Source organism: Desmodus rotundus, chromosome 13, assembly GCF_022682495.2.
Source record: "Desmodus rotundus isolate HL8 chromosome 13, HLdesRot8A.1, whole genome shotgun sequence".
Classification (NCBI taxonomy): Eukaryota; Metazoa; Chordata; class Mammalia; order Chiroptera; family Phyllostomidae; genus Desmodus; species Desmodus rotundus.
Window position 1 is genome coordinate 2,222,196 of NC_071399.1, and position 72,089 is coordinate 2,294,284.

Genomic DNA, 72,089 nt, shown 5'->3' on the forward strand with positions numbered 1-72,089 from the left:
TGGACATGCAGAGCATATAATTTTGCTTTATTAATATCCATAACAGCCCTGCTGAGCCATCTGGACAAGCAGCACCACCAACCTCGAAAACAGTCACCCGAGGCGCAGGGCAGCCACCCCTGCTCACGCCGCCAGGGGACAGTGGCTGGCACGCTGGTCCGCACTACCGCGCTGCCGCTGGGAGCTGAGCTTCAGTCACAGGGCCACTGTGAGCAATCAGTCCCGGACTGCATGGGGAGTCCCACAAGTGGCTTCCACTCTGAGAGAGGAAGGCAAATACGACAGAACCCACCCCCAACGGGTGGGAATGTCACACCGAAAACCTTCACCTCTCCCAAGGCCTTCGTGGGTGACGGCAACAGCTGGGAACAGGAGCAGCTGTTTGGCAGGGTTTGTGCAGACGTGACTGGAACAAAGCAAAAATTTTAAAGTTCGAGGATCCCTTGTTACTTTCTATCCAGAACCTTAGGATTACTTTGCACTTACTTTATTCTAAGAACACAAAGTTTCATTTGTTCTAACAGAGACCCACAGAAAGCTTAATGAAAAACCACAGACGAGCTTACATATTTTTTTCTCTAAGTTAAAAATAGAAAATGTAGGTATATCCAGTACCATCAACCAAAAAGGATTGCTACTTACAGGACCCGGGGGAGCCCAAGTACTCAGAGAATAAGCGGCTATGAAGGTGAACTTTTTGAGAGCTGACATCTACAGAACAGCCCGCCCTGCAGCCCACTCACAGGGGCCCTTAAGCCAGGAGGTGCAGGAGGTGTAAGCCCACCCCCCACAGCCTGGTCAGCCTCACATCTGACCCCCAGCCCATCCCAACCCCCACGATACAGACAAGCGAAAACATTTGTGGTGCTAGGTGCTGCTAGGATTCGTATCATTGGGGTGTAAGCAGTCCTGGCTGGAACTGAGGAGGAGGCCCCACCCACGTGTCCTCAGTCCACCGTGGACCTGCCCCAGGCTCCTGGTACTGCCCCCCACTGTGCTGATGCAATTGCGCTCTGGCCTCATACTGCCCACGTGTGGAAGCTATTGAGCCTTCCAGCTTTAGGCATGTAATTTGTTCAAGAAAAGCAGCTCTTTCCTGCTGGATGCTAAGGAACTCATTCGGGGACCCCCACTTCATTAGCACAATGATTTCGCCAGCCGGGCAGATGGCCTCTGCCAGTATGTTCTCAGGCTGCCAACAGAAAGGGAAGCCATGTCTTCCCGCCTCCGCTCTCCCGCGGTGCATTCTGCCTGGGGTCACCCAAACCAGTGAAGAGATGGGTTTGCAGCAAACATTTCAATAACTCAGCAAAGGCGTCGGCCCGGCTCCCCTTCAGACAGGTAGTGAAGTGCAGTCTTTGCTTGCCCACATCCTCTCTCCCCACCTCAGCATAAGTCTGGGAGAGACACTGACAGCTACCATGAGAACAAAGAGCCAAGCGCAGAGCTTGCTGCAGAAGGAGCTCTCCGTCCACCACGTGGCCCCTTCTAGTCCTCTTGTCCCTGCCGCCTTGTGGGCCTGGGCAGTGAAAGGACAGACGTTCACAGGGCACCTGCTGTGTTTCAGGCCCTGTGCTTGGGGCTGAAACATCGGCTCGTCTTCATTGTGAACGAGACGTAGAGGCTCCGGCAGAAGCACGCGTGCGTGAGTGTGGTCATCAGGGTGCGTGAATGTGTCACTCGAGATGGACGGCAATTTGGACATTTCACCTAAAACATCAGGTGGTGGGCTGCAGTGTGATACTGTTCTGTTACAGAGGCACATGCTTATGATTTTGTAACGGAAGATTTTGTAATAAAAAGGGGTGCTATTTGTGCCGGACCCTGCCCATGGCTTTTCCGGCTCTTCTAATGAGAATATAGTGTCAGGGTATTGCCAGGAGCCACACAGCACACCTCAGGGGCGATATTTGAAAGCAGTTATTTTAACTCCATGGGAATGAGAGACTGAGGAGCAGAAAACTAGAGAGGATCTGAGCGACTTCTCAGGGCAGCACATCGGACACGATCACTGAGGTAACACAGCTCAGGCCTCCCGGGAGCCCCCCGGAGCCGGGGCCAGGAGGCAGCAGAGAGCAAAAAGTCTCATCTGGCGCTAAACTGTAAGGTTTAGCCATGGAAAACATTTAAATGGGTCGCTCCAGCCAATAAACTTAATAAAAAATAAAAAATTAAAAGATGGGATGGGAGGAGGAGAAGGAGAAGACTATGAAGACTGCGACGATGCCTTGGTCACGATTCACTTCAGGATTTACTAAGAAAAGGAAGCGCTGGGTCATGAAAACCCCATCTGGCCACGCTTTCCCTCTTTCTCCTTTAGGGAGATAAACCTGAATTCGATATTCAGTATTAGGTTGGTCTTTGAACTCAGAAAGGGAGACGACCGAGTAAATCTTCCCTCACACATGTACAGGAGTTTACATAAAATACACGGAGCGCTGCCCCAGGAAGTCTGTAGTGTGGTCGGCAGGAAGGAGCAGGAATCGAGGTGCCCGGGGCCCCACTCCCCGATTCTGTGGCTCCGTGGTCACAGCACACGGAGTCTCAAGTGAGAGGGGTCCGTATGGTTGGGAAACCCGCATTTTCTGGTATCAGGTTATAACTCATTGCTTCCTAAAGACAACACTGCAAAGTGGTTAGGAGCTTTTGGAATTCGACAGCCTGTGTCTGACTCCTGATCTTTGCTCCCTGTCTCCTGTGGCAGGTCACTTAGCCTCTCTGGGGTCTCACTGCACAGCGACAACCGCCACCAGTCTTGCGGAGCCGCGCCAGGGGTTCTAGGACACCATGCAGAGCAGGTGACGCTCGCTACTCAATTACTATCCTATTGTTTATTAGAAAAGCTAACCAGAACACGTTCTTGTATTTTAAATCTCAACAGCTGTGGTTACACCTTCTTCACATTTGTAACGCTGTGTTTTCTTGTTTTTGAAAAGACTCTACAAAGGCCATTTATCTGTTTGGCAGATCCCTTCAAGGCGTATGTTTACTTCTGTTTCATTTCATCAAGCAAGTCTACTATTTCCTAATTCACTAATTTTTGTTTCTGAATTAGTGATTCCTCCCATCTAATTATTTGTTTAGTGTTGTTCTTCTAAATGGTTTTCAGCTGAGTGTTTAACTCATGTATAGGATTTGCTACGTTAACAAATATCTTCCTTACATTTTCACAATAGAATCTGAGAAGCACATTTTTTTTTAATTTTGTAAAATATGTTTATTGATTTTACGGTGGGAGGAAGGGGGAGAGAGAGAGAAACATCGATGTGAGGAAGACACATCGACGGGTCACTCCCCACACACATCTCAACCAGGAATCAAGCCCCCAACCCCTTGGTGTACGGAGGGCACTCCAACCAATCGAGCCACAGCGGCCAGGACAAACCTCAGAGGAACTCCTATCCATTCGTTATAGGTCGTGTCCTCTTTCCTCAGTAACCAAGGTTATTTTACACAAGGACAAACGGGCCTGGCCCCTGGCAAACACAGGTAACACAGAGAAAGCGGGAAACGCGGTGAGTCAAAGCGCAGCCACTCTCAGCGCAGGACGAACCACAGGGTCCCCGCCGGCGTTTCTCCAGTGCAGGGGCCTGGCGCAGCCTCGGGAGCCCGAGTTGATGAGACTTGGAGGGACCCTTCCATCAGGCCCCTTCCTACCTTGTTGTCCATCTCCAGTTTCACATTGCGGTGGTTTGAACTGGGTCTATCCGGTCACAAAATGGTCAGTGCATTGAAAGTGCTCCTCCATTTTTTGAGATTGTTGTTTGTGTTAAGTTCCTTCTATATTTAAGGATTGTCCACTAAACCTATTTCTGAGGCAGGTGTGTTTCATGTTCCCAGTTTTAACTGACCTTCGGCATGTTCTGAATCTATTGATGTGTTCCGATGCCACGGTGTTCTGAAAATAGACGCTATGGGGCAAAATTTTAATAAGTGTTTATCTCATGGAAATAAAAGTAAGTGCACAGGGTTAAAACAAATACCAGTCAGTTCTAACATAGTCTTCCTGCACCCCAGTGGGTCCCTCTGAGCAGCACCCTTTCAGGAATCGTCAGCTAGGTAGACAGACAGGCGAGAGGCAGATGAGTTTTACAATTTCTTTAGGGTCTTCATTAAGAGGAAAAGACATACATGAGGAAAAACTTTTGCTTAAATGAATGTGGGAAGAATATAATCTTGAAGACTTTGAATATTCAACTTCTGTCACATTCCATATGTAGGCAGATAAATTCATGCAGACCCACAGAAAGTACAACAATCATAAATGCAGCTGACGCCCTTGTACCCGTCACCCGAGTTAGTCACTCTGCCTCTCTCACTCCACATCCCCGACCCTACACCCCCCCCCATCCGTCCACTTCCGCTCCTGGGGTGAGGCTGATCTGAGGGTCTAACACAGAACATGGTGGCTACGTCGATAACGCTGATTGTCGATTCAAGTAAAAAAAGAGATACTTTCAAGAAAGGTAAACTGTGGATTGTGGATTGGAACAAGGTATTTGTGACACATATATTTGGCAAGAGATACGCACCCGTGGTATATAAAGAGCTTCTACAAGTTCAGTTACAAAGAGTAAACAAGGAATAAATTCTGGAGATACAATGTGCCATATATGTAGTGTCAGTAACACTGGCTGAGAGAGTAAGACTTAAATGTCTCACCACACCAAAAAAAAAAAAAAAAACAACACATTAATTATGTGACGTGATGGAGGTGTTAGCCAAAGCTAAGTGTAAGAAGAAATGTTATATGCCTTACACTTATGCAGTGTTACATGTCACTCTCAGTGAGGGTGAGCGATAAGGGCAAACAATCAAATAGAAAATGAGCAAAGTATTTGAATAGGCACTTCACAGAAAAAAATAACCTAGATGCCCCACAAGCATAAGAAAAAGTGCTGAACCGTATTTGTGGTCAGGAAAATGCAAACTCAAACCGAAATGTGACCCTACTGCAAACCCGCCCGGATGACTAAAAAGATGCGTCATACCGAACATCCTTCAGCGTGTGAATCAGAGGAAACCCTGACTGGGGTAGAACCTCTCTGGTCAATCGCCTGGGCGTCTCAACGAGAGCAGACCTTCTGCGTGGCCGGTGGTCCAGCACTTCTGCTCTTAGGTTCACAGAAGTGCACGCACACGTGTGCCCATCAGGTGGACGAGACCGAGACGCACATACATGAGTGCTCAGTGTCGCAGCTCCAAACTGGACCTGGCCCAGCGTCCGTCAGGAACAGGACAGACAGAGAAGGGTGGTGTGTTATCGGTGGGATGTTATACAGCAGAATTCAACGAACCGTGGCCCACAAGCCAACCCCGAGCCCTGCCCGGTCTGTAACCTGAGGTCTTACAGGAACGCCTCCACACCGGTTTGCTGACACGCCGTCTGGGGCTGCTGTCACCCTGCCACAGCCGAGCCAGGTGGTGAGGACACCAACCGTTGCTCCTGAAGCTGAAAACATGTACTCTCTCGTGCCATACACACACACACACACACACGTTCGTTCCTGTTACATCCTACTAAGAGCCAATTACAACTACAACAATGTATGGATGACCCTCCCAATACACTGATGAGCACCACCACTCAGACACACACTGAGGGGATTCATACAAAGTTCAAGTGCAGGCAAAGCTGATGTGTGATATTGGAATTCAGGACAGAAACTGCCTGGGTGGCAGGGATGCCACCAGAAGGGACACGCAATTCCTGGGTGCTGGTCATGTTCCAGTTCTTGCTCTGAGAACTGGTTACTCCAGTGTGTTCATGTTGTACGTTTGGTCAGATGACGCGTGTGTGACTGGTGCGCTTTCTCGTGCGTATGTCACCTGTGTGTTCGCATGTTTCTTCAATAATAAGCACTGATTTTTTAACTACGTTAAGGTGCAATGCACTAAGTATCATCATGTTGTTACAGTGTTGTGAGGAGCTGAGGCATTGCTTTATCATAAACAAGATAGCAACGTAAGTCCTGGAGGTTAAAACCCAGACCACAGCATTAAAAACATTAACTTCAACAGGAGTTATTTGATTTGCTCTCATTAATACATTTTGTATAAGAGGATAAGTTAGAACCAATCTTCTGGTTAAAAATTCACCCCTTTTGCCACAATACTATACTCTACCGTTCTCCTCACCAGAATAAAGAAAAGTAAAATAACATAGAAGTGTGAGTTCTGTTACTCGCTGTTAGCCGTTATGACTTCCAAGGAAAAAAACAGTATCAGGACTGACCTTCACTTTAATGCAGAAACTATTTAAAAGAATCATGTGTTTAGCCATGATATGGCCTTTTTTCAAACAGAACTAAAGAAGCAAAGATTATTTAAAAATTATGATTAAAGAACTAGTAAATAACAAGCTAGAAAACATAACTTATTGCCTCTCCAAGCCAAGAAATAGTTTCCACCACTATGCTATAATGAACATAAAAATTCCATTTTAATTATTTTAAATGTTTAGTCATACAAAATTTCAAATATGCAGGAAATATGAAAATAATATAACAGGTACCATCTGAGCGTCTTAGCATCTTAGATTCACTAGGTGTTAACATCTCGATGTATATGTTTTTGATGTTTTTACTATTTTTTAATTTTACAAAAGGCAGACAGAGCCATTTATCCCCAAATATTCCCAAGTATCACACCGAGCCCACTGCGTTTCCCAACACCAGGGGACCACGGTCCTCAGTTTGGTGTTTCTGTGGGCCTTTACGCATTCTTTCACAAACTCTCTATGTACTTACATCACGACAAAATAGTTTTGCACATTTTAAACTATGTAAGTAAGTTTTCTGAATGTATCTTTCCTTTAGGTGGCAAGTTCTACATGGCTTGATGCTGAGGAATTTCTCGGACCCTCCCAGGACAAAAATCACCAGACTTCATCCTCGATGTGCTTTGAGAGGAAGCCTGTTCTGCGCGTCATATCTTGTTTCTTAAACTGCCTAATGGAACTTCAATCTGGTAACTACATTTATAATTAACTAGATCTCAAAATAGAAATGTCAGCAGAGAACGGAAGTTTGTTGTTGCTGAAAGTATCAGAATTAGCTGGGGTTTGCTTTTCTTTCTTTCTTTTTTGTGTTTCCTTCTAGTCCATTCAGACTTTTCCTGGGCACATGAAATCTCCATAATAAACAGAACTGGTTTCTATTCCCTGACTCCAACAAGAAGGTCACTATTTGGGGGAGGGGGTAGTTTTACAGTTGAGCTTCCACTCAACAGGCTTTAATCAGCCAGCTTCACTCTCACTGGGCCCCATTGCTAGACAGCGTCAAGTGTTCTCTCAGTCAGCCCTGACGCCCACCCCCGCCACCTCCCACATCCGGTGGGGCCGGAGCAGCTCTGCCCATTAACACCTGTCCACCCTCCTCCCTGTCGCCTCCACCTGCTGAGGCCGAGCGGCCCTCAAGCCCATCGCGCTGCTTAATAACCACGTCTGCAGTCACGCCTCTAACGACGCTCACAGCAGCTGCTCTGAAGAAGAAAAGGGGGGATCGCAGGCTGTTGGAACCCCTAAAGCCCTGCACCACCTGGCTCTTGTCACATCTCCAGCCTCGCTAGGAGTTCGTATGCTCTCAGTCTCCACCACGGAACTTCGAGGTGCTCTCAGCTGCTGGAACGTTCCGGCTTCTCCAACCTCCCTGACGCCTTGGCGTCACTGCCGGCCCAGACACACGTTAGTTAGCACGCCCAGGGCAGTCCCATGCCAGGGCTGAACTCGACAGGCAGGCTCCCCGGAATCCTAACCGCAGGGTCCTTGGGGAGTAAGGGAGCCCCTGTGAGTCTGAAGTGGGGCAGGAACCACAGAGTCCGGATGCCTGGGGAGGGGAGAGCTTAGGAGGCAGCCCCAGGCAGAGATACAGATGGAATTGCAAGGAGCGAACTCTAAGTATATTTTTACATTTAAAAAAGTAAATTAGGAATGGAATTTGTGTTTAAATGACCCACACCTAGGAATACCTATGAGCGCCTCCTCTCTGTTTCCAGACATGGCACATTAATTTGATTTGCCCTTGGCATGTATTCTACTGATGAAGGGATCTCAAAAGCAGGCACCCTCAAACTGTCTGAAAAAGTTGCTTTCCCAGGCTTGTGAGACATCCTGTCTACATTTAAAGATAATAACAAAGCACTACTAGAGGCAAGTTGACACCTTTTGAAATGGAACAAATACTAGAAGAGTTGTTAGCTAGGAAATTCACAGACAAACAAAATTCACTGTAGAGGTGAACCCTTCTAGCCCGGGGCAAGGATGCAGGAAAATAATGTACACAGAGCATGCAAAAGCGAAAAATGGAAACACTCGGGCAGGTATATCGTCACTGCTGTGGAACTCCAATCTGTGCGGTCTCCGGGCATGCAAAGCGTGTACTGCAAACACAAGCGAGATGAGAACGACTGCTGCAGCTGTCGAGACTAAATACAAATCTATATTAACAGAAGCGGTGCGGCTTAGGGACAAACGGAACCAGCACACGCGCAGGAACCTGGCATATGATAGAGGGGCCATCACAACTCAGCCAGCGTATTTGTTTACAGAAGTGTGGAACATTTGGCTATTGACAAGGGAGAAAGTTTCAGTTAGGCCTGTGGGAGTCCGTCAGGCTCTTCTTTCCCTTTCTTCCCCTCTGCATGGGCACGCTGCTCCACGGCCTTTCTCGGCCTCCCTTGCATACGGGGGGACCATGTGCCTCAGGTCTGGCCGGTGCAGGGGGCAGCCCCACTCACTGTGTCCAGACCTGACCCACGGACACTGTGCTGCACCATCACCATGGCGGCCCCACTCACTCCGGCCACCTGGCAGCCCGGTGTGAGTGACTCCCAGAGCCACAGTGTGGAGTCAGCATGGGTCCCCGAGGCAAGTCTGAGAGGGGAACCCCCGCCAGTCGTTTTGGATGTATTTGACAGAGATACGTTTTCACTGTGTCAGACCCGGAGCCTGGAGGGTGCACTTGCGGGAACAGCTAGCACTGCCTTCCTAACGCAGACCTCCGCTTCACGCCACACCTGACACGGCACCACAGCACCACACATGGGAAGGCGAGGCCTTGGACAGCCTCCAGGGTGCGCCGTGGGAGACTGCTTGAGACTTCGAGGTAGGAATGGGCGGAACACTCGCGCAAGACACGACGCCAAAGAGCAAGTCATAAACACACAGCTCGGCTCCGTGAGAATGTCGAAGCAGCAACCCAGGTTACGAAGTACACCGGAAGCCCCAAATCAAAACGACGGTAAGCAGGTCAGGGGAAGATCTGTACATGACTCACAGAAGGTGAGCATAGAAAAATTAAAATTCCTGTAATTTTAAAACACAGACTACAATAGAAAAAATAAACAAAGGATACAAATACACAATTCACAAAAGACTGAAGTCTGAATAGCCAATGTAAGTATGACAAATTACTACCAAATGACAGGTAATTAAGGAAAGTTTGGCAAACATCTCCAGGCTGAGTAGCACCCCATGCTGACGGGGATCAGCAACGTCACACTCACACTGGGCTGGCGTGCTGAAAACCTGTGCGGAACAGGGCCACACCTGGTCAGCGACACCTGGAAACCCACTGCCTGCGATCCCGCCGATTCCATGCCCAGGCACGCAGCCCACCAGTGTGGGCACACACACATGTTCCAGATAACTTACCATAGATACATTCTGGATGCAGAAACCTGGAAATAACCTTGAAAAGTCCATCAGTAATGACTCATAAATGAATTCTCGAATGATCTCCAAACTGAATCCTATCTAGTAGTATTAACAACTCTATGTAAAAGTTTCAGCATGTCTAATATTGGGGGAGAAAGAGCAAACTGAAGAATGGTAAGCACGGTGAGATAAACGTTTAGAAATTTTCTAAACAGAGAAAGTCATCGATTTCGCTTATGGGCACCTGTATTTGTTACTGAAGTTCAAAACCTTGCTGGGAAGGATGCAGAAACCATTAGTAAAGAGCCAACAGGAAAAAGCAAAGGCAGGACTGAGATGTGGAGCCAAGACTGGCTGTTGCTATATTTTACATCTTTCAGTAAAAGCATCTAAAGCAAAGACACTCAAAAATTTTGTTAAAAATCTAGATCAGATGTCTGTTATCTTAATTTCTCTATGCTGACAATGTGTTAAAATTTAAAAATCATTAGGAATGAAGTGAATTAATAAATAAGACAGCTAAATTGTCCTATTTATTAGGACATTGATTCTTGAAATCTTGGAAAGAAGACATTGATACTTGGAATCAATGTGTCCTTTTGAGGGCACAAAAGCCTGCACACACACTCTCCATGAAAAGTGCGTGAGAGAGAAAGAAGGGGAGAGGGGAAGGAGACAGCTCGTTTCAGAGAGATGCCCATCTCACCCCGATGGGAGGACGAGCCTCTCCTGAGAAGACATTGTTTGGAAAGTCAATCTGCATCCATGAGTGGGAGGGGAAACTGGAACTTGACCGCTGGGCCCTCTCGCCTTTGGCAGGGGGTCTCCCTTCTTGGTGGACTGAGAGCTCAGACACTTGGATCTCACTGACCATCTCATTTAACCCTTGCAGCATGCCTGTGCAGTGGCCAAACTGACACAGGGCTCACTGCCGCCGTCGGCCGCCCCACCAACCTCCGCCTGAAACACCACAGGCAGCACTGGCGAGGTGCTCTGTTAGTTTCGCCGGTCCTGTGGGAAACCGGGGGAGGGCTCTGACTCCAATCACCAAACAGGCACGTGGCTGTGTGCTGGGAACAGGGTCCGAAGCTCCGAAAAGAGGTCTTGGGGCCCAGAACACCCTGGGCAGTGTCCGGCTGGAGGGAGCTGCCTGCCGGGCCATGGGGGGCCCTCTGAGTATGGCCCCTAACTGGCAACCTGCCCTACCCTCTCCACCGACGGCCTGCACCCCAGGAACACACCACAGCCTGTGCCTCCCAGAGCCACACGACTCTGTGTGCAAAACTGTAAACTGGGCCCTCCCTTGGTCCTCTTCCACGCTCGAAAACCTGCCCGCATCTGGGCCAGCAAGCGCTCGCCAGCACACACAACAACTGTGGCCTCAGCCCCACCAGCTGCTCCCAGTGAGACGGCTTTTGTTTCGTGAACCTGTTTTAAAAAGGGGAATGCCCCCACTCTGCAATGCAGGCGAGGTATTGTAGAACTGTGTAATACATCACCTGTACATGGCACAGAACTGAAACCTGTAAAATCTCACGGGCCAGTGTCACCCCAATAAATTCAATAAAGATAAAAACTAGATAGTAAAACAATGAGTGTGCCCCACAGAGTGCACACCAGTCCTTACACTCTCCACATCTACTGGAGCCCAAGCAGTAGCTTCTCCGCCTGCTGCACCAAACTCTGAGCGGGTGGCTCTCGCTACTCCCCGCAATCGTGTCTTCGGCTCGGCTGACGGAGGGAAGCATCTGCGCCTGAGCCATTTCCAAGAGCCCTGCAATCAGCAGAGCCCCTCGACCAGAAGCTTGCAAACACCCCAATGAACGTGAGAGCAGTGGCCTTGCTGTGTGCCCGCTGTCATCGCACGCAGTCACTTCTATTTTTATGTCACCACACTTTTGCCGACGCTGGCTGGGACCCAGGCCTGCAGGGCTGGCCTGGCGAAGAGCCCTGGGAGAGGCCGCACCGTGACAGAAAGCACAGCTGTCACGCTGAGTCACGCAGGGCGAGTTGCTGGCAAGGACCATTTTTTTTTTAATCGAAAAAGTAAATTCGAGCTCCTTCTTAAGGTGCAAGGAAGACAATGCAAATTCAGAAGAAGAATCTGGTGGGAGGAAGTGGAGTGCAAGGTCATCAATTCAAAACAGCAGAAGGAGACCTCTCCTCTTCTCAAGTCTGAACCTCTGAAGGAGGACTGGCCAGGAAACAGGGCTTCAGTCCCATGCTAAGCACCCCAGTCTCTCCAGAAGTCTCCCTCAGGGGGGCAACCGTCTGCTGGGAGAGGCCACACTGTGGGCCCGCCTGGCCTGCACCTTTGTGTGTGTGGAGTTGGGGGAGGGGGTTTAGGAAAAGCTGGTGACTTGAGTGAGTTACCAAGCAGGAAGCCTGATGCTGGCGTTGTTTCACGGCCACAGAAAGAAAAGACTTCCGTGCCTCCCTGTACACAAAGGGCTCTGCCCCGTGTCCAGCAAAAGCCCCACCTCACCCCTCCCTGCTTTCTGGCCCCTTCAGAGGTGGATGTGGAGGAGAAACACGGCATTTCTACCATGATACACCCAAGGGCCCAAGGGGTGGCCAGAGGCTTAAAGGACAAGGACAATAAAAGGATGGCTTCACATTGAGAGAAGAGCTGATTTTAAAAATGAATTGATCAATTAAAGTATTAGGAGTTGAACTTTCAGTTTTGAGATTTTCCTTGGACTAATTATGAAACACTTACTTGTTTTGCAGAAAACATTAATCCCACTATCGTGTTGTGTAATCTCGAGAACGTAAGCTTCCGCTTTAACCGCATTTCCCTATGTGTATATGTTACTAAAGACGCATTTAACACTTGGCAAAATACAACACTTTCCTATTTAAAAATTCTAATGTTGTCCAAGCCTGAGGCTCACTGCATATTTTAAACTTATATTCCGTGCAGAGCTCCTTCACTATATCTTCGCCTCATTCCGGGTTTGCCTGGAAATGCTGTAATGATTGCAATAGCTGTTGAGTCGCAGAAATCAACAGTCCCGCCAGACGGGCCATCACTCAAGCCCAGCAGCTCTCTAGCAAGTGAGAGAGCAGGAAGCCCACTGCTTCCCCACTGTCATGTGGTGGACGTGACACCTGAGGCGCAGCTGCAGCCTTCCAGTTCTGGAAAGTCGCAGGAATTTGGAGTGGGTCCAATGACTGTGCAAAGTCGCAGGAATCTGGAGTGGGTCCAATGACTGTGCAGCAAGAGAGCACGTGACAGCTGGTTCTGGTTTGTGGGTTGTGGCCCACCCCATCAGCTGTGTCAATTCCATGAAACATGGTGAGGGGACATCACCCGTGTAGACCGTGTCAGACACCATTTGATGGGGTCGGCCATCACCCAGCCCTGGCCCATCTCCCGGCCGTGGAACCACACCTCTGACAGGTAAACAGGAAATAAGGACTCGACAGCGGCCTTTCTCGCCCGCTCGCTCTCCACCCTTCCTCTGTCCTGGGTGTCACCTCCTTCAGCCTTTCACATTACCACCTGGTCCCTGAAGCCTCCTGAGGTTGTGACCCGTCACTGGCCCACACGAAGTCTTAATCTAGTTTCCCTGAGAGAAGCCCTGCTGAACAGGCTGGAAAAGAAACAACTACCCACTTTCCTTGGCTCCTAGAACCCTTTGAAAACACGAGGAAAACGTGTGTGCCTCTTCCCCAGGAGACCATGCGCATGTGAACACACGTGTTCCTGCCAGTTTCAGAAGAATACATGGAACCATTTAAGAGACCAGTAAAGAAACCCCAGGAAGGAGCGGAGCAAGGGGAGCCTCTGAAGATGAAAAGGAAGTGCAGAACCAGGTGGGGGATGGCAGGTGGGTCCACATGGCAGGCGTCTTCCCGATGGGAGAGACAAGGGCAGAAGCTATGGCTGCAATGGGATGCTAGGGGCAGGGGCCTGTGGCCTTCCACCAGGCCACTTCTCCTTGTATCAATGGCCCACCACTTCCCAAGACCCAACCTGCTAACTCGACAAGAAGAAAGAGAACCATATGCAATTGGTGTTCACCGTCCCAAAGGCCGTCCCACTAGCCAATGCTCCCGGGGAAAGCGTGCCTGGGCTCTCTAGTCTCATACTGTCCATTTTGTGTGTGCCCATGGCAACCGGAAGGTGCTCCAGGTGGACAGAAAGCAGCGGCACGTCTGAGGACCAAATCATTGCTCCTGTTCACAGGCCAGCTCTGTCCACACTGCCCAGGAGCGTTTAACCTTCTTGAGAAAAGTACATTTCTGTTCTCCGACTCCTCCTTACTGCCTCTAGCCCTCACTCCTTTTAGAAATAAAATCTAAGGAGTTTCTGCAGCTTTCTAACAAATTGTGTAAAAGAATTTGTAGCCATCTGATGGCTGCTGAAAATGAGAAAATACAGTTAGGTTTTCCCTGGGGGTGCAACCGTCAGCACCTCGAACCCCACTGAAAACCTCCTTTTTGAGACTTCTGGAGATTTGCACAAAGATGCGTGAGCAGGTCTATCTACATCACGAAATGCATCCCAGGTGGAAACGCCCTTCATCCCAGAACACTGGCAGACACACCCAGACCAGACCGTGAGCAGGCCCAGCGACTGCACGCCTCCCAGGTTACGGAACTCTCAATGTCTTTACTTCATTGCCACACATGAACTCTCAGTGGGACAGCGGATGAGACGCTATGCAAAACCCGGTTCTACGTGGCAGCCATCGCTGAAAGTACTTCCGTGAGCACAGGCAGAGGAGCCAAGGCCGAAAGCCTAGCCGAAGTGACCCTGACAAAGGCACCCATTTCTTTTCTAAGACTATTGGGACTTTCTGCGGGCAGCAAAAGACTAAAATGAACCATCTGTCACTGGAGACTTCACTGGAGAAACCTTTTTCAGAGAGATGGTACGTTTTCAGAAATGATCTCAAGGCAGCTTGGCATGCAGCCTGGGCGCCGGAGTGTTTTGGCCACTGGCGTGGGAGGGAAGGACAGAGGACGCCAGCAGAGATGCAGCAAAGGGAGGAAGGGGGCAGCTGCTTCAAGACACAGGACCTCACAGAGAACTCACACGCAAAGGTGGAGAAGCCAGGAAGTGCATGGAGAGGCAGCATTCCAAGGTGAATAATTGGGAACAGAGGGAAGGTGCATCCAAGACCAAGGGTGTGAAGCAGCCAAGGAAATGCAGGAGCAAGTTCACGTCCCCAGGCGCCAGAACCGATCTTGACCCAGGATTCTCCGGCCCCTGGCCCCTGCAGGACAAAGACGTTTCCGAATCATCCACGTTCTCTGCTAAATACTGGGCCTGAGACTGACACAGACAGCATTCAGGGACACGGCTGTGGATGTGGTGGCAGGAAAGACTCAGCACGAGGAGTCAGCCACAGCGAGTCAATGCAGAGCGGGGTCTGGGATGGCCTCCCTGTCCCCCAGTCTGAGGAGCGAGGGCTGTAAAATCACCCTGGAGTCGTTAAGGGAGAACGGGCAAAGGCGCTAAGGAGGAACCAGGAAGATGTCCAAACAGGGGCCTGGGAGTGCATGGCGGGAGGGACACGACATGACAAGAGCCATCCCTTCGAAGTCACCCCTCTGTGACAGGGAGCCCACTGCCCTCACGCTCACCTGTGCCAGGTACAGCTATCACAGGCACGGGTGACAGGGGCCTGGAAGGCAAAATGGTGCTGGCATGGTTCGGCTTCTTCAGGGCCCTTCAGTCCCCCCGACCCATGGGACAGAGCCAGTCTGTGACTCCCAGTGTCCCCGCCCAGCACCTGCTTCACCCCACAACCCCCTGCTCATCACACTGCGGCCCCCAGAGCCCAGGCCCGTGGTGTGCTGCCCTGTGGCAGGGGCATTGGGCTGGGGATGGAGGAGGGGCATGTGTTTCCTCGGGGGAGAACTCTCAGACCTTCCATTTCTTTCTTCTCACGCATTCTCGTGTGCTTGTTTTGATAAAAGGTCATAAAACACTAATAAAACAGTGCGTTAGAAACTGGCCATGGTTACGTTCAGCCCTAGCGTTTTAAACGACAAACGGTTCAGAGGTCCTTGAGCCGTGGATGGACCAGAACACAGGGTCCCTCTGTCTGACTCCTCTCACACCCAGCAGGACATCACATCTGTCCCGAAAGAGTCTGAGTGACCTCACACTGGGACCAGGGTTCATGGCAAGGCAAACATGTCATTGCCACAATAGCTGTGTCTGTCTGTCTGTCTAGACGGGCTCCTTGGAAGCCACAGGCATTCATCAGAGTGTAACTTGAACCCTCTAAGACATCTTTCTGTACTGCCCGTATTTAGACACCCACCGAAACACATCTGTTTCAGGTAAAGAGGGGAGAGATGTTTTTCCCCCAAGGTTAAAAGATTAATAAAATGATATAGTTTTGCCACTTAAAAATGCTCTCAAAACAGTGCTATATTTTTCGAGCACTACCAGAAAACCAAGCATGAAACTTGAAATTACCACTCAATCATAGCGGAGCATGACATCTGTGACACTGGGAACAGGCAGCACATAATCCCAAGTAGCAGAGCGACAGGAAAAGAAACACTGTCTGCGAGACGCCACGTCGGGGCCTCGCCCACCAGGATGGGACTCCGGGTCTCCAGGGAGCTGCGAGGGAATCAGTCGGTGCTATTTTCCAGAGCTAGTGATAAAATAAGACCACGCTGAAAATACGAGTCCTTCACTCTGCTTTACGGATAAACCATATTTTATGCTTTTGGTCCCCAGTCGGTGGCCTGTGTTTTAGTCTCTTCAGGCCAGAAGGGATTCAGGGAGAAAGTCAGATCCTGGCCGGAGAAGAAGTCACCAGAGGGGTGTGTCCAGGTGCCTGTCCTGTCCTCTGGATGGACCTGGAGAGCATTATGCTGCATGAAGTAAGCCAGCCAGAGAGAGACAAGTACCATGTGCTTTCACTCGTAATGTGGAATCTAATGAACAAACTGAACTAACAAGCAAAATAGAGATAGTCTCACAGGTGCAGAGCAGATGACAGCCAGTGGAGGGTGTGGTTAGTGGGTGGAAGGATTGAGCAAAAAAGGAAAAAGTACTCATGGACACACACCACAGTGTGGGGATTGCTGGGGGGAAGGGGAGTATAAGGGAACTAAATGTGTAGAATTTTAAAATACTACACAATGAGGAACAAGGTGGGGGAAGGTACAGCTCGCCCCTGTCCCACCTACGAGCCCGGCGTGGAGACCACGTGATGAGGGAGCCCGGGGAGGCCCCGTGTCCCGAACACAAAGTGCAAAAGACAAAGAAGCTCCATTGCGACGTGGGCCCCCTCGAGCGGTTCTTCATTTGTTTCCATTTCAGAGGGAAAAGCAAGGAAATGATTTTTGCATTTATTGGGTTGGCCAAAAAGTCTGTATGGGCTTTTCCATAAAATAAAAGACATATTTTTATTTTCACCAATAACTTGACTGATTTGGATATTTTGAGTATGTCGGCTCCCTCCCACATGGTAGAACATTGACTATTCTCATTCAGTATCTCAATTGGATCACTGTCAACTTCAACCCGTCTCCCCAACCGTGGGGCATCGTCCAGCGAGAAATCTCCAGCATGAAACTTCCCAAACCACCTCTGACATGTTCCATCAGTCACAGCACCTTCTCCACACACTGCACAAATATTTTCTACGTTTTGGTTGCATTTTTACCTTTCCTGAAATAATAAAGCATAACATGCTGAAAATCTTGAGTATTTTCTTTCATCTTCAATAATAAAATGGCTGCACAAAAATTCACAAATTTTGATTTTTTTTTAAAATGCACTCTGATACGACAACTGTCACAATACAATGTAACAAATGAAGGTAAAGACAACTAAGCGCTACTAGAGCCATCTTACGGAAAAAACAGAATGCACTTTTTGACCAACCCAATGTTTCAAAATTTTGAAATGTTAGAATTAATTATACAGTCACCCTCCCATCCATGCTTTCACACTTTCTGTGGTTTCAGTTACACAATATTACATAAAAAATTCCAGAAATAAACCATTTGAACATTTTCACCCACGCGCCCTTCCGAGCAGCACGCTGACACCTCGCGCTGTCCTGCCCTGCCCTGCCCAGGACAGGACTCATCCCTGTGTCCAGCGTCTCCGCACGATAGAGCTCCAGCACACTAAGACATTTTCAGGGACGGACCGCATTCGCGTAACTGTTACTACAGTGTGCTGTCGCCACTGTTCTACTTTGTTATGACTCGTTGTTGGTCTGTCGCTGCGCCTAACTCACAAACTGAACTCCATCAGAGGTGCGTTTCTGCAGGAGGACACATGGCACGGACACATCTGGGCGAGACTGTGGGCCCAGCTCCACGCCAACGCGGTAAAGCTGGTGTCACAATAAAGCGAGTTGTGGTCTTTTCCCTAGTGGAGGCTCCTGACTTCGATCCACGAAAAGCACACACATCAGCGAAGTGCAGTGAGGCGAGGCCACACAGTAAGGTGAGGTGTGCCTGAGTGGACAGGGGCCGCACGGTTTCAGGTGCACACTGGGGGTCCTGGAACGCACCCCCGTTAGATGGGATGACTGCAGTTTTCACAGAAATCTCATTTCATCTTAATAATCATTATTCCCCCCAAGTCATACATGCACTCACTGTGAATCAGCTAAATTTTTATTGACAACTCACAACTCATCCTGTCTAAAGTACCGTATTTTCTGGACTATAAGATGCACCCCCCAAATTTGGGAGGAAAATGGGGGTGCATCTTATAGTCCAAATGTAGCTTACCTGGCTTGCGGGGGGGGGGAGGGGGGCAGCGGTGGTGGAGCGGCATTTTTTTCCTATTTTCCTCCTCTAAAACCTAGGTGCGTCTTATAGTCCGAAAAACCTGGTATTTTCATATCAAGGGAGTATTGTTTACGTTTGTTGAGGGTGAGGTTTTATTTTTAGTGTTTGATTGTGCATTGTCCCTGAATTATAATAGAAGTATGGTTCAAAGTTCATTTATTGAAATAAAGCATAGAACTAATAACGAAAATGCTGAGCTGAATTCTAAAATTCAAAATTGCATACAAATAGTTGTATGAGGGGAACGAAAAAACCCAGATTTATAAAAAATTGTGTATTTACTCTTACATGTTTAAACTTCAGTCACCTTTAAAGTACTCTCCATTTGATGCAATACACCTATTGAGACCTTTTTTCCACTACTCAGAAGTTTTTTTAAAGATTTTATTTATTTATTTTTAGAGAGAGGGGAAGGGGGGAGAAAGAGAAGGAGAGAAATATCAATGTGTAGTTGCCTCTTGCGCACCCCTACTGGGGACCTGGCCCACAACCCAGGCATGTGCCCCGACAGGGAATCGAACCGGGGACCCTTTGGGTTGCAGACCAGCACTCAGTCCACTCGACACCAGCCAGGGCTCAAAACAATTTTTGAACTCGTTGATTTTGATGCCTTTTGGTGCTTTGTTGTTTTTTCTGTTTCACCTCTTTCACATCAGCAAAATATTTCCCTTTGAGGACTCTTTCCATTCAGGGAAACAAAAAAGGTTGCTCTGGGCAAAATCAGGTGAATAGGGCGGGTGGGGCATGGAGGAGTCTTGCCATTTTTGGTCAAAACCTGCTAGACACTCAGCGGGGTGTAGGTAGGTGCACTCATACACCACCCATCATGAAATGGGCAAAAGTGTTGAAGGAGTCTTAAAAAAAATTCACTGAAGCCAAACACAACCTCTCACAACAACCCCAGGTGGTGCACTGATGCAGATGGGTTCCTAGAACCCTCACCCAGCGAGGTAGGCCTGGACTGCAAGAGGCCTGCCCTCTAGAAAGACAATTCTGGTTTGGGGGGGTCCCCCCGTTATTAGTCTGCTGGGGCTGCCTTAACAGAATACCACAGACTGGGGGCTTAAACAGCAGGAATTTATTTTCTCCCAGATGTGGAGGCTGGAAGTCCAAGACCAAGGTTCCTGGTGAGGCCTCCTTCCTTGGCCTGCAGGTGGCCACCTTCTCCCTGCATCCTTGCTTGGCCTTTGCTCTGGAGAGAAGTCTCTGGTGTCTCCTCTTCTTGCAAAGACCCCAGTCCAGTGAGATGAGGGCCCACCCTTCTGACCTCACCTCCTAATACTGCCCCACTGGGGGCAGGACTCACCATGCGGACTTGTGCATTGAGTCCGTACCTACGTGAGGGCACAGCATTTGAACTTGGATGTGCTGGGGCCGTTTCATCAGAAATGTGATTTCCCACAGTTAAAAGACAAAGTGGGAAAGTTTTTAAAAATCCAATAATGATTATCCGAAAATTGGACTCGAAGGCGCCAAGGATCCATTTGCCCATTTTCTCCCAAGAGCTGACTCTTGTGAACCTTTTCTGAGGGGCAGCAGGAAGACCTCGAAGCACAGCCCCCCTATTACTTTACAGTAGAGCTTTTCTGGGAAGAAGTACAAAACAATGCCCTCCACCTGAAATTAGCTTTCCATCTAAAAAAGCAAAAAGAAGCCAAAATCTCAAAGCTTTCATGGGATTAAAAAGACACTCCAGAGGCAGAGAATGTTCCTTGGGAACCCCAGGCTGTTTGCCGAGCGGCTATCACCAGGTACCGGGCACAGAGCTGCACAACCAGCCCCCACCCTGGTGGTTCTCTTACCACATCCTGGTGGCAAACGCAAACCACCTGCAACCAGGCGAGCTCACCACATACCGCAGTCTGTTCCAGGAGGACGTAAACAGGATGATGGGACAGAGAGCAGCTGAGTGGCAGCACCCCAGGATGGCTGGTCAGTAAGAACGGCCTCTCTGGGCAAGTGACAGCGGGCAGAAAACTGAGGATAAAAAACGCAGGTGCTGCCACAGTTGGGAAGGAAGCGAATGCCACTGTCCGGGTGTAAGCACACCCCAGGAGCTAGAAGACGAGAAAGGAGGCCTGGGGCTGGAGGCTCCGGGGCAGGAAGTGCAGGAAAGCTAGTTCTCTGTTTTCATTGGAGCAAATACGACAACGTGCTGTGGAGCATCTTTCGCCTTGACAAGCCAAGGTGGTAACTGAATGTGGAGACAGGCCCCGATGTAGACCCAGCATGAGTGAGGGCTCGTTCCCGGCCGTCTCTCACGTAAAACACTCGGCTAGCCGTGGAGACAGAGTCTATGCTCATTGGCTGAGCGTCTCCCAGTTTCTTGGGTAAGAAAATACTCTGGTAAAATATCCAAAACTGTGTCCCAGAGTCACCAAACAACGGTGGCCATTCCTGACCTCTGCAGTTGTAAGAATGTTTCCTTCCGTGGAAATAAAGTGAAAGAAAGGAGACTGGCTATTGGTGGGATCTGACCTGCCCCCCAGGCCCTCTGCCTGGAACCGGGTTACAGATTTGACAAGGAAGCAGTCAGAAGCCTTGGTGCTGTTGTTTAAAACGTCAGTTCATTCTTGTTATTTTAAAATGGCAACTTTTTAAATGAGTTTACTTTAGACCATCAATTCTGATAGTTTAAGAGACACTGTTCTAAATAGAACGTGATTTTCAAGTAATTAGCAAATACTTTCTTATCTATCTGTTCCTGTCTCATACACACTAGTTTGAGCTTCTGCAAGTTACGAGAAAGTGTATGTTTCACGCCTTCAACACTCGTCAGAGATCAAGCAGTGCTAACAACAGGGGGTGGTGCTACGTTCCCACAAGGAAACCAGTCTGGCCAGTGGCACCTTAGATGCGTTTGGTCCAAAACTGAAAGGTCAGAGGGAAAAAGGCAAAGCCCCTCAAAGGAGAGACTTGATGAGTGTTGAATACAGGTAACACCTTCCACACCAGACTCTTTCACACTTACACAACATTTCAAAGAACAGACGGTAGCTACTGTGCAAACTCAGACAGGAAAGCCCTTTTCAAACTTTCTAATGAGCCAGGAGTGAGGCACAGGAGAGAGGGCACCTGTTCGCTCACAAATGAAGGGAGCCAGCCAAGCAAAAGGCAGCAGGCAGGGCCCTGTGTCCTGAGGACTCAGGGAGTCTCAAAGAAGCCCCTGGCCAAGACAAAGCTGGGATAGGGGCCGTGCGGGGCAAACAGGGTGCTGTATGAGGCTGTGGAGGCCGCTGCCCAGTGCGCCTGGCCACACAAGGGAGGGACAGGCGACGCTGTGGGACCAAAAGCCTGCCCGCCGTCCTTTCTGGAACAGGGCACACTGTATGTGCCGCTCCATTCACCGGGGTCAGCGGTTCTCACCGGCAGAGACCTGCATTCCACCCCGGGGATGTGAGCACATTTCTTACGGTCACACCGGGGTGGATGCTGCTGACCAACCCCCATCCATCTAGTGAGGAGATGCCAGGAACGCTGCTCCAAACCCCCTACACACAGGACAGCCCTCGTAACAAGGAGTCCTCTGGCCCAAGCACACCTGGTGCTGGGGCTGGGAATCTCCGACCTGAAGAGGGTGACGAGTTCTAGTTCACACCAGGATGCAGCCCAGGAGTCAGGACCCCACAGGGGTGCAGCACCCCAGGAGCAAAAGCTCCTTCTGACTCACACCAGAGCTCCAGAGCCAGCAGCAGCCCTAGGGCCAGGAGCTCGGAGGCTGCTGCCTGGTGTCCCAGCCCCGCCTCTCTGCCCGCCCCCACCCCGCCCCCTCCTCCTGATTCCTCCCTACCTCTCTCTCTTTTTTATTTTAATTTAACGATTTAGAGACAGAGAGGGAGGAAGGGGAGAGAGAGGAAAAAAGACACATCAATTTGCTCTTCCACTTATTGATGCGCTCATTGGTTGCGTCTCACATATGCAGTGACCAGAGATTAAACCCGCAATCTTGGCGTGCTGGGACGATGCTTTAACCAACGGAACCACCTGGCCAGCATTTCATGGTCTTTAAGTACTCACATGGAATTTGGTGCCGGTTTCTCTGTTTTCATTACTCCAAGACTCTGATGGACTAACTTCCCACCTCCTGCCCCTCCTGCTGACAGAGGGGCCCCCATGGCTTGTCCAAGCCCAGGCCAGGGGGCCTCGTCTGACTGCAGGGCTCTGTACTCCCGAGCCAGGCACATGACGAATGCCATTCAGGTCTCAAATACAGGGGTCATGCCTCTGCACCAAACCAAAATCTTGGGGGGAACAGGTTGCTCCCAAACTGCTTTCCAAGTCCGTGTCTGAGGAAGGGAACATTTAACCTGACGACGACGACCCAGGGAAAGCCCAGGAGAATCAAACTGTGAGAAGCACAAACTGGCACTCAGAGGGAGGGGATGCAAGAGCGCCGCACCCCACTCTGGCGACGGGGGTAACGCTAGTCACGCGGAGAGTTCAGGTGCGGTCGGGACACTTTGGTGTCGGGACGCTCGGCGGGAACCAGCCGTTCTAGGGGACACAGACCCGCGTCCCAGCCTCTTCAAATATTGCTGTCATGAGTCACATGTGAGTCTTAGAGAACAGTGCCTTAAAGTGCAATTTCCACGAAAAAGTCCAGGTTTCGCTCTGGTTCAAATCCAAGTCTTTGAGACTTGCAGCTGGATAAGCATTCGGTCAGGTCCAATGTTCCCTGAATTGTCATCTTTTTAGTACATCCATTTTCCTCTAATTATATTGATTTTGGCGAACTGCAGTGTCCGTCTGAGCTGATTTTCAAATATGAACAGCAGCGACCTTCCAGGCGAGGCAAACAGGGACACCTTGTGCTCCAACACGGCACCTTGTTCCAGCCCTTTCTGCAGGAGGGAAACAGGCACCCAGGAAGGAACACCTGCCTGAGGGGAAATGGCCCCCAGTCCCTGTTCATGACTCACCCCGCCCGAAACTGAGGAGAAAGTCAGGGACGCATCTGTACTTACAAGCTTGAGTTTGTGCCTCAGAGGACAACCCATGGGCACATCGAAATCTAAGGGATGCTCTAAAATCGAGCTGGCAAGCACGGGCGCCAGTCCCAGGGGCCAGCCGGTGCGCACGACCCAGAGTCCCTGCTGTGTGGCCACAGCCAGGGTCCGCTTCGGGACACACTGCACCGCTCCCTCCAACAGACGTCTGTGCCCCATCCCCAACCTGCATCACGCGCTCCTTCTCCCTCCATAGCTGGGACCTCAGTCTGGGCGGCAGCTGCCCCTTCATCCCCTCCCACAGCCACCCCTGTACCCGTCCCTGCAGGCCCTGCGCTCAGCTGTTCCGGCACACGCAACAGCTATCCATGGAGTGCCCACCTTTGCCAAGCACTGGGCCTGAAACTTGATGGTTCGGTGAAGAGGGTGAAGAGGGTCCCTACCCTCAGGGAGCTCACAGTCTCCCGAAAAGGGATGCATTCTGCTTCAGTCTGTGATCCCTCAGACACACAGATGGGAGACCAGGCACAGATGGGACCTTCTCTGTTTCTCTGGCCCAGCAGTGGCCACACTGTCTGGCCCCCTCCTGCCTCGCACTAGAGGGATGCCCTTGGCTCAGCAACTGGTGCAGTGCGGTCCAGCACAGAAGTACCCTCGGGGCTTGTGCTGGAAACCGTCCCTGGCTCTCCCGTGCACTACCACCCACACAGGCTTCCGGGTAACTTTCAGACTCCCTTTCTGCCTGTTGAGTGAAGGTGGGCCTTTTTGTACGTGGGAAGGGAGGACAAAGATCCCAGCTCCTCTCCAAATAAGCCTCACTTGTCCAGCTCCGTGCGGCCCAAGGAGGCCCTCTGCTGCAGCCACAGCTATACCCGCAGCTAACAACCCCCTCGCTTCTGTGCTTTAAAATGTCACCTTTTCCTAAGGGGGCCAGATGGGACACCACAGAACAGAGATTTGTGTGTGTTCATTTTGAGCAACAGCTGGCAGCCAGAATGGATTTGCACATGCCCCTGCCCAGCGTTTTACAGATGGCGGGGCCCACCACGCGTGCAAGCGCGCACACACTCGTTTCCTGTGTTGTCCTTCAGCGAGTCTTCCCCCAGCCCGAAACACGCAACACGTGAGCGTTCGCTAATTCCAGGCAGGAAAGCACCTGTGAAGGCTGCTGGGCCTTCCTAGTGGCCTCTCCCATGTCAGGAGCCCAGCAGCCAGGTGGTCTGAGAGGACAGAACCAAGGAGGGGCATCCTGACACACGGCAGGCAGGTCTTCTCCGTGACAGCTTCCCCCTCCCATGACAGCTGCTGGGCTGTCACCACCAGGCACCCCTTTCCCCTCAGGCGACCCCCATTTACCGTCTGAAGCCATTTCCCCCATGTCCCGGAGCAGGCCACCCCAGCCCTTGTCCCTGCTCCCTGGACGTGGCTGTCCCACTCTATTGGACCCTGCCTGGCCGTCCACAGCGATGCGCTCTGTCCCGCCATGCTGAAGACGAGACGAAGGAGGCCCTCTTCCCTCCCGGCAGCAGCCCCATTCTCCTGCCCCCCATCTCAGCAGAGCCATCGGCCCGCCCTGCGAAAGGCCCCTCCTCTCTCTGAAACTCCCCCACTAGGCTGTCTCTTCCACCACCCCCGGGGACGGCCCCCACAGACACTTCAGAGACCACCAGCGCAGAGGAGGTCGGCTTGCTCCTTCCCAGAGATGAGCAAGAGCGTCCTTTCCCTGGGGGACATACTGCTGTATTACCAGCAGCAAGAAGTCAAAGAAAAGGGGGAGAAGCAATGACGGCTGTGCCCCCAAGGTTCCCAGGCAGCTGGGGACCAGGCCAGAGCAGGAAGTCAGAACCCAAGTCCCGCCACCCCCCCCCCCATCAGCGGTTCACTCTGTGGCCCATGCCCCTTTGTGCCCATAGAGCCAATCCCCGAGCTCGGTGAGGATATTCTCCCTCCTCAAGTTTCAGTTACTTGAGGTGACAGTTCATGAGGTGCCAAGTCAAGTTTTTACTGGTCACCAATAAAGCTCTTGCTGGTGATAAACGAAACCCTTAATACTCTAGATGTCACAAGATGGGGGCACATTCCCTGAGACTCAGAGAACCCTGGAGAGTTGGTGGAACCCAAGGGGACATCTGTGCGAGAGTGTGGCTTCCCCACGGAGGAACCTGTCCCGGGGGTGCCTCTGAACCAACCTACACCTACTTGGGCTTGGGTTTCGCTTTTATTGTCATCATTTCAAAATTCATCTATTGTTTGAGGACTCATCAGTCAATGGTAATCAACAGCTCGATTGAATTTCAGAGCAAAAGACTGCCTACCGGCCCCCACCACGAGGTGGGGTACAACGGCAGGTGGGACAGAGCCGTGGACAGACCGACACAGGGCCTAAGAGGCAAAGATTAAGAACGGGAAGTTCAGCTTTCAGAGACCTCCCAAACCCACACGGCGCTTGGGGGGAGAATCTTCACAGGAGGCCTCGTTCCTTTGGTGCCGAGGGCACCAGCCAGGACCCAGGGCTCACCCTGACCTTCCCTGTCAGTGTAGGGGAAAGGTGAGCCCTGCTGTTGCTGTGGCAACCCTCCTTTCCAGCTCTGCTTCTCATTCTCTTCAATGCATCTTCAGTGAGAGGCTTATCCTCTTCATCAAGTCGCTAGCTCTTCTTCAATTATTTTTAAAGTGGAGTTAAAATCCCAGCTGTATTGTTAGGGGTTCTATATGCATTAGGAAAATAAAATCACTTCCTGTCATAAGCCACCGTCTTGTGGCGATGAGCTTTATTAAGCAGCTGCCCTCCGAAGTTCACCTTAATGATGAGTGCCCGCCCCCAAGCAGACTGTGTGTGTGACGTTGCTGGGGAAGAACTCCAGCTGCAGCCTCACTCACTGGCACAGACTTGCCCCCCACAGTCGCACCGAGTGCGCCTGATCCTCAAGAGTTCCCGGGAGTTCCCCCTTTCGCACGTATTTCCTCCGGATTTCATGGGGGAAGAATGGGCAGAAAGAGGGCATCTGATCAGAAACAGAAACCCCCCTCACCTGACAGGCCCCTACATGACCTGGGGGCCAATCAGTGCACCCCGGCGGGCCTGGGTTTCCCATCCTAGCAAGCAGGGAGAGTGGTGCCCGCCCCCACCTGACGTCTCACAGATGCGCGAGCGCTCAGAGGCACCGTGTGGAAAGGCACCCCGCCTAGCGGCTCTGGGGTGGCGCCGTGTTCTGCTCCCACCCACACTCGCTGCAGGGAGCTGGGGTGGCCCTCAGTGCCCGTCCTGCACAGCTTGGGCAGGTGTGACTGGGCGCTGAGCTGTTGGCTTCCTGGGCTCGTGAGTTTTTGTTTATGAAGGAGTCCCAGTACTTAGAAATGTTTCTCCATACTTGCTAATTGGCCTTAAATGTTCATAAAGAAAAAACTACTAGGGACAGAAAACTAAAATTCCCTTCACTTCATTCCTCTCAAAACCCTGTTTAGCCTAAGACAGGATTTATTTTTTTGTTCCTATGTTTTAAACATTTTTTATTAGGTTAGGTGGAAAATAATAAAAACCGTCATTCAACACATAAGCTACTTGGGTGTTTTCAGTGCCACGAACAGCATGTATGTATTTGTGTGCATGCACATGTTTATATGCACATGTGTACAATTGTGTACACACATGTGTGTGGGGGTGTGTGACCACGTGTGTGCAGGTGTGTGTGTGTGAGTGATGTGGGAGGACCTGATGAGCTTCGGGGCAGTCTTAAGGCCTTTTCACACAAAGGGAAGATTTGGGATTCACTGAGAACTTTACCCACACACGTGTAAGCTGAAATGTTGGGTTCCGGGTCAGCCCACACATACGCATTTTTCCAGGGTTTCACACACACTGGGGGCAGAGCGACCCTCCACCATTTACGATCTTTGGGGTCAGAAAAAGTGACAGCCTCTGCAAGTCTTGGCTGCACATCTCTGCCAGCACCCCTGGGGCACTGTGGGAAGACCCCTCTTCTGAATCACCCTCAGCAGGGCAGGAGCTGGAGCAGCGATGGCCCTGCCAGAGCCTCACGAAGCTCAGTTGCCCCCCAGGGAGAAAGAGCTCTATCCCCACATGCCAGTCTGTGTCTCGGACGGCATTCTGGAACTTACCTCACCCCCTACTCTGCACCAGCCCGTCTACTTTCAGTACGATAGCACCTCGCAGTCTAGACACCTCTCGAGAAAAATAAAATGGTAATGACCCTTCCCTCTCTCTCTCTCCACCCCACTCAACCCCCAATCCAACACAGAGCCTCCCAACCCAGAGCAGTAGGTACAGACGCCCCTGCGTACTGCGTACCCTCGCGTGCTCTCCCTAAAGACGGGAGAATCTGGGCCAAAGGTCTGACACCACGACTAACAACTGAAAGGCAATTATCCAGATCAGTGGCTGTGGAGAAAGGCAGCACGAGTTAATTGGATTCTCCGGTTCTGGTGGAATGGAGAGGCGGCTGCGGGGGGACTCCAGGAGCAAGGGCCATGGGAGCCTGCCCCCCAGCCCTGGCCCACGCTCACTGGAGGGATCACTGCCAACCTTTCAGGCAGGTATTTTTCACTCCATTTTCACCCACCGAATGGGTTCTGGGCCCAAGACCACGTGTCTGGTAAACAGTGGGGCGGGTGTTCGACCCCAGTCCTCCCTGGAGGTCCATGACTGAACATGGTGGGGATCTCATGCTGGAGCCAGGGGATCTGGTCCTTTGTGGCCTCACCCCCCACCCGACCCCGGCCCCAGCCCCCGTGGAGACCTCGGGGGAGCAGACTGCCGTGTTTCACAGAGCAGCACATCACTGCTCGTGGTGCCCGTGGACATGACCACATGATGGCAAAGGCACCTTCCATCATGCCCAGGCCCGGGGTTTCTTTCCTCCTCTTTGTTTTCTTTTCTTTTGTTAGGATTTTACTGCTGTTCACTGCCTGGTCCCTCCCCTGTGACAGGGGGACACTGCTGCCTTTTGGCCTCTGCACACTGAGGTTGTGGTGTGGACTGAACCAAGTCCTTGGGGAAATATCTGTTGTTTTTTTGTCCGTTTGCTTGTTTTCCTGATGAAGCTCTTAGGAGCCTCCTGCTCCTGCTCAGCGAGCTCCTGGTGGGAAAGCCTTCCACAGGGCTGCTCTGGGCGGCAGGTCCTCACAGGAACCGGAGGACCTCAGACATCGCCGGCTGGCCGACTGGCTCCACGAGGAGTGACTCTCCCCACAGACAAGACCAGAGGCACACTGCCGTCACGTCTGCCATACTGCGAACCAACCAGCTTCATGATGGGATCTCAAGGACAAAACAAACAAATGGAACAAAACACACCCTTGGCCAGGGGCTCCTAGCTCCTCCCCACCTGTCATCTCCAAAGGAGAAACATAAACCCGCTTAAAGCTGAGCACGGGCCCCTGCGCGCAGAGGACTCGGGCAGTGTGCTCACTGAGGCCGGGTCACCTGGGGATCTGAAAACCACGACGATGAGAGGAACATGCTCAGTTTGGAGGTTTCCAGTGACACCGCAGTGCCTAGTGGGAAAATGAAATGACTGTTCAAAGTAGAGTCAGGAGCACATTCAACTAAGTTCCTACAGCCAGAGGCAAGGACCCCAGTGGCTGTAGGAACTTAAATGAGACACTATTAGTCCTCAGAAGTTTGGTATCTACGTGTAAGCGGATGTGATGAATCTGATGTTATCTACGTTAAAGGCGGAGTCTGGCAGGAGGCCTGCTTAGTGTGGCTGGTAGGGTAGCAATATGGGTGTAATAACTCATAGTTTTAATTTAAACATTTCACCTAAAATGTCACATGGTGTGCTTCAGTATGAGATGTGATGTTACAGAATCACATGCTTATGACATTGTCAAACAAGATTTTATAATAAAAAAGGGGCATTATTTGAGCCGGACCCAGTATATTAACAAAAAGAAGTGATGACCATTTCTCCATAATTTTTTTTAGCATTTCTGTATATTGCTTGATAATTACTGATGTTTTTCTTAAGGTTGCTGGAATCATAGGCTAAAACCATTTCCAGGATATTCTGAAGAGCTGACGCAGAGGGGGGAAGAGAGAGGAAGGGAGAGGGGACGCCAACTGTGTAAAACGACAGGGACTCCCAGGGAGGAGCCCAGGCCCAGGCGGGGCCTCTCCTCACTGCTCCCCACTGACTCTAGAAGGCTTTCCCTCTCCCCAGGACTCAGGCTCTGGGCCCCTCCAGGGTATGGCAGATGCCAAAACTCTTCCACACATATCTAGTCCGCAGCCACCTCCTCCTGCTCTGGCTCCTCCCTGCCACGTGACTGTAGTTCTCAGTCTTTGTCCTGTGAACAGTCACACCGTCTGGGAAGGGCCAAGGGCCTAGAATGTCAGAGTGGACAGCACTTGGTGAGACCCTGAAAAGGTAAGAGACTGGCCCAGAATCCTGTAGACAGATGTCAGCTGAGCCAAGACAAGAACCTGGGTGTCAGGGGCTGTCCATGTCTCATACTACATATAGCCCTTCGCACGGAGCCCACACGCACACACCATCTCTGAGAGAGCCTCCTTCTGGTCCCCAAGCGTGTTACTCTGTAACAAGGACAAGAACCAGGGGGCTCTGTCACTGCCTCAGGGTCCAGAGGCCTTCTCCTGGCCCCGGCAGCATCCCCTCGGACCTCCTTGGCCCCTGCGTCGGTCAGAGGGGGCCTCCGCCCTTGCCGGCTCCCAGAAGTCTCCAGCATCAAGCAGTGGCCACGGGGCAGTGAGTCAGAAGTGAGAGCTCCTGTCTGGACGTGCACACAGAAATGAGTCATTCCCAGCAGTGTCACCCAGAGATGAGAACAGCAGGTGACGGGTTTTAGCTGGCTCACATCACACACTTCCCTGGAGGTGTGAGGGCTGCGCAGGCAGAAACGTGGTTCCAGGCAGCTTCCCAGCAGCTACCAGACGGGCAGCCTCTCCGAGGTCCAGTCCTGAGTTCTCTTTGTCCCCCCTCAGGGCCAGTCTGCTGGTAGACGTGACACGCGTGTGCCAGGGACAGAGCAGGTGCCCACTCCCCTCTCCTACGGAGGAAGGGGGGCAAAGGGGACAGCCCGCCCTCTGTTCAGACCGCCCACCTGCACACACGAGGAAACGACATCCTCTAGTCACGAGGAACAGGTGGTGAGCTTCACTCACCTTCCTCCCCTTCATTCCCACTTGACCTGCCAACACCCATTCCTTGTCTGCCCACCTGTGATACCTCCAACACTGAACCAGAATCTTGGTTCTCTCCTACTTGTGCTCAAAGTAACTGACTTCAAATCCAAAACACACACAAAAAGGCAACAGGAAAAAGCATGTGCAGGGAGTTAAACTCAGCTCTGTCACAATGTCCCACCACATTTATTCATCTCCACGGATAAACGGGGGATGACGGGACCCCCCACGGGGCTGCCATGAGCTGACCTGGCCAACACACGCCTGTCGGCATGTGGTACGGGGCCAGCTCATGGAAAGGCCCGTGACATCCTGGCTACGGTGCTTGGGAGTAGCCATCAAAGACCCCGGGCTTGCTCCCATCCTCATCTGTCCTCGCTTAATGTTCTCAGCACCTACGCCACTACTGACCGAGAACCGTGACAGCTATGCCCAGGGCCATGTGGCCAAGGGCGCTGTGTAACGCAGCAGTGAGCCCTTGATGGCAAGGCAGACCATAGCCATGAGTGGTTAAGAAATATTTATTGCGTGTTGACTGAGCTGATGGGCATATGTATCAAGTATTGACTGAGCTGACAGACAGGGCACTGAGGGCCCCTAGCAAAGTATGAACCACCACGCCAGACACCCAAGTCCTCACAGCCCAGTTGCTAAGTTACGAAGCGGAGCTACGAAGGCAAGACGCCCCTCCCCCCAACCCCCGAGGCTTGGATTCTGGAGTGAATGGCAGGAGGAAGAGGGACAGCAGAGTTCTCGCTGAGGTGACATCAGGGGCCAGCAGTCATGCCAAACGTCCACGAGTGAGTGGAGAGGGAGGACTCCCACCAGGACACCCCCGCTGAGTGAGCAGCCACCCCATGCTGGGCTCCACGGTGGCCCCTCAGCAGAGCCCCGACATCCCACCCTCCCAGAGCAGCTCAGGAACCCTCCCCGTCTGCTCCGACCCCCAGAGCCTGGCTCGGCACTTCACAGTAACGGGGCCTGTTCTCAGCCCGTATTGAGTGGGAACCTGGCCATCTCCGGGGTCACAGGAGGCGGTGGACACTGTCGTTCCCCCTCTTCGATCACAGAGACCCCAGAATGAGTTGTGGCATAAAAACAACATAAGGGAAGCCATTTCTTTTGCAAAAATGTGCCCCCTTTCCCAAATGCCTGCAGCCTAGACTATCTGGTTTCCATGAGCACATACCACACTGCACCTGAGGTCGTTCAGCCAAAGCGCTCTGACTTTTGAAATGTGCAGGCCGCTGTGGTCGGAGGACCTGTTGGCATGAGAACACGCATAGTTAAGGCTTGTGATGTGTGTCAGCGCACACAACTGTCCTCGCCATCCCTGGATGCGCAGAGGTGAGTGTGAACACGTGTTCCGGAGGGGTAAGTCCTACTTCCTGCCCACAGCAGGCAACCTGAGCCACCTGCTCCTGAACGAGAATCTGTCTTAATTCCTAGTTAAATGACCCTTCCCTTCTGAGCTCGAGGCAGAGTGAGGCTTGAAGCCTCTCTAAATGGCCCTTCCCCCGCAATTCCTGGAGATCAGTGAAGTGGGCAATTTTTTATTTTTTCTTTAGCTGTTCTTACTGTGACAGTTTCAGATAAAAGAAACGAATCGGTGCAATTCCATAGTGAGTCCTATGATGGATTTTCTGTTACTCATAAAATTTGCTGTCTAGCAGTTCTGTTTTCATCAAAGGTCATCCAGGAAATAGCAGGTGAAGCTGGGCAGCCCCACCTGGCCCAGCTCGGCTATTTCGCCCGGTGGTCTGTGCAGTGACACCTGGTGGCCAGAACATGTTCCTGCATGGGAGAGGCAAGTGAAGAGTGTGTCTCTGAGTGCCTGAGTGTGCCTGTGTGTCTCTGTGTCTCTGTAAGTGTCATGTCTGTGTGTGAGTGTATGTCTGTGTGCCCGTGCCTATATGTGTGTGTCTGTGTGTCTGGGTGAGAGTGAGAGAGACAACAGCTCGCACCTGACGGGGAGCCACGGCAGGCTCACAGCACATACAATCCCGACAACAGGCCCAGACACTCAGCCAGCCTGGTTCTCAGAGTCTGTCACCTTCTGTTCCCTGTGGCCCCCAGGTGGGACATGTGTCACAACTGGAACCTGCACTGACATGCCACCGACCCCCAGAACGCACAGGCGACATCCGAGTCACTCTGGGTGCTGTGCTCCCTGTGGGTATGGACACATGTGCGGTGGCGTGTGTCCACCATCACCGTATCACACAGAGCAGCGTCCCCACCCGACACATCCTCTGTGCTCCCTCTGTCTTCCTGCCTCCCGGCTCATTTTTAAAACACGCAACGAAACACAAAGCTTCTTTTCCCCAGACGCGCAAGGACAGAGCGGCCCTCTGTGTGCTGGCTCAGGACCCTGCAGGGAGAAGACAACTTTGCCTCTCATTCCAGGGGCGGCGCCCTGTTTTCACGCAGTGTCCCCGGGCGGATCCATCACAATCCATCGCTAGGAAGCAGCCAGAGTCCATCCGTTCGGCACACGCCGAGCTGAGCCCTGCACTTCGCCAGAAAAGAGAGTAAGAGGAACCAACGCTGCCACGGTGCCAGCTACCTGAGCACTCCACTTCTCATCTGTCCGTGAGAGGCACACTAGCTGTGCTTGGCAGGTGGAAAAATCAGGACTGATCAGGTTGGGGGACTTCATCAACACACGTGAGCCCACACTGAGCACCTAGAACCGAGCACTGAATCACGGGACACGTTAAGCACGGGGAGCAGGAGTCACCGAGCACTCCGCAGCCAGGGTGTGGCAGACAGACGCTGAGCTGAGAAGGACTTTGGTCAACATTAGCGAAGGCAAGGAACGGGGACAGTGCCTTGGGATGGGGGAAGGGACCCATGAAGGGTGAACAGGCGTGAAATCAGTATGGGTGTTGCCCAACGGGACCTGTTTAGAATGTGAGCTATACCACAGGGAACTGTGGGAAAGAAGTTCAAATAAAAGGTGAGGGCAGAGTTCAGAGAGCCTTAAATGACAGTGGGGGACACAGAGAGCGGGTGGGGCAGGAAGAGAGGGCCGCGAACGAGGCAAAGCTTTGTCCGCACTTCTCAGACAGGAAGGGCGGGAAGACTCCCGCAGGCGGACGACGCCTCCATAGGGAGCCTCCCCAGCACCCCAGATGAAGGTGTAAGGACGTATTTTCATGTGTCTGCTGAGGAGCCATGCTTGTTGGTGGCCATGTCACACGAATCATCTCGTGCCGTCTCCATAGCAGTGGCAGAGGTAGAAGCAAAGTTCTAGCTTGCCTTCACTCCCACACTGGAAGCCATGTACAACCAACCCTTCCACAAGGATGCAGGGGTCGCCTGCTTCTTGCCAGGAACTAGCCAGGATCCTGGTCAGTTGGAGCAGATGGGACCCCTACCCTTGGGAGCTTCCTGTCCAGGGAAGAAGATGCTCAACACACCTCAAAATGGCTCCTTTTGTGCTACGGCAGGGCTGCCTGGTGGGCGGCCAGGGTGCCAGGGGCTCATTTAGGTAAAGGGCCCATAACCTTGTGGAGAAGGCTCTCTGGATGCCTGGAGGTCAAGAAGGAGCTAGCCGTGCAAAGAACAGAAAGAAGCTGGAGATGGCCTTGGCGAGACGCGCACCTGGCTACTGAAAACCAACAACAGAAGCTTATCTCCGTCGTTCAAAGCCCAGCTCTGCACTCCAACCCTCTAACACCCCACCTGCTCCCCCCTCGAGATGGCGAGCACTCCCCACCAGAAGGCTACGCTCCACTGCGCTCTCTGCGTCGCGACTGTTTGTGCACCTGTCCACCTCTCTACAAGTCCGTCTCTCTCTACTGGCATCTGACATGGGATGAGTTGAGTTGGAATCCAAAACACCAACGCAGGACGGTCACCACCGCGCTCAACTTCCCCACTTCACCACGGGGTCCTGTGGGCTGCCCACACTGCGAAGATGCCAACCTCTGTGAGAAAAGAACTTTCAAGTCCCTCTCCTTCTCAATCTCTAGCAGGGGGACACACTACCCCATGTGAGGAGAGGCAGTCTCTTCGTTTCCCAGAAAGACACAGGGGTTTGCAGCAAAGCCCACTGATTTGGGCTTTTTGGTTTGCGCATTAATGTTTTTAGAGAGCACCAGAAAGAAGTATTTCCTGTGTGCGACACCCTCTTCGGGCAGACGTAAGGTGGGATGGGAGGTCCAGGGGGATCTGCCCTGTTCCCTCTTTGGGCATTCCAGAAGGAAACGCTCAGGTAGTCTTCAAACTCATGCAGGTGACTTAACTTTGAATGAGCACATGTCTCCAAACATGAGCCGAGGTGGCTGGACCCATGACTGCCACCACAAGAAGGCGCAGAGAAGCTGCCATAGCCCAGGGAGATGCCTCACTTTGGGGCCTGTTATGGGGGTGGAACTGACAAGGGCAGATCTTGCTCTAAGCTGAGCATGGATAGGCACCCACAGGGAAGTCACCAAACGGGACCATCAGGAGGGCCCCTTCTAAGACGTGCACTTGGCAGAGTCTCTGTTGCTGCTGACTGCTCCTGCCTGTCTGCTTCTACCGAGAGGCCCATTACTGAGCCGAAAAATAAGGACTACAGAGTCATACTGCCCTGGAGAGCCCTTAGGCTTGATGGCAGCTGAAGGCTGCTTGCCCAGCCAAGGGCAGATTCCGGTATTTCATGGGCACTCAATAAAAAACATGTAGGATGAATGAAGGAATCAGCCGTGAGAGAATGAACAGACAGGTGTACTTATGGAGTCTGGGGCCCCACGGCTCCCAGAAAGACCTTCAAGCACAGACACTGTTTCTCGACAGCAGGGTCTGAAAACTCTGCAGGTAAAGGACTCACCCACAAAGCCTCAGAAACAGCGCTGCCCAGCACAGCCAATCCCCAGTTTTCCTAAGATACTCATCTGCCCTGCAGTTCATCTGCAGAGAATCTGGCTTTCAACTCTTACAGAAGCAAAAGAAAGGGCTTTGTTGAAACCTCCCACAGTCCTGGGTTTGCATTTTCTAGTCCACATACTCTTCAGTCCAAACACTGAATTGCTCAATTATCTGCTCAAACCCCAGAAATGAACACACTCCCAATCTTGGGGCAGGAACAGCTGGGGATGGGGGCAGGAAGGGAACCTGGAGGAGGAGCACTTACCTCCACCTGAAGGGTGCTGCTAGTTCCTGGATCTGAGAGACCAGGTGACATTTAAGGTTAAGGTAATGATTATACTGGACAGCTCACACCTTCTCCTGAGTGAGACTTCCAGGATGAAGCTTCATTATTTCATGACTCTGTGGCCTCTCCTAGCAGGGACATTGTGCCCAGTGCAGAGAGAGCCAGAAGACCTGCGGTCACCATGCAGTCTGTGTCCTCTGCAGATTCACTCCTTGGGATCGGGACTGTGGGCATCGGACCTGCACTGCTGGCCCCTGGGCCCTGTGCACAGATTTGCATGAGAGCACAGCTGGCCTGGAAAGTGGGCCCCCGGGGGGGCACCGTGGGGATAGCAGCCCCTCCCAGCCCTGCCAGGTAAACCTTTGTGACTGCCCATGGGGTAAAATGGCACACGGGGCACTGAGCAGCAGCCAGACCCCTCAAGTCGCAGGTTTCTCTTCCAGAAAAACGCCTTTAAGAAGTTCAAGGCAGTCGTCCTTGCCAGCCACACTGGAATTGTCACCATGTCCCTGAGAGATCAGCACAGTGACCTCAGAACCAGGGCAACGAGCTGCATTCAACAAGACCCCACTCGGGCACCCTGAAGGAGGCAGGCAGACCGCTTTTGGTGCGTCCCCACACGGGCCCCAGGGCCCCGGGCTCCTCCGTAAATCGAAAGGCCCTCCTCAGAAGACTGACGAGGGTAACGATGACTCTGGAGTTGCAGCAGACAATCTGTCAGCAGAGAAGTAGTGAGTCCAGAGAGAGCGGAACTCCATTCTGAGGCTTCAGGGAACTAACGCCAACCTAACTGCTCCTTGGGACAGGGGCTCGCAAGAGCACCTCACTCGGGCCCTGCCGGCCGGCACACCGCGCAGCCTCGGTTCGGAGAGACAGACGATGGCAAAGCTCAGGCAGCTGCCAATGGGAGGTGCCGCCTGCATCCAGTGAGCCTGAAGGGTGTGCAGCTGGGCTGTCCTGGGAGCAGGCGCCACCCCGAGCAGAAGTTCAAATCAAACTCTGAGAAACAAGAAGATTACAGAAAGGGGAGAGACACAGAGTGTCGGGTCTGAGGGATGAGCAGGATCGGGATGGGTAACCCTTTCGCTGGCACATCCCACCTGGCCGAACATCCCCCTTATAAGGGATACATCAAGTGAGGTTAGGTTACCTGAGTGATGTGGGGTCAGATTACTTTGGGATTTTTGTCCCCTGTTGTACATGTCCTGTCACTGCTGTAATAAATCACCACAAACTCAGAAATCCAGAGCAGGCAGGACTCACAGGACCAAAATTGAGGTGTCGGCAGGGCTGCATGCCCTCAACAGGCTCCAGGGAGAACCTGCCTCTTGCCTTCTCCAGTTTCCAGGACGGTGCTCCTTCCACGTCTTGGCCCAAACCCCCTTCACTCCAATCTCTGCTTCCACCGTTCAGAGCCTTCTCCTCTTCTGTCCTGCAATCTGCTCCATCTCTCCCTTACAGGACCCTCGTGGTAGCATTTAATGCCCTTCAGTTAATCCAGAGTCATCACCCCCACTGAGACATCCTTAACCTGACCACCTCCCCAAAGACTCCTTTTCTGTATAAGGCACTGTTCACAGGTCCCAGAAATGAGGGTCTGGCTTTAGGTGGTCATCTTTAGGGAGGGGCATTATTCAGCCTGGTACATAGACCCTGTAAGTGAATTACATCTCCCTAGATGTTCAGTGGTATCTCTTGAAAGTCAGTTGGAATTTTTAGAGAGAGGGGAAGGGAGGAAGGAAGAAAAGGAGAGAAACATCAATGTGTGGTTACCCTCACACACCCCCTACCAGGGACCTGGCCCACAACCCAGGCGTGGGCCCTGACTGGGACCTGAACCGGTGACCCTTTGGTTCAGATGCTGGCACTCAATCCACTGAGCCACACCAGCCAGAGTGAAAACCAGCTGGAATTTTGGATACGTTTGCTAACTGAGTGTTGGCTCCCCACTCCCCTGAGGGTGCCCGTCAGCCTGTCCTGGCCCTGGCATTCTGTTGCCCAGACACGGAGATGTGGCAGTTCTGAAAGCCGTTCGTTGTATTGCCCGGTGGGTGGCAGATGGAGTTTCCCCACACATATCTAAGATGAGAAAGTTTATTAAACCATGAATGCCTTCAATGTGGGGAGAAGGATCCACACATCAGTTGACTGTCACTTGACAGCAAATTTTGAATGCAAGTCACTGTTCCACCAAGAAATGTTTGCTTGGAACAGCCCAGAAATCCATACAGTCTCTTTTCTGAAGGCACAGTAACTTTTCGTTCAGTGATGCGTTAGAGCATATGCTTTTCAAGTCATTTAAAGCAACAACCTGGAATCCTAATTTAAGTTAAAACTCAGCTGCATGTGGTGCTACCAGTGGGAATAAATCAACAGAGGTGACAATCGGAGAACAGATTCCTGTCACCCTGGGCGGACGTCCCATATGCAGACTCATGACAATTTGGTCGATATTTCCCCCCCACCCAGGGGCCTGCACATTTCTCTTGATTATGATTGTGAAATGTCTCTCGAGGGAAGAAACTTTGGAACGGCAGGTCACGATCTCCTTTTTGTCGGGTTGTTCGCTTTCTCCTTTTCTGTTCAACTACAGCTGACATGCGGTACTATTGTCTATTAGTTTCAGGTGCACAGCACAGTGATTCGACATATAACCTGGGAAGTGATCCCCCCAATGAGTCTAGTGCCCACCTGGCATGGTCCACAGTTGTACACAGGACCACGTTCCCTACGCCACGCTCTATCTCCCTGTAAACACTAGTTTGGAAGGACACACGCGTCCTCACGCTCACTGCAGCATTCTCTACAATAGCCAAGACATGGAAGCAACCGCAGTGCCCAACAATGTTTCCCTGAAAGCAAAAACCGGCCATCGGACTGGCCCGAGGCTCCTCACTGTTTTACATTTACGTGACCTCATGAAATCACAACTCACCTGACTGATCCATATTCCAAACTCAACTGGCATGACCTTTGCCCCTGGCCCATGTTCTGTGACCCCTATGGTAAGGGTAGCCTGATCTGATAGCAAATAAAGTCGCTCCGTCAGAAAGTTATTCCCAAAAAATATCTCACTAATTCTAAATTCCTATTCAAATCCATCTCTGTTCAAATATATTTTTTCTAGCACTACATATTACAAAGTCAAAAAGTACCTTCGATCTGCATAGAACATTGTCTCTGAAAAGTGAAAATGTCACAATTTCCTCAGCACTATACATACCACAAGGTATCCGATGTTGAAATTCAACCCCGTGATACAGAGCTTAGACTAACGTCCTTCGTGTGCCACAGGAAGGTCATCTCTGTGCACGTTACTAAAACTCCGCTGTGGCCCCCCAAGGGAAGAGCTGTGTGGCAATGTACCTTATACCCACTCAGGTATTCATGCATTCACTCTCCATTCGGCCAACACCTGTTTAATAACCATCTCTTCCAAGCTAGGTCCTAGGGAAATGAGAGGGTAAGAATTCAAGGCGAATAAGGAATGAATCCTCGGCCTAGCTGGGAAGAAAACCACACGGCTCTGCGTCACCACGGAGCTTTGCGATTCTAACCCCTGCAGGGCACAGAGAGCCCAGTGATGACTCTGCCTGGAAAAAGGCATCAAAATGTTTCAGAGGAACCATTTTCCCTGGGTCTTTTCACATGGGCGTGGAGTGATCGAATGGACAAAAGACACCGGGGGGTGTGTGTGTGTTGTTTCTGCCAGTGTGAGGCCACGTGGAGCAAGAGGCTCAAAGCAGAAGTCAGCGCCTTGCTCTGGCTCTCACGATGCCCTGCCGCTGTTTGCACGCGGGCGCTTCGAGCCTTCCTCCGACCGCTGCACTGGCCATGTCGTGTCTGAAAGTGCAGGGCTCCCGCGCTGCCACAGACACCGCCCTCCCCACTCGCGTTGTCGCCACGACCCTTCCCACCCTCTCCGCCCCGACACCCAACACGACATGGCAGGAAGGACGGCGGGCATTCCAGCTTTGCTCGGGACAGTGCTGCCGCTCTTCGCTCCGTGCTCCCCATGCCAGGGACATGCAATACTGCTCAGACTGCCCACCACCCTGGAAGGACGTGGTCTAAGGCCACCACGGCCCACAGTTGCGGAGCCGCAGCAGAGGGCGGGGTGTGCCCAGAAGTTGCCACGTGAGGTCCTCCTCTCACACCTGCAGGCACTTCCCGTGTGACCTGCACACAGCCGGTCTCTTCTGCCACTGCGGGGACCTCCACCAGGCCGTGGGTGGAGCCCATAGGGCTGAGGCAGCCACATCCCCTTCCTGTTGTGGAAGTCCACCTGTCTTCGGGCAACTCTTTCCTCTCCATCCACAGTCTCCTTTGTCCAATGGCCAGAAGCTCCAGCTTTGTATCTGCTTTCCAGACTCTCTACGAATGTCCTCAGCCACCACGTCCAGTGCTGCAGCCGCGTGACCCCTTCAAGTGCTGACGGGTGTCTCAGGCTCCTTCTCCATCCTTCTGCATAATCCACACGAACTTCAAGGACAAAGCAAAGCCTCTCTCCAACCAGCCTCTGCCCGTCCGCTCTCCCATCTCCCTCTTCTCAACGTCTGCTCACGTCGGTACTTCACCGATGAGGTAGTATTTTTTCTGAACAACCACCCCACGGCAGTTTTTATAAGGAGCAGAAAAACAGCCGAAGCGTCCGGGACATGACCCAAGCTGTTACTGACAGTCATTGGAGAATCCGGAAACTGGACTGGGGTCCACACGGTTGAGATGTCCGTAGTCTTACAGCGCATATACTTTGCAAAAGTCTCTGAAGAAAACTGCCACTGTCCTCCCTAACATTTCGTGAGTATGTGTTCCCTCTTTAGTCCCAAACCCGTCCACTCCTTTGGGCCAGAGATGGGGCCACGTTCAGGTCTACCCCACAGGGCCTCCCACGGTGCCAGGCACATAGTAAAGGCTGAATATCTGTTCAACTGAAGTTATCAGAAGTTTCCAGTTTCTAGTTCCGGAGGGGCCAGAGGTGTTCTGTGCAGGAGGGCGAGGAAGACCCTTGCCCTGCTTCTGACTGGACTGGAAAAGGCCACCTCGGGCTGTGAGCTTGTGCCGTCCGAGCCCAGAGAGCAGGGATCAGGCCTCAGTGCCCGTCCCCGCCCCCTGTCCTCACTACGGCCCTCCTTCCTCCTCCTTCAGCTACTGCCACCCCCTCCCCCGACCCACAGTGCGCACTCACCATCAGCCACCTGGCGCCCCTTGTGCTGCAGCCCCGTTGGAACTTCGCACAGGGTAGCGCGTGAAAGACCCAGGCGGGAACCGCAGGCACAGCGAACGCTGGGGCTGCTGGCTGTGACTGGGCCTGCTCTCCGCAGGAGCCTCGGTCTGAGCACGCGCTGCAGACCCAGTGTGTGCGGGGGGGGGGGGGGGGGGGGCCCTCAGCCCCAGGTGATGGGACTCGGGGGTGGGGCTTTGGGGGGCGACCAGTGCCCTTATAAGAAGAGAGGTGAGGGAGGTGATCTCTCTGCAACACGAGAGGACAAGCAAGGAAATCGGGGAGGCGACCGCCTGTGAGACAGAAGAGGAGCCCTCACCGAGAGCCGGACACTGCTGCCAGCCTGACCTGGGCCTTCCAGCCCCCGGGTCTATGGGAAATAGGGTTCTGGGGTTCGAGCCACCCACTCTGTGGTCTGTTTATGACAGCAACCCGACCGACCGAGACAGTACGAAACAAGACGGCAGTGTAAGGGTCCGTGGGCAGGAAGAGCGGCCTGAGCAAAAGACAGTGAGGGTCCAAGCCAAAACCAGAGACTAGATCTCTTTACTATGTTCCACCATTTCAAGGCAAGCTGGAACCTGAGAATTCTAAAATATAAACATCAGGTCAGAAACGAGATAAGAAAGGGGACTATCGATCATGAGACGCAATATTCTTGCAATCTCGGGTGGATTCTGGTGTTAATTAGCCAGCGTGGGCGATTCTGGGCCAGGTCTCCTTCCTCTGGTTCTCCATGTTGCCATAGGAATGGACTGAGTCACTCGTTTCTAGGCTCGTTCTAGCTCTTGTGGTTTGTAACTCCCACCTCTGGCCAGCTGTAGTGAACATTTTTAGCAAAGGAGATAAACCTTTTGGATTGCCAAGGGTCAAACACTGAAAGCTTCACACGCCCTTCTGTTACCTGTAAAATGTGACATTGCACCAACACGTAGCTACAGAAGCAGCAATGCTTCCGTCTCTGTGCCCGAAGGTGGGAAAATGTAATTGCCTCTGTTCGTGCTGCGCTCAAATGGCTCAGCGCTTCTCGCAGTCAAGGTGCGACCCCTGCGGGGTGTGCAGGTGCCTTCCCGGCACCAGGGAGTAGGTGTGTTGATCCTTTCATTACCTCTCTAGGGCAGAGATTAAAGCCATTGATCACACAACACACAGCCTCCAAGGCCCTAACCCCTTCCGGTTTTTCCCAAGCTTAGTCCACTAGACAAATTCTGCTACACCTTAAACAAAGGGACAAGTCTCCCTATATAGGTTAAGAACACACATCCAATAGGTGAACTCCCAGAATCCAAAAACTGGATGAACTTCAAGCACGGAGAAAAATTCTAAGAAAGTGGGGCCAACCCCCATGTGTTTTGCAGCGTTATTCACTATGGTTAGGATTTGGAAGCAGCCCGAGTGTCCATCAGTAGATGAGTGGATAAAAAAACTGTGGTACATTTACACAATGGGATATTATTTGGCCATAAAAAAGGAAATCTTACCCTTTGCAATAGCGTGCATGGGCCTGGAGAGCATTATGCTGAGTGAAATAAGCTAGTAAGAGAAAGAAAAGTACCAAATGATTTCACTCATATGTGGAATCTAAGGAACAAACCGAACTAACGAGGAAAATGGGGACACACTCATGGATACAGACTGACAGCTGTCAGAGAGGAGGGAGGTTGAGGAAATGGGCGAAAAAGGTGAAGGGATTAGGTAAAAACAAATTCATAGACGCAGACAACAGTATGGTGATTGCCAGAAGGAAAGGGGGGGAGGTAGTGGGCGGGGCAACGGTGATGGAAGGAGACGAGACGTGGGGTGGTGGACACACTCGACAGTGTGCAGATGGTGTGCTGTGGAACTGCACGCCTGAAACCTACGTGACTTTACTGACCAATGCCACCCCCATAAATTCTACTGAAACACAGAATAATGGATTATACACTACAGGTTCTATTCCTAAAAGATGACAAGAACGTGTCTCAGCACTGGTGCTGAGTGAATTTTACGCCACCTAAAATCCACCTAGGAGATTTTTTAAAGGATTTCTGTGTTTTCTGTGATTTATTAGTCTAAGAAACCAAAGTTAAGTATGCATATGAGGACACATTGATTTAAAATTTATTCCACTTAACATAGTTACAGAAAAATACTTAAAAAGACACGCTCCTGAAAAACAAAAAACGGAAACACACACCGGCTGGGCGTTGAGAAGGGTTTAAGGGAGCACAGCACCAGGCTGCCCCCTCCTGTGGAAGAACTAAAGGCGACCTTCATTCGGCCCAAGCCGAGTGCAAGGCGGCCGCCTGCGCCCAGCCCTGCCCGGTAAGAAGCGGTGCTGACGAGCGTTTTCAGATGTGTGAGCAGCCATTCCAGTTAGCAGAGTGGCTGCCCCTCTCTACGGGCGGGACTGGAAATGCTGCTGGACCGGTGCACGGCGCCTTCTGCAACTTTCACGCTACAGTCTCTGACTGAGGGCAAGTTAGCTGTGAAGAACACATTTTCTCGTTGGGAAGTACCCCTCATCGGCAGTGTCGGAGGGGAGAGAAAACTGGCTTTGTTGGAACTCATGGTTCTGCGGTGGCACACGTTGGGTTTAATTATACAGATCTGGCCTGCGGGCACACCCGCTCGCTCCATCACTGTGATACCCCCGCAGCCTACAGAAGGCCTGTCTGCTCCAAGGGGAGAAGGCAGCGTTATCTCAATCGATGGTGGCCCTCCCGTGTTATTGACATCCGAAGCCCCTGTGGGGCTCATTAAAACGCAGGCACTGGCCCCTCTCGCCATTTCTAAGTCAGCAAAGCAGCACTGGGGGTGAGCCTGAGAATGTGCCCCTCTAACAGGCTCCCGGGTGATGCTCCAGAAGCTGCCCGGCCCCCACGCCGAGAACCACAGGTAGAGCGGGGTCCGACCCTGACTTAGGGTTCAGGACACCGATGCCTAGTCCTCCGTCATGCTGCTCCTGCCTGCGTGTCACTCAAGTCACACCGCCTCTCTCACCCGGGTGGATTTGCTTTCTCCTCAGACCTCGGTCCTGGGGCTGGTCAGCTGACTCACTCTATAAAGTCCTCACTACATTCCATGAGCTTATTAAATATAATGCAAGTGCCACCTGCTTTTCAAGTCCAAACGGTAACTGTTAGTAAGAAAAATGTGCTTGAATAGCTGCCTAATTTTCCTTCCAGGTTTCCCAAGAATTATCCAAAAGCACCTGTGTTCCTCCACCTGCTCATTTGTATTTAGCTTGTCTGAGAAATTCCATCTGGAAATTGTGAGATATGCTTAAGTTTACACCAGAAACGCTTCAGAAGGTTGGCACTCTCCCCGGCCCCTTTCCCATCCACTAACAGTCATTAAGCTTTAACTGGATTAAAAGTTGAGTCCTTATTTACTCAGGGTGTTCCCTCTTGGTATTTGGAAAACATCCAAGTAGCTCCAACGGTTAATCGATACCTACCACCTTAGAGTCATTTACCAAACCAGAAACTCGCAGGGTCTGGCGGAAGTGAGGCCTGCTGGAGTGTGGTTGGGAGGGTAGTAATATGGGTGTAATAATTTATAGTTGTAATTTGAACATTCCACCTAAAATGCCATATGGTGTGATTGAGTGTGACATTGTTGTTACAGAACCACATGCTTAGGATTTTGTAATAAAAAAGGGGGGTGTTATTTGTTCCAGACTCCCTATTTGTGTGTCTAAATTGTTCACTGGCAGAAAGCAGCCTGTCCCCTCTCTATTGATTAGGTCTCTGTTACTATTGATTTAAAAACAAACAAAGTGGCACGCCTTTCAGGAGCTTAGGAAGAGTGGTGGAGTCGACTCAGCATTCTAAACCAGACGAAGCCAAGCATCCAACCTACTGAGTAGATGCAAAACTTGGACTGGTCACGGGTGTCAAGTTCAATTTGGAGACCATTTTGTCAGAGGTCTGTAGGAGCCAAGCTTAAGAGCACACAGACAGAGTCCCACAACACGGGGCCGAGGACAGCTGCCATGCAGCCCGGGGCTGTGTGCACCGCAGCCAAACCCCGCGGGCTGCGGGTCGTCAGACCTAGTGCACACGGGACAAACTGCTGACACAACACGGGCCCTCTGAGCTGACTGCGGGGAAGAGTGGAGTGGGGACCTGAGAGGAGGTTCCCTTGGCAACGCCCTCCCTGGGCTGAGCCACGTGCCGGAGCCACCAGTGCCGCCAGTGCCACCAGGTGCACTGATGAGTGAGTGTCCAGAGGCCTGCCGGACTTTACAGTCGCCCAGGACCTCAGCAACCACGACAGCTGCTTCCCAGCCTTCCTTGACATTTTGCTTTCCTACGTCTGTCCCTTAAAGTCCTGTCTTTCCTTAGGTTCTGTTCTGGGTGCCTTATTACCGGACACGCTCTCTGGATAACCTTGTCACCTTTATATGACGACCCTCCCATTTTTACTTCTAGTCCCGACCTTGTGCCTGAGCTCCAGACGCAAACAGTAAGCGGGGTAGAGACGCCTCCATGGATGTCCGAGGTGCACGTTTCACTCAACACGGGCTCACGCTCGTCCCCATTAAGCCACTGCTCGGACGCAACCCCCGATCAGAGTGCACAAGAGTGTGGGCTGTTCGCAGTCACCCGGCACAAGCCACCCGAGTCCCCTCTGCTGTCCTTCTCCCTTCTCTCTACCTCCCGGACATGTCCCCAGCACCCTCCCCTGTCCACTCCATCGCCAACCATGGCCACCCAGCCACCTCCACAGCAGCTCACTGCCTTCCCGGGACATAGCTCGGCTCCCCGATGCCATCACTCCTCTGGCTGCCGACCTCGACTGCGTTTTGGCTTTACAGACTCCAGTCCAGGCTTCTCAACACCACAGGGCCCATCATCTGGACTCATTTTTTCGGGCCTTTTTTCCCACTCTACCCCCTGCTTCTCTCCTCCCCAGGACCCACGAACTGTATGCTATGTGGAGACACCTGCACACAGGAATCCAAACACACAATTCCCATAAAAGGAAATACACACCAATTCCCCCAAAATCATAGAAATAGAAATGTAAAATAAGCCAAGGTTACATTCTCATTTCCCAAATTGGCCACAATCTGAGAGCTGGTCAATGTGTTCTGTTGGTGGAGCTGTGGTGGTTGTGAAAATGGTAAAGTTTGATGGATCACTGTTATCCAGAGTCTGTCAAAATTCTACACGCACTTCCGCTTTGTGGTGGCTTGAACAAACAGCTGGCAGTGCGTGCGTCTCCGCCGCCCACTCTGCGTGCACACAGGGTGACTCCCATCACGCGGCTGTCAGGGAGCAAGGGCGTCTGCTCCGCGGCTCCTCGAACCGGGGCTGGCTTTGCAACAGTGTCTGGCCAATCGAGGGCAGTGACGTGCCAGTTCTGAAACCAGATTCAGCACGTCTTGCCACCTTCTGCCCGCTCAGCCCCTGCCCCCCGCCACCTGACTGAGCCCAAGCTGGCAGGCTGTAGGGAAACAGGCACATGGACCGCTGTCTCTCTAGCCAGCAGCCATCCAGCCACCCCAGGGGTGAGTGGGCCCGCCCAGAGTCTCCAGGCCCAAACCAGCCCGTCAGCTCAGTGCAGATACTGACCAAGCCCAGCTTGCCTCGCTGAGGCCTTGCCTATGTTCGTGCGACCACCCAGCTGACCTCCAGGCTTCTACTAGTGATAAAAGTTAAATGCTTATTACTTTAAGCCACCAATTTTTGAGCTAGCTGGTTATCCATCAATAGGTAACTGATATATGTTTAGAAAAATTCTACACCTAGAAATTCATTGTACAGAAACACTTGCCCAACTACAGACGTACCCGTGGCTACTGCAGAGCTTTGCCACCTGTCCGTAACTTTGAAACAGGGTGTTTGGAATCACCATCATTAAATCATGGCACAGCCGCACAGTGGGCGCCAGGAGACTGCAGGACCCGCGGGAAGCTCTGGCTGTCCCCACACGGAACGTGGGCCCGGACACACCAGCATATAAAAAAGCCAGCTTAGAACAGAGCTCACGATACGCCACTATGTACGTAAAAAAATAAAGGGTGCGCACAAAATAAATTATTCAAAAAGATACAAACGAAACAAACTGTCGGTTGCCTCTTGGAAATCAAACTGACTCCGAGCAGGGGTTATAAAGATAATCTTCACAACATTTTTCTATCTTTTGAACTTTGACCCAGGTAAATATATAACCTATTAGAAAAGTAAGTGATTTTTCTAAGCGGCCCAAAAGATTTTATACTTGCCTGTACCTGGGCTTTTGCCTACGCAGTTACCCCACCTGGGCAGAACTTAGGGTTGTATCGAGGAGGTTTAGCTGACAGAGAATGGCGTCCACGCTACAAGCATGGAAGCTGTCAGGACCTATTGATGGCCCCTCGTCTCCCCTTTGAGTCAATGCTCCCGTGGACCTCTGCGGGGCTGGGGAGCTCACTCCAGCACCATGTCAGCAGAGGAACTCCAAGAAAAACAGGTATGCCTCTAAGAACAAGTAACTTGGTTCCTTCAAAGTGACTTCCTTATGGAAAGAGCATTTATAAAGATGCAGTCACTGCATTATGTTTTAATGATGAGGAAATGGAAATGACTTAAACCACCAATGGTAAGAGGAAGGTTAAGTAAACCGTGCACACCCAGAGAAGGGGCAGCCACTGTGATGGAGACTTTTAACACCGTGGAAAATGCCTGGATGAAGCCGTTCTGTAAAATAGACACACACCAACTGTGTTAAAGGAAAAACATTCTCTTGAAGAAACAAGAGAGAAAGACCGAAAAGGAAATATATCAACCTGGTAACAGAAATTTTTTGTATTCATTTCTCCTCTTCCTAATTTTCATTAGCCCCTAAACTTTGTATAATGTTCACACATGGCCTTTAAAATGAACGTATATAATCAACGTGCCAAACATGCCCGGCTTGCCTGCAGCCTTTCAGGGGCGACTAGAGAACATGGAGGAGGGAAGAAAACCATCAAGATTCACTGAGTGCTTGACACACAACCTTGACATCTCAACATAAGGAAAGGCGCTCACGTGCCCACTTACCCTCCAGCACAGCAAACAGGGAGGTCTGTGTCCCATGTGGTCACTGGGGAGCCGGGCTCCTGCCAGCTCAAGTCTCGGCCTCCCTGCGGGCCCTCCTGTGGGAGGGGACAGTCCAGGCCCGGAGCTCTCCCACACTGGGCAGGAACCCAGCACAGGGCTGCATGCCCCCCAGGGAGACAGCAGTGCGTGCCTCTGTGGGCCTGGCCAAGAAGCTGCAGGCTCTGCAGACAGTCACTGGTCACTGACACAGTCGTCAGAAAGGCTTCTGGAAGAGGAGGGTTTGGAGCCATTTCTTCCGAGTTGGGGACGATGCCAACCGGAAAGTTTAGCAAAGATGACGGTGTAAACCAGATGACTTGGATGACGCCTGCAGAGAAAGACACCGAGGTCAATCATTTTTCAAGGGTCACAAAATAAGAAAAAGAAAAAGAGCCTTCAGCAGGCCACAACCTTCCATTTTGGACCTTCTGTCAGAGCGAGAAAACAGGCTTCAGAAGGGGACGGGGCTGAGCTGCACTTTCAACTCTGCCTCTCTGTCTCGTGGAGTGCTGGGCAGAGTGGGAATCCAACTGAGCAATCCCCGGCCTCTAACGAAGGCACGAGTGCTCCGTTCACGAGACTGCTGCACGTCGGTGAGCCAGGCAGCGGGCGTTCGGCAGACGAGAGCTACTGCTGTGGCACGTTGCTGTGACACGGAGCCCACGCTGACTCTGACTCCTGAACCGTCCAGGACACACGAGTATCTGAAATTTAGAGCTCACGTACCACCCTCTACTCCCAGCCTTTGAACAGGTAAACGAGGACAGAGGGAACGAAATAATTCATTTTTCCCTCCTGTAATCAAAAAGTTGAATTACTGAGCACCTATGTGAAGGGAACTTGACTTATTAAAGAATGCCTTCATCAGAAAATAATTACAAACTAATTGCTCGTAGTTAGATTACATGGTTTTATAAAAATATCGTTACCATTAGTTTACCTAAGAATTGAGCATTACTGAGTTTTGATCATTTATAAGCACAATATAAGACCAACATTACAGCAAAAAATCACTCCTTCACAATCACAAAAGACACCAAAAGGTCAGAAAAAGAGAAAAAAAATCCTCTGACTGCCATTTACGCTTCCATCATCAGTTTTACTGTGAGACTTCTCCTTAGCAAAGGTTTCTCTTTCTGCTGACTCTTCACTCCGTCCCTTCTCAGAGGCATTGCAATGCCAGGTTCTGAGCCCTGCAGATGGGCAGGGAGGGTGGGGAGGCCTCCCCACCCTCCTACCCCTCCCCCAGTTCCCTGACCAACTCGTGTGTCTGCCATGTCCTTCTGCACCAGCCCAATGCCTGGCTCTGGGCGCCCCCTGGGCTGCAGTGTGAAAAGCACTCATCCTCTGCCCTCAGGGACCTTGCCAGGAATTGGGGACCCAGTGACCTTAATGGAAAGAGGGTGACAGGTCCTTGTGTTGTCAAAGGTCACCTGGCCCAAGCTGAGGGAACTTGGTAGCGTCCTGTTTGCTGTCTCATAAATACAGTGTCTACGAACCTAAGCCAGTCCCATGGTTGGGCTACAAAAAACGGAGAAACCCAAAATCAGGGGAAAGCCCAAGGAAACAAGAGTTGTGCTGGGGATAGCCTGGATGTTATTTAAATTGCAGGGTGGCTGGTAGGACAGGCCCCTAGAACGGCCCAGTGTCTGAAGCACAGAGTCCCTTTCCAGACCCCAGGGTCTAAGTGAATTCCCGCCACACCGCCCGCCTATCAAACTCTTGGCACAAGAATAAAGTCACATTAGCAGACAAAGCTGCACGTAAGAGAATCTTCGCCTGCTCGAGTCTGTTGAAAGCGTGGCTACCACAGAGGAAAGTGCCTCGCACTGTGAAATCAGCATGGAGACCCGGCACCCCCGGGCGTGGGCGAGCTGACACATGGCAAAGTCCAACGACAGGGGATGCGCAGCTGAGACGCTCTCAGAAATGAAGTGAGTGCCTGGGAACAGGCAGCTTTAGACCTGCAGTGATCGTGTTTACTGCTGCACCCTGGGTGTGCGAGCGTTCCCACCTGTGCTGAGGTGAGAACCCATGCCCGGCCCACATTACAGGTTCAGACTTGAACACTGATTGTTATGACCCAGCAAGTAAGGTCAGGTCCCCCAAAGTCCCAGATCTGTTTCCATGGCCAGAACTGCCGAGAAAGTGGGAGGCCCTGCTGAGGTGGCCGTGCCGGTGCCAGAGGCTAAGGTGACGGAGACTCGAGAGAGAAGGAGGGGGCATCTGGGTAGCATGGGTGAAAGAGGACGTGGCCATCACACCCTGAGGTCAGGGCGCCGTGAGGGTCGTGGGAACCGCGTTTTGGCACTGATAGCAGGGCTCCTCCTGGTGGCCTCACAGGGTTCCGGGTGGTCTAGGTGAGCTCGCTCCAGCCACCCACCCACCCAATGGAGCACACACTGACACACACACCTTGTACAGACAGGAGGGGACAAAAGAGGAAGGCCAGGCAGCCTGGTCCCAGAGCTGCACTCACAACACCCATCGTGCCCCACCCTGCCCAGAGTAGCCGTGCGCTGACCTGCCTGTTGGTAGGTACGACGTTGCCGTGTCACCTGGTTCACTCAAAGCTGACGAAGGACAGGGAGAAATCCTAATGGGCAGCTGGAGGTGGTGTCTGTGACACACACACACACAAATGATGAGCACCGGGCATGCTTAACACTTACTTGAATCCACTGTATTTTGGGGGACTGAGAAACTGCCTCCTCCTCCTCCTTCTTCTCCTCCTCCTCCTCCTCTGTCACCATCACAGCAAACACTTCCTAGGTGTTTCCGTACTATTTGCTAAGCTCTCCTCCAAGCACCACACACATACTAACTCATTTCCCCCTTAGACCGCCCGGAAGTAGTGCACTGGGTGAAATGACACTGTAACAAGCCAACCCATAAAGACGGGATGACTGCAAGCAGTGGGGGCTCACGGCTAGCTCACCTAGATCCCTTGACAAGGGTTCCCGTGGGACTGGCTCTGCTCCAGGCTGTGACTCAGGGACCCGGGCTCTTTCATGCTGTGACCTGCCATCTCCAAAAAGTGGCTGCCAGGCCCCTGGGCTGGTCCACACCACACGGACAGAAGGGACTAACGTGTGGCTCTCCCATCACTTGTCATTCAGAGCAGTCTTGCTCACAGTGCACAGCCCTCTGGCTCAACCAGCAATGTGGGCTTGCCATCCGCCCTGAGACTAGGGGGTTGTTTGGGGAACAGCACACCGACCCTTTGCACAGGTAAGTCCATCATCATTTCCGCCTCACAGATTAGGAAACGGAGGCGCAGAAGCTAACGTGGCTCACCCACGTCCCCGCTGGTGAGTGGCAGAGCCGGGACTCCAGACCAGGCCATGTGGCCCCAGAGTACGCTGTCCTCCGCCACATGTTAGGAGGGCCTCCCTCAGACAAGGGGGCTGACGCGTGCTTGAACCAGACGCTGCGTCACACCCATCAGCAGGGTGGCGTGAGAGAGCATGTCTCCTTCCCAAGTCTTCGTTCTCCTGCGTCCTCGTTCCACTCCCTCACTGGCACCTGGCGGGCGGCTCAGTGGCTTCCCAGGCACGGTTTCCATGTCAAGGGCTCCTGCTGACCCTGCAGAAGAAGTCCCAGCAGTGGATTCTGAACATCGAGCGCACACGCCGGCCTGGATGGAAGCAGCGGCTGCACAGTGCCCACAGACAGTGCTCAGGCCGATGCATTCTCGCCCTGGAGGAAAGCAATGGGCTACAGCGCTCTCTCACTGGCAAAGAGCATAGATGATATTTTGTCAATTATAAGTCTCTTTTCTCTGGCTGTGAAACAAAACACGTTTACATTTTGAAGGTTTTTGGTTTTTTCCCCCATAAATGCTCTGGTTGCATTTCTCTGGCCCCTACTTGCTTTCGCTTGAAACACTGGGATTCACACTGAGTTAGTGTGTTTACATAAGGATGAGCCTCATGAAGAGATGAAGCTTCACTCAGAGAAAAGCTGCCTGTGTTCAATAACCAGTCGTGGGGGCTGGTAGTAACTCTCCCCTCCGAGAATAGCCTCGGTCAGGGTGCGTGGGCCTCCTGGAGCCCCACTCCACTCACCTGAAGGCTGCCCCTCCATCCAGCCCCCCGCTGAGCCTACAGGCCGGGTCAGCACACAGACGGAACCTGTGCCCCTCACCAAGCTAGCTCCGGTCTTGGTCCTCGCTATGGGCCAGGCCTGCTCTCTCTGGCATTATGGACCCCAGTGCACCTGCAGCCCGGTGCTCACAAGCTGCGGCCTCACACTGACTCTGCCACTTCTCCAGCCTTTACCTGTCTTTTGCCCTATGCCAAGCACTGCTGCAAGTTTAAGAACTCCATTGCCTGGAGTCCCTGTTCTGAAAGGCATCACAGTGGGTGGTGGGGCTGCTGGTAAGCAGGAACCTCAATGCAGCAGGACATGGCCACAGTAAGATCCAGCTGAGTTGTGGTGCAGAGTTCAAGAGGAGGGACATCTGAGTCAGTCATGACAACGAGGTAGGAAGAAGGTCCAAGGGTGTCTAAAGCCAGGTCAGACTCTGCTGCAGCTACTGTCCAGGGTCCATGGGAATCAGCTGACTGGTTCTGTGTGTTGAGGGGAGGCCAGCAGCTTCATCAGTAGGTAGATGGGGGGGGTCAGAAAGTGCACAGCAGGCAGGGGACACTCAGAGCCAGCAGCTATACCCTGGAAACAGGTGGGACCCTGTGATGGCAGGGTAGATGGTCAGGCTACGAAGGGGGGGCCTCATAGGGAAAGGGCCAGGTTCACGTTAGCAATGCCCAGATCTCTCCCTGCCGCCCGCTCCTGAGGGTGTAAGGAGCTGGGATGGGGTTTAGCAGAGAAGTGGAGGCGGGATCAGACCATCACCCTCTGCCACCCTCACCAGGACTGGCCCAGTTCCCCAGACAGAAATGTCCCCAAACACAGCAGTTCCCTCCAGCTCTAACTGCTGTCCCTGCTGAGATGTCTGCTGCACAGTGTCTCCCACTCAGCTGACCCACAGTCCTGACTCGGTCACACAGAGGACGGCTGTTCTCCACCCCACCCAACACGCCATGGAGGACCTCGAGGAGCTCGCAGCCAGGCCTGTCTCCTTGCACCGACACACCCAGACGCACCCAGTCCTTTCCCCCAAGCAGCCCCCCACTGCTGCCTTCCCCATGCAGCTCACAGTGCACAGAGCAGCAAGGGCTGCCAGAGGCTGCGGGGGAGGGGTGGCTGCAGGGAGGCCGCGGAAAGGGGAGATGTGGGTCATGCTCGAGGACTGGGCTCTGCAGGTCCAAGGCATAGCAAGCCGACCGCAGTCAGCAGTGCTGCGCCATGTGCTTGAGATGTGCTCAGAGTTCAGACTGCACAGTGTGTCCCTGAGTGCACACACACACACACAGTGGCAACCGCAACGCCACCTGTATCAATGTAAACCCATTCCAAAACACTGAGCTGCGCATTTTGAATACACGTAATTTTCATGTGTGAAAGGTTTCCCTGAAGAGTGGTTTTAAAGAAGAAGCCACCCCAGCGGGGAACCCCTGAGTTTCAGGGCAAACAGCAGCACCTGCTGGCTCTGCACTGCTTCCTACTGGCCCCGCCCTTGGGCGAGTCCTCCTGGGAGGGGTCCTCCTTCTCACCCAGGCCCAGGCTCCACAGTTTTGCTCATGGGAGAGTCAAACATTTAGCTGGTTAAGGAAGCACTGAATCGTGTGGCTACTAGAGGTGACAAACCATCCCCACTTCCCTCCTGCGTCTGTAACAGGCTCATCCCCTAATGAAAGGGTCTGTGATTGAAAATTCCACTTTGCCTCTCCCTCAATACGCCTTTTCCACAAGGGCTCTGGGGAGACACCCCTGAGAGTGAGAGCTGCCCTCCACCTACCCTGGCCCGCACGTCCTCCTGGGGAGCCTGTGCCCTCCCGCGTGCAGTGGGTATGAAGCAGGGTGCAGCCAAGAGGAGGGCCCCGAGAAGGGATTTGTAATGGGGTCCAGAGCTCGGGGTGTCCAGGAAATATTAGAAAAATGTGTGTAGGATGTCCTCACCCCCACAGGCCTGAGCCAGGCGGGATGGGACACATGGAACAGGGCCATTCAGAGCTGTTTTGGGTAGCAGGAGCTTTGCAGCTAACCCCTGGCATGGTCATTTAACATATCTATAACCTTTAACTGGTTTCATAGATATGTTAAATAGCTGTGGCCCTGCTTTGAGCCAGGGAGATGGGAGTGACTTCCACCCAAGATGGGTCTGGGAAGCAACTCCCCCTGGTTACAGGGCCTGCGTGAGAGCTTGGAGAGGATCGGCTCCACGCCATGGGGCCACACCTGCCCAGACTTACTATGGCAGCCCAGAAAAGCTGGAAGAATACGGGGATGCTGGCAGGTGTAGCTGACTGTAGGAGGAGTCAGAAACGGGGCTGCAAAGGAAGATGGGTGCTGGGATTTAAACCTAGGCCTGGCAGCCATAGAAAGGAGTAGACCACGCAGCTCTGAAGTGAATGGGAGAACCAAGAGGTTCTGAGGAGAGTAGACCACGCGGCTCCAAAGTAAATAGGTAGAAGACCACGCGGTTCTGAAGTAAATAGGGGGCCACACGGTTCTGGAGTGAATAGGAGAACCACGAGGTTCTGAGGGGAAAGGAAGAGGACCACGCATTCTGAAATGGGGAAAACGATCACACGGTTCTGAAGGAGAGTAGAGAGGACCACGAGGTTTTGGAGTGCTTCTTCTTGCCACGCGGCTTAGGCAGCAGGAGAGACTTTGCCGGGAAGAAAAGGAGAGGAAGGACTCTTGCTGGTAGGCCATGAGAAGGTGCCGCATGGCTTTGGATTAACTGGAGATTGCAGCAGCCACACAGCTGATGGTGCCGGGAGCCTGAATCATGGACTTCTACTTCCTTTCCTGAGACACGGTACCCCGGACTGGGCACAGGGAGAGGGAAGGACTGTGCATCTGTGGGTATTCTAAAGGACTTTAGTATCTTCTTGAAGACATTAAGCCATTACTCCAAGTCTGTGTAACTTTTAAATAAACAATTCCTTTCCTCTTCACCAGTCTCTGGCATTGAGAGATGTCTTTCCTCTAGTGGCGGGCATTTTGAACCTAGCAGGTGGGCGTGGGGGAAGGAACCTCCAGGGACAGAAAGGGGGAATCCTTTCTGTAATAATTTATCGTGAACCACCGCCCCCCCCCCTTGCTCTGTAACAGTTTTTGGCAACCACGAAGGGACAATAATTGCCCGTGGCAGACCGACCCTCTCAGGTGTGGGAGAGAGAGACTTCAGACTTTTCCCAGTCTCTGAGAATTTCTCTGCACTCCTGAGGGCATCGGCCGCCTAATCACGCCCGGAAAGGTGAAAAGGAAACGAAACGGAGCAGGGAAGTGACTTGTTTCTGAGCACTGTTTTGGAATAATGAAGTTGTGGGTGATGGTTTGGTTGGTGTGCTGCTCCCAGTTAGTGTGCTGCTTCCAGGCTGCCCCTGGCTGCTCACTTACAGGTTTGGTGAGCCCAGGTGGCACTAAGGGAACTTGTACTCAGGTGTGGGGAGGAAGCAAGCCCCTATGCTGTGTAAGCCGAGCCTGCATGAGTGTTGGGGATTGGATACCAAATCATGTGGGTGCGTCACCATTTTGGGTAAAGTGGAGGATGAGCCACGTGAGTGTCCCACCGTGGAGGACGGGTCAACCTTGTGCATCTCCATCTTGGATGATGAGCCACCTGAGAGTTCTGCCACCTTGGAACTGGACAAGGTGGTGGGCTAAGGGTTGTCTTCAGATTATGGGCTGTGTGTTTCTGCTGTGTGGGCACTGCACCAGTCAGGTTCTCTGTGCAACTGGCTCTGATAGGGAAAGCTCTGGTTCTGAAGGTCATGGACTGGGGTCCAAGGGTGACCATCTGATTTATAGGGTGTTTGCAAGGTCTAATCTTCAGAAAGCTGCAGGATGTCCCTGCGAATCTAGGGACTTTTAGTGGAAGGTGCCTGCAGTGCTAGGGACTTTTGGCTGCCGGATACTGGGTTTAACTACTGAGTTTAAGTACAGTCCTTCCCAGTGTGGGAAAGGAGCAGGGATTAAAAGGGAATAGTGATTAAATCTGGATGGACAAAAATATGTAGAAAGGTTGTGAAAGTTTTAAACCTGGAGGAGAGGAAACCTCAACTACTTGTTTTTTGATTTTATGGGAATGTGGTTTCATTTTGCTTCCATTTCTGATCAGAAACCCCCTGTATCTGAAGAACTAGTTAAGGTCACCTGAAGAACCATATACAGTCACCTGAAGATCTGTTTAGGGTCACCTGAAGACCTAGTGAAGGTCGCCTGTAACCGGTTGGGGAGAATGCCTTTGCCACTCGGGACCCAGGAAGGGTCATTCGGGCCTGATAAGTGTTTCAGCCTGAGGCAAAGGAGCATATCTCTGCCAAGAAACCGGAACTGAAGGGCATGAAAGTTTTGGAAAGAAATTATGTGGGGTTAGTAATGGAAGGTATAAGGCATGGAGATGCAATCTTGGTGGATATCAGAAGGAAAAGGGATTTTCCATCGCACTTGGTATTTTTCTCCCTACCTGATCCCTCCGGAACTTGGCATTCTGAAGGAGTGAGTGATGACATAAGGTTTCTCTGCATAAATCCACTAAGACCAGTCATTAATGGTGGTTTGTTAACTGGTACTTTGACTGGAATGTCACGCCTGAAGGAGGCATGTCTGGGTTCTGGTCGTCACCAGGAAGCCCTGAGGAACTGGGATTGACTTGTGAAGCTAGCAAAAGCCCACGAGAAGAAGCCTGGCACCTTGGTTGGTTGTGCGGTTCGTGGCAGTCTTTCCAGGGAAGGAACAAAGGTTGCCTTCCTGAAAGATGGCTAAAAAGGAACCTGTAGGCACAACGGAAGCCTCAAGGATTTGAGGGAAACGACTGGTACAGGTGAAGCCAGGTGGCGGATGTGTGGCTCTGCTTCTGTGCCCTGAGGGGTGGACTGAAAAGTCAGTCTAAAGGTTCCCTGTGTGAGTTCCAGCAAAGCGAACTTAAAGATCATAGGTGATTCAGGCTGCTCTTGGTGTGTTTATGCAAACAAACAGGCAAAATTAAAAGTTGGACTCAAAGTAGTCACTTTGATAACAACGAGGGTGATCTTAAGGAGAAAAATCATGGACTAAGGAAAATCACAATGCTCAGTATTGGATATCGGAATCGTGCAGCTGTCTTGGAAGTTTGTTTTCATTTGAAAGTTGAAACTGGGTTTGTAACATCACCAAAGATGTTCAATTTACAGGCACGAGTGACCTGTCAAATTGCCATTGTTAGATGTCATTGCAGCAAAGGACCCTGCAACTGAATGTCTTCCCAAAAGACAGTCTCGCAGGCACAGAGACTGGTTTGGGGATTGTTGAGTGAATTAACCTGTGTGTTCTTCTGTTTTCATAGGGCGTATGCCTATGGCCTCATTACCTGAGAGAATGGTTGCAATATAGGCCTCACTTAAGGAGCCCACCTTCATCATCGCCCCCTGAGACTCAACCATTTGGTTAAACTAAGAGGTTGGGTTGGTGAAGGGTTCGGGTGGTCTGTGGGCTTCACTTCAGAGCTTATCTTCCCTTTTCTGTCCTAATGGCCTGGACAGAAAGGGCCCAGAGATCTGAAAGGAGGGAAATCCTGATATATTCCCCTCAGCCGAGCGAAGTGTAGTGAGCCACAGGGTTTTGGATAGGTGTAGCATGCTTGTCCACCCTCCTTCAGATAAGCCATTCCTTACCTAGATGCCTGCCTTTGTTATTCAGTGATTATGATTTAATTGTGCCTTCCAACTCTCTTGCAAAATCTGTCACCTCCAGAATGCGACGAGGATGCCAACTGTCCAGTAATGCCAGCCTTTGGACACTGAGCCTGCAACTTCCCAGTGACAGCCAACTGACTTGGATTCTGTGAGGTCCTTCCCCTCACAGGAAGGACTCCCTCCATGCTGCACCCCCCTTTCAGGGTACCACTGACCCAAGGTTGGGTAGGACGACATCCATTTCCAGCTGGAAGCAGTTACAAGACGACGAGAACTTCGTCCATTGTCCTTTATATGATTATAAAGTGGTTGTAAATCTGAAAGGAGGGATTGAAGCAGGGTGCAGCCAAGAGGAGGGACCCAAGAGGGGATTTGTGATGGGGTCCAGGACTTGGGGTGTCCAGGAAGTATTAGAAAAATCTATGTAGGGTGTCCTCACCCCCACAAGCCTGAGCCAGGGGGGATGGGACACATGGAACAGGGCCATTCAGAGCTGTTTTGGGTAGCAGGAGCTTTGCAGCTAACCCCTGGCATGGTCATTTAACATATCTATAACCTTTAACTGGTTTCATAGATATGTTAAATAGCTGTGGCCCTGCTTTGAGCCAGGGAGATGGGAGTGACTTCCACCCAAGATGGGTCTGGGAAGCAACTCCCCCTGGTTACAGGGCCTGCGTGAGAGCTTGGAGAGGATCGGCTCCACGCCATGGGGCCACACCTGCCCAGACTTACTATGGCAGCCCAGAAAAGCTGGAAGAATACGGGGATGCTGGCAGGTGTAGCTGACTGTAGGAGGAGTCAGAAACGGGGCTGCAAAGGAAGATGGGTGCTGGGATTTAAACCTAGGCCTGGCAGCCATAGAAAGGAGTAGACCACGCAGCTCTGAAGTGAATGGGAGAACCAAGAGGTTCTGAGGAGAGTAGACCACGCGGCTCCAAAGTAAATAGGTAGAAGACCACGCGGTTCTGAAGTAAATAGGGGGCCACACGGTTCTGGAGTGGCTAGAATAGGAGAGAACCACGAGGTTCTGAGGGGAAAGGAAGAGGACCATGCGGTTCTGAAATGGGGAAAAGGACCACATGGTTCTGAAGGAGAGTAGAGAGGACCACGAGGTTTTGGGGTGCTTCTTTTTGCCACGCGGCTTAGGCAGCAGGACTTTGCCAGGAAGAAAAGGAGAGGAAGGACTCTTGCTGGTGGGCCATGAGAAGGTGCCACATGGCTTTGGATTAACTGGAGATTGCAGCAGCCACACAGCTGATGGTGCCGGGAGCCTGAATCACGGACTTCTACTTCCTTTCCTGAGACACGGTACCCCGGACTGGGCACAGGGAGAGGGAAGGACTGTGCACCTGTGGGTGTTCTAAAGGACTTTAGTATCTTATTGAAGACATTAAGCCATTACTCCAAGTCTGTGTAACTTTTAAATAAACAATTCCTTTCCTTTTCACCAGTGTCTGGTATTGAGAGACGTCTTTCCTCTGGCGGCGGGCATTTCGAACCTAGCAGGTGGGCATGGGTGGGGAGGAACCTCCAGGGACAGAAAGGGGGAATCCTTTCTGTAATAATTTATCGTGAATCACCCCCCCCTTTGCTCTGTAACAGGTACTCATCCTGGGGACGGGACAGGCCGGGGGCCCGACCACTCCTATTATTACTTTCCTGTGTGAAGTAGTAAACGTTTAACACGATGAAGTTGGAGCACACGCCAGGAGAAACGGCCCAAACCGGAGGAGCGAGAAAACGAAAAACCATCTGCTCCCAGAGAGCTGTTTTTAATCAAAACAAACAAGGACATAATTTTGCTGTCCCTTCAGCGTTTTCCTTGGGCTTTAGTTGAGAATTAAATTCTCTCGTGTGGCTGTACCTGAGACCTTGTCTGACGTGGAATCTTAGAAACTTGGCTTCAAACTGAGCGCAGGCTTGCAGACAAAAGCCAAGGTTTGAACGCCGGCATGCAACCTGCAAGTGTTCCCCAGTGCGGAGGAGCAAGTCCAGGCGCTGATTCTTCGTGACGCCCCAATCTCCTCTGCCACAGAGGGAATTTACAGTGTGCTGCTTGGGCGTTCTATATATGGAAACTATGAACAGAACAATTACACAGCTCCTCCTGGGCAGTGTCAGGGGAGAACGATACTAATCCAATAAGAAAGGCTGGGCTGAATTTTTAAACGATTTTCTTAAGACTCCTAAAATATTTCAGTGGTTATTATAATGAAGTTAGTGCCCATTCTTCTTCATGTCCCGGAATGCAAGACAGATTAGGACCTTAATTCTCCACGGAGAGCTGGCTGCTTGCGCCTGCTCTCTGACTAGGTAAGTGGGCAGGTGCCTACATGACAGGAATTGAAGGGCTTCGATTTGGTTTCCCAGAAAGCATCTTCCAAACATGTTCCCTGAAATCCCACCAGGAAGGCCCTTCTGGCCTGGCAGGGGAGGAACCTGAGATGTGTTAGCCATGCCGCAAGAGGTGTCATGGAGAGTCTTGTCTTTGGAGCACGTCCCTCATCCCAGCATTGCATGTGGCAATTAATTACACCACTCCATCCGCCCAACTGTCCAAAGGGAAATGCTGGATTCTACTCACTGCCAAAGGAGAAGCCGGTCTCCCAGATGGGTGGCGCGCATGCACCCAAGGGCCCACAGCTGAAGAGTGCAGGAGCCGCTGCTGCTCGCCGGTCAGATCTCTCATGTCCGTGCGCTTACCTTCCACCACACTATGCACCCCAGAAGGAACACCATCTGAAGACTGCTGGGCTGCACCTCACTGCAGACTGCTCATGTTTTGTCAGGGGGCTGAACAGAGGGTCACCTACCTATTCTGACTCAGAGGGATCAGACCTGGAACCCGAAAGGAGAAGATGCTTGTGGCATGCAGACAACTCCATCAACCTGCCCCAGGCCTGGGAGCCTCAGAGGGGCAGCATGCTGGGCTACACCCATCTGCCCACAGCCTCTCCAGTAGCTCTAAAAGTGCTTTTCACGCCCCAGCGGCACCCTGAAAAGCTGGAGCCCTGTACTGGACGAGGAATATGTAAAAGTGAGAGAAGATGTGAATGGAGGCCACCGTTTACAACTCACTGCTGCACAACTGGATCGGGGGGGCCCGGGAACAGGGCCCACTGATGGCTGCCTGGGAGCCTGGGGGCCCAGCGAGGTCCAGGTGAAGCCCCTGCTCCACCTCTAACTGCCCACTTACCAGGCCCCACAATCCAGGGGCTATTTGCAAGTTTCACTAGTGAGGGGACCATGTATGTGAGTGTAGGTTTTGGCAGAGTCTCAAGCTTCCTCATCAAACATTTGCTAAACCAATGAAAAGCCGATGTTTAGAGAAGCCGTGAAAATCCAACATTTCTACTGATGTGGACACACACCTCTAATGCGGAAGAGTCCAGGGGAGAGGCCACCTACCACCTCCACCAGCATTCCAATTATCCGAGGTTCCGGAGACAGCGACTCGTGACGGGTGAGTTGTACATCAGTCCACTGTGCCCCCTAACTGCTCCCGTGGAGGACACTCTAGCACAGGCTGGGGAAGCCGGAGGGGATAAGGTTTCTCTAGGACCCCCTAAAACCTGTGTTGGTGAGGCATGCTACAGGGGTCTGAGACCAATAGTGAGAGGCCCCTTTTGGCTGCATGATGCTCTACATCCATAAATAAAAATCTAAAATTTTAAAACCCTTCCAATTTCAAGACAATTTCTATCAAAGAGATGTAATGAAATTTTAAAGTTTCAGATGATAGGGTAGCAAGAGAGGAAAACTGCATTTATTATGTACTCTGTATCCAGGTGCTTGGCTCTCTAATTCAAGGCTTCTGTTTCCATGGAAACAGTCTGTGAGATAGTACGTGGTTATTAGAAAGATTTCCTTTAATAACCCTCATTTCTCTCAAAGAACTCGCAACCAACAGAACTGCTTAAGAATCTTCGTGATTAGATTAATACTTATTAAAAGCACTAACCGCCGATAGGTACGTGGGAAAATTTCACAGAGACAATAAACATACATCATTCACTCACCCAGCACGAGTGTGTAAACTACAGCTTCTAGACACTGACCCAAAATGTAAGGGTAAAAAGAAAAATAAAGTCCAGAATCTGCCCACCAGATCCTTACACTCTACAGATTGTGTAACTGAGTAACAGACATTGAAACATGTCAACTCGTGGTAAAAAAAAAAACAAAAAACGAAGTGCACAAAATTATAGAACCCCGTTCCTTCAAGCCCCCGATGTGGGGAACCGGCTACAAGTAGTGTTGGTGGGAGTGAGTACGAACTCTGTGTGGTGGGCAGCTGTTTGGAAGGGATCTGAGTAATCCCTTATCACCAAATCCTTTCATCCTTCCATGCTTGTGAAAACACTACATATGGAAGTATTTCATGCACAAATATGCATCGAGGAGCGTTTTTTCACTGTGGGATCTGGGAAGATGGTTCAACTGTAAAGGGATGGTTAAACAAACTTGGTGACATTTCCATGAGAGAACAGTACATAATGACAAAGACCCTCCCCTTGACCAAATGCTAGTCAGGTCCCTCTGGGCTCTTTTCTGACTGGGCCTCATCCTTGGACACGTCCTTAAGAGCCCAGTTTTCACAATGATCTCACTGTTACATTTGACAGAACCCCCACCTTGATAGCCGATTACCTGCTCCATCCCCCAGGGGTGTCTGATCACCTTGCCTTCAGCAAGAATCCTGTTGGGTCAGTTAAGCAAGAAAACCCTAACCTTTTGGTAATTTTCTCTCCAACAGCCCCCCTACGCTGCTCCCTGGCTACAAAGTCCCACTTATCCTGGTTGTATTCAAACTTGAGTCCAATCTGTTTCCTACTGGCAAACCACACTGCAGTAGTCCCGATACTTGTCACAATTATCCTGAATAAAGTTTGTCTTCCTACTTTAACAAGTGTCATGAATAATTTTTCCTGTAACTATAGCCATTAAAATGGTATTCATGAAGATTATGAAAATAAGTGGAGAATTCCCACTTAGGTCAAACCCAAGGAGAGATGCGTGCACAGTTTGATAGTTACCATAAAAATGTTTGCATTTAGATAAAGACTAAAAATTAATAATCCAAGATAGTAACAGTGGTCTTGTTTTCATGGTAAAATCATAACATATCTTTCCTTCCTCCTAGTTGTCTATGCTTTCAAATCAAATAACAATATTATCACTTTTAATCACCCCACAAAAGATGATGTCTCTTCTTTCCCCTTCTTACCCTTCAATGCAAAATGGCCAAAGAATACACTAGATTTATAAATTAGGAAGCCCTGCTTCTGGAAAGAGAAACTAGAAGAAGAATATAAATAAAATTAAACAGTAGATCCATAGCACCTTTCAAAAAGGAAATGTAGCATTAACTTTTTTTAAATTTTCATTGTTATTCAATTACAGTTGTCTGCATTTTCTCCCCATCCCTCCACCCCACCCCAGCCGAACCCACCTCTTTTAAGATGAGAGAGTTGAGAGGGTCCCAAGATCACTGCAGCCCCTGTAGTCCTGAAGAGTCAGAACAAATCCAGTAAGAAGACTGGATTAAGGAACCCTTTGGGTTTCAGAGACAGAGGAGGTTATGGCAGGCTCACGCCACCCTGAAGGTCAGTTTGGAAAATTCCTTAGCAGGTGCAGTGCTGCATCTGTGGGCCAATCACCGAAGCAAGAATCGGGGGACCTGCTCTTCCTACGACTCTGGGTGACCAGCCAGATGGAGAACTTTCTCCGTCAAGTGGCCTTCTCTCCTCATTTTTAAGTCGTGGAACTCTCCACCTTATTGTATTACTTTCAGGATTGACTCCGCTGCTAACAGTAAAGTCATCTTGGAATGTTCTACTTTTTTATTCTTATTGGCCAATCAGATTGAGAGCCTTCCTCCTAGGTTTAAAGAATTCCTTTTGTCAGGAATCCCGGTGGGAAGATGCAGAAAATGACACACAGCAGCTTTCGCTGCCTCCCTTGCAGCTAGCAGGCAGGTGCTGACCTAGGCCATGCCCCTCAGACGTGTCTTGTCTAGACTCTGACTCTGGAGCAAAGGGTGCACAAACAGGTGGTGGAGAACCTCTCTCTGGAGGGGAGGCAGGGCAGAGCACCTGGGCTGGCAGGACCCAGTGGCACCGCTGGTAACTTCAGCTTGTGCACTGGTGGGTGGAGCAACGGTGTGTCCTTCAGAGCAACTCTGTGGCACGGTCTGGGCCGTGTGCTCCTCAGCCTGACTCTTTAATCTTCCCAGCACTCACAGAACCTACCCAATATTCTTATAAATAACATTGCCCTTTTTTTCTTGGAAATGCCAGAGTTGAGTGCATGGCTTATAACCAAAAATGACAACTGATGTAAATGATAAGTCAGTAGTATTTTCCTTCTAAAATGCAGTATTAAATGATTAATCTTTTTTTAAAAAAACTCATGCTTTCAACCTCTCATACTTGCAAATACATGCTTAGAGAGAGATTATAAAGTATGAATTCAAAAGATAATGTCACCCTGGTTTCAATTTAAACTTATTTTCTGCTTTTTTTATTAAACTAACTTATATACCTTACTAACATTCAAGAACCAGTAATAAATACAACTAAGATTAATAGTTAATATGATTTGATTTTCAATTGAGGAAGTGTTGAATACTGCAGAATTTTCAACATCATTGACTTTTTAAACTATAAAAGACAGTTCTGTTGACTACATACTAGAAGCCTAGAATATTAATACATAGAGTTAAGAAAAGTTTATGAGCTCATGTCCAAATTATTTGACATTTAACAAAATTCTAGTAGTAATGTTTTAACGGAAAGAAAGCTTTTTCAGTCTCTATAGGGCAAATGACTGTTCATATAATGTCTCTTATTGCCTAAATCAGTAAATTGCCTAAGTTATATAAATTAAATAACATTTCATTTTCTTGCTGAAACATGTCTTCTATAGTCATAGTTCCAGTTTTTTAAGTCAGAAGACATCCCTTGAAAAATAAGTAAATAATTCTGCTAGAAATGTAAAATGTACCTTACTAGACTTGCAAGAGACATGAAATATGGAAAATGCTTTCTTAAAAAGTCAGTCAAACCAGGGTACACGGGGAACTCAAGGCACAAGCGAATGCAGGTTGGGGCGGTGTGAAGAGCACACCATTTGCGGTGCCGCTTCTGAGTCTGGTGAGAGCAGGTGTTCTTCCTGACCCTGACCGAGCCCAGGCACGAGCTTGGACATGTGGGTGCATGCTGTGATGTTGTGACTTACAATGAGAAATACAGGTTTGGTCTCCACCCCTGCACCTGGCACTGGAACTCCTAAAACCCTGGGGACTTCCTAAGTGATAGGAGTCTTAAGGGGAAAACAGAATTTTTGTTACTCAGAGCAAGCTCCTTTCTACCACACCTGAGTTTTTGTTAGTGAGGGAATTCTTGTAAACCCTAGGTAATCACAGATAGGGGGTGGTTGCCAGGGGAACCAACCTTGGGACTAGAGGGTTAAACTTTAGGCCCCACCCCATTCCCATCTCCCATGGGGGGGGAGAGGGGTCAGAGGTTGCATTCCTCATCAATGACCAAAGATGTAAGCAAGCACACCTGTGTAATGAAACCTCCATAAAAACGGGGAACTGCCGGTCAGAATTGCTGAGAGGTTGGAGATCCGAGAGAAGGTGTGACGCTCCAAGGCTTTCCCACGCACCGTGGCCTGTGTGCCTCTGCATCGGCTGTTCCTGAGTTAGATCCTTGGTAGTAAATGGGTGATCTGGTATGTACACTGTTGCCTTCACTTCCGTGAGTCATTCTAGCAAATTAATGGAACCCAAGTCGGGGTCACAGAACTGACCTACAGCCCGTTAGGCAGAAGCACAGGGGACAATCTGAATGTTTGACTGGCATCTGAAGGGGGGCAACCCTGAGGCCGAGCCCTTCACCAGGTAGACAGCGTCAGAATGACTTGGACCATAAGACAGCCAGCTGATGTTGCAGAACTCTTTGGTGTGTGGAAAACCCACCTGTTTGGAATACAGAGTGTTCTGTGGAGAGACAGAAACGGAGGAGTTTTCCAGACAGACAAACATCCTCACACACACACACAGTCCACCCACTACATACACAGAGACAAACAAATGGCGGCTCAGAAAGCTCTCGCAGCTACCGAGGGCGTACAAATAAATCAAGAACAGTGACCACTGCCATTCACTTTGCGTGCCCAGTGAAACAAGCTTTCTAACACGTGTACGTTAAGTGACTAAGGAGAGAATCTTTGCGAGGCCACCTCGTCTCCTCGCCAGCTTCCACGTGGGGCACACGGCTGCTGGCGCCACAGTGCACATATTCTTCTTCACTCCGCCCCTTCACCTTTGTGTTTCCGCTAGAAAACACACAAAAATTCCAGGAACTATGGAAGTACTTGATGCACGATAGGCACCTTTCTTAAAATTAAAGTGAAGTTCTGCCCTGGCCCGTGTGACTCAGTGGATTGAGCGCCGGCCTGCAAACTGAAAGGTCGTCTTTTCGATGCCCAGTCAGGGCACACGCCTGGGTTGTGGGCCAGGTCCCCAGTTGGGGGCGTATGAGAGGCAACCAATTGATGTATCTCTAGCACATCAATGTTTCTCTCCCTCTCTTTCACATTCCCTTCACCTCTCTCTCTAAAAATAAATATATAAAATCTCTGAAAAAAAATTAAAGTGAAGTTCTTCAGCGTGAATGTGCATCTGAAAGAGTAAAAGAATTCAGAAATGGTTTGCTTTTCCCTCCACTTCCAGATTTGTGACAGGTCGGGAAAGTCAGACCTGGTAGCTGCTGGAGCTCTGCTCAGGGTACCTGGTGGCCTGACCTGGAGGAACCAGAGAGAGCACGGGTGCACCAGAGGTGCGAGGGCTGAGTCCTGCTGCCATTCCCGTCGTGAGGCGGCAAGCAGCCCCGCACTTACGTAACAAGCTGTCATCCTGACCAGGATGGCGTGCAGCGCTTTACGAGAAGGCGGTCTAAAGTCCTGCCTCTGCTGGAGACACGGGTCTGTGCTGCGGAGGCGACGAAGCCGCTTCCACACAGGGAAACAGCTCTACGTGTGTGCGCATATGGGTGTGTATGTGTTTGTGCATGTGAGCAGGTATGTGTGATTGTGAGTGCATGTGTGTATTGTGTGTGTGTGTGCATGTGTGCATGTGTATGTACCCAGGTGAGCAGTTACAGGCATCTGAGACGGCAAAAGCACCCTGGCCGTACCTGTCCCAGGAGTCTCCAGGTGTCAGGTGGAGGGCAGCCAGCAGCACCTCTGTGAGCAGAGGGCAGAGACAGCCCTGACTCCATCCACAGCCACATGTCACAACCCACACGGCAGGCAGCTCCTCCCAGGCAACAGACAGGGTCCTCGGCACCATCTGACAGCAGGCCTCGCTGTTCAAGCTGCCGTCCCACCCGCCCTGTCCGTCCCCACTACGTTCTGCAGCATCACGTAACCACTGACTATCCTGCCAAAGGTCACAGTCATTTCTTAAAGCCCTCTTGGCTTCTCACTCCTCCACCTTCATCCTCAGAAAGAGCCATGGGAGGCATTCCACAAACACCCCACAGGCACTACAGAAAGCTAACGTCGGGCATGAGTATGAAAACGACGGTGTCAGAACCAGGTGCCTATTCTTCTCTCCTCCCCCTCCAGCTCCTGACACGGCCACAGAGTAGGAGGGGCTCCCCCCAGAGATCTGAGTGTGCTCCTGCCAGGCACCTGCAGGCCCAGCCCCCTGCAAGAAAGCCTGGCATCAGCTGCCAAGTGGTGACCACTGAGGCGGCACAGCTGGGGCCGTGAACAGGACACAGCCGTTTCTAGCTGTGACTCACCAGGGAGAATCTGTCACTTTGCCTGAGTAGGGAGACGTCAGACACACCAAGTTCTTGCTGGTCCTGGCACCAGGGGCGGATCCCTATGTGATGTTAGAGTTCCTCAATGTCCCCTATTCGGCTTTGACCTTGGGTGGCTCTAGGCTTTGGTTCCTGTTCCAGGTGCCATGTCACCCCTTCCATAAAAGGAACAGCCCAGTCAGCTAAGTTTGGCAATTGCTCCCAGGGAAAAAGTTGGCTTCATCTCTCCAATAATCTCTCTGAGTTCTCAATTTGCTCATTATTTTGAGCTTCCTGGAGTCATTATTTTCCTGCTAGAACACAGATTTCTTTTTCTATCATACCTAACAATTTGAGTCATTTTGAGTGGGAGGGTCAGTCAAGTTATCTAATTATCAGTCTGCTACAAATGTAGGTTTTCATCCATTCTTTTTTCAAGAATTCTAAACATCTAATTTTTGGAATGGAGTTATAAGCACAGGCACAAAAACATTAATATGACATATTGTCCACCCCTAAGGAATATAGAGAAAAGTGAGAGGCATGAAAATAAATCAATAAACAATACAATATCCTATGATTGTTGCTGCATCAATATGAGCGCAGGGCCCCAGGGAGTACCAAGGAGAGGCACCTTCTTCATCTGGCTGGGGATGGGCACAGGGAAGGCACATCAGTCAGCTGATGCCAACCCCTGCAGTGACCCAAAGCCATGAGCCTTTGTTTCTCACTCATATGGTTTGATCACGATCGGTTCGGGGTACAGCTTCCACCTAAGTGGCTTCACAAATCTCTCATTCTTCAGGCACCAGCAGCTACACGTCCTCTCATGCCAGACGCTTGAACCTCCTGGCACACTAAGTGGAAGCACACCATGCCCACGACCCGCCATGCCCATGACCCACCTGGCACTCACAGTCACTTCTACCCACGTTCTGTGGCCAGAGCAAGTCACCAGGCCATGGTGGGTAGTGGGATAAGGAAGTACACTCCTCCCATGGGAGTGGGGTAGTGGTGGGAGAAAAGGATTCAGGAATTAATATGTAAATTTAGTTTTAAAAGAAGGTAGAAATTCAGAAGATGGTTAATTCCAGAAAAAGGGGGAACTGCAAATGTAAAACACATCCATGAGCAGAGTTCATGAAGTCACACAGCTGTGCTCTGCTCTCATGCAAGGGAAGCAGGAAATGGCACTGGGGAAGCACACGGGCCAGGGAAGAGCACTGTGTGTTTTAATGGGCTCTATTCTCTACGTATCGAGAAGCCATTGAAGGTTTCAAGCCAGTGATATAAACAAATTGGCATTTTATTGAGATCATGCATCATGCTGAAATCTCTCTAGATGAGCTGACATTGCAGACAGGAATGTATTGAAAAGATCCAGAACAAAAAAGGGTAAGAGGTTGAGTAGAGTCATGCTAATGAAAAAAAATAAAGCTGAAATCATGGGCTATTTAGAAGGTAGATCAATAAGCCAATTAAAGCATTTAGCAGTGTCTGGTACAAAGTAAGTTCTCACTAAATAATATAAGCTACTATTATAACAGCAACAATAAGATTTGATAACTAGTTGTGTGAGCAGGTGGAATTAGTAAAATGAAAACAAAGGAGGAACGTAAGATGCTTTTCAAGTATTTTGTTTGAATAACTAAATTAAGTATGTATATCATTTATTGTCATATGGGCCAGATGAAGGAGGATGAGAATAAAGATAAAAATGACGAATTTGGTGTTAAGATGAATTTGGTTATAAACACAAAAGAAAAATCTCCAAAGTGACTATGGAGAAATTTCAGATGAGCAACAGGAAGAATGGCAGCTGACTTTTCAGCAGGAGTAAAGGAAGTCAGACAAAGATAATGGAGTGTTATCTCCAAGGCACTAAAGCATACCTGTATCTGCCATCCTAGAATGCTATACCAAGTGAAATTATACTTCAAGAATGCAGAAAAATAAGAACCAGGAGACAAGTACAATTATGTTCACATTTATATTGTTCAAAATAGTTCAAACCAAAACAACCAAAAGATTTATGAATAGAATAAATAATTAAATTATAGTATACGCACATGATAGAATACAATACAGCTGTGGTTCTCAAAGTGTGGTCCCCATAACAAGTGGCAATATCACCTGTGGACTTATTAGAAAAACAAATTCTCAGGGCCAACCCCAGAGTTTACTAAACCAGAAAGCCTCAGGGTAGGGCCAGCCATCTGTGAACTAACAAGCGTGAACGTGGGCAAACTACAAACCCATGTGACAACAGAACCGAATACTCAAAGCATTAAGTGCAAAGAAAAAAGCAGGAGTTATAGAATGCAAACTCTATATTCCATTTATACAACGATAAAGAAGAGATGGAATTCAACTGAATTGTTTAGGGATACCCAATCGCAGTAAAACTATAATGAAAAAAAGAAAGTGGTGAACATAAACCCTGTGATAGTAATTCTCTCTCGGGGAGGAAAGCAGATATTCGGATGAGGGAAGTACACTTACGAGGATTCTGGCTGTTGACAATATTCCATTTCTTGACTTGGATGATGATGTCATAGCTGTTTACATTACAATGATTTACTATATATACTATGTATTTATTTTGAGGATATGGAATATTGTATTTCTCTTTAACTTTCACCCACATTTTATATTTCACAATTAAAAGAGGAGGGGTTTGTTTTGTTTCATTTTTTTAAGCAAGTAGGAGCCCTGGCCAGTGTGTGGCTCACTTGGTTGGAGCATCATCCCATAAACCAAAAGGTTGTGGGTTCAATTCCCAGTCAGGGCACATACCCAGGTTGCAGGTTTGATCCCCAGTTGGGGCATGTATGAAGAGGCAACACATAAATGTTTCTCTCACATCAGTGTTTCTCTCTCTCTCTCTCCACCCGCCCCTTCCTTCCTCCCTGTCTAAAAACAATGAAAAAATGTCCTTGGGTGAGGATTAAAACATACATACATAAGTAAAGCAAACAGGAACGTTGATAAGTAGTATTAAATCTGGAATGGACCACAGCTGTGAGAAATGGAGTACACAAAGGAACTGGGCATGAAAATAAGGCACTCCAGAAAGATTTGTTGAGTGAGGAGCTGAAAGCAGGAAAGCAGGTGTCCAATCAGGGGCAGGAAATAAAGGCGAAGTTCTTTTAGGAGAAAACCCAGACACCCGATGCAACTTGGGGAGAAGGAATAAGAGAAGCAAATGGATTGTCTCCTGGTGGAAGGCATGCCATTGATAAAGACACACATGTGCCAGTGGAGTCCTCCAGCCCTCGAGCTGGGAGACTCCAGTGAGCATCTCCAACCCAGCCATCAGTGCAGTGAGAGCTCTAGATTAGTCTAGAACTTCGGGAACTGCTGGGGGTGGGGGGAAGAGCTCCTGGCGACAGGCTGCACACTCCTTGTAAGCTACTGGGAAGAGCAGGAGGACCAAGGGCAGACGGGAAGAAGGCATAGGATGGGCTCACAGAAGAACTTAAGATAAAATCAGGGACACTCCCATATTTAAAGACAGGATGGAGATGGCTGAACTCATATGGTGAGACCCCTTCTCTCTGACTATATCGCTGTCCCTTCAACCTTTCACTCTGCAGGGTCCCATGCTTTCTAGAGTCACCATGCTGAGATGGGTCCCCAGCATGGACTCACATAACTGCTGCCGCAACCCAGCCACCCTCTTTGCACAGCATGAAACTCAGGCCTGCCTGAGTGCTCACTCATTCCTCTCCATTCAATGTTCCACATGCTTTGGGGGAGCACATTTAATGAGATTCCCCCAAAGACCTCTGCTTTATCAACACCCCCTCACACAATGCCTTTGATGCATAAACCACTCCTACTTTCTCGGACTTGACAGCTTGCTCATAGCAGGTAGGGTACCGCATGGTTCTCCGATCACCTGCTCATCATCAAAACACCTTGCCATGCATGCTGCACAGGACACTGTGACCCCGCCCTTTGTTTATGGTCCTGACTGATGTGGCTACATCCCAGGAGTCCCAGCTCCCCGCCATTGAGGAACAAGGAAATCAGCATCGTGATTCCGGAGTTTACATCTCTACAGCGTTCTACACATAAGCTGATTTGACTGTAACCCAGAATGAGCACAGCAAAGATGGAGTGGATCAGTTTCTTCTCCAATTCTCTTCAATATGCAGTTTGGTTTTCTCACTTTCTTTGGGGACTTTTGTTAGTCAACCTTCCTTCCCCAGCCAGGCTGGAGTGTTCCTGTATGAGCCAATGAATGGAACTTTGGGGTTTCTTGGGGGTGTTTGAAATGAAAGAGAGAGAAGAGAGGTTAGTCCTCAACATCCCCACACAACCACCCACAGCAGGTTGACACAACATGCTTCGAGGCCTCCCTGGGGAGTTGGTTTAGGCCTCGGGCTGGGTTACTTCTATCATAAAGCCATGTTTATCTTCACCATGCAGATCCCAAATGGTTAGCTCATGCAGAGTCCCAGCATAAAAAGTTTTGTGATTCTCTTTGCCACCTGGCCAGGCATGCATCCCCATAAAAGAAACTGCTTCTGAGAAGAGGAAGGGCAGTG